Here is a 72,089-nt window from a genome sequence, read left to right as displayed (position 1 = left end):
TATGGAGTGGCAGAACGAAGATCTGAACCAAGTCTGTTACCTTCAAAGCCTAAGTCCTCATCACAACAAAACTCAATTAATATTTACATTTATCGAATTACATTGCAACCTGGGGAGTTCTTGGCACAATCCTGAATAAGAGTGAGAAAGAAAGAAATAGCATTGTTCCTACAGTCAACCCAAATTTTTGGAGCAGCTGCTAGATGCCTGGTCCTTTTTGGGGTTCAGCAGTGATAAAGACAGGAAGAGTCCTGCTTTCATGAACCACGTAGTGGGGAGGAGAGACGGGTGCAACTTGGGTGAGGGATTTCACGTTGCTGGACCTCTGTTTTCTCATCTGGAAAATGGGATGGGTGTTCCTCATTTTCTGGGATTGTCCAGCGCTCACATTCTCTAATTCCATAAAAAGCATTTGTTTTCCTGTTTCTTTAAAATTCATTCAGGCCGTGAGCTGTGATAAATGTTGTTACCTGCTCCCCAAAGCACTCTTTTCCCACCCTTTTCCTGTGATGAATGTTGTTAGCTGCTCCCCAAAGCACTCTTTTCCCACCCTTTTCCTGTGATCAGGTCTTTCCCGAAACATGACTCACAGTCAGTCAAGTCACAGAACCTAAGGGGCACCCAGCAGAAAAATTCCAACCCTTGCTTCCCAGGAGCTCTGCGGTCTACCTGCCAGGTAAACTTAACTCACCTGGCACAAGGTGGCCATCCCTGGTTTCACATCAACATGATCTCAGGCACAAACCGCCTTGTTTTTCCATTATGTCTTTAAGTTACTTGTTGAAACAACTGCACAAATATGACACAGATATAAAATCAGGCATCTTCTGCCCCCAGTGCCTACTAATGAATGATTTTCTGCCACTTTAATGATAAAGATAGAACATTTCAACATTCTGCTACCCTTATTATTTGTCATTTTTGTTGATATTTCTTTTGACTACATCTTTCAATATTTTAACAATGGAACATTTATTTAGGGTGTTCCAGACCCAGCCTTTAGTGGTAAAGGTTTCGTTGTTATATTTCTATTATGTTTCCTTTCAAAATCATTATCCTATTTAAATGCATTAAGTCAATTTTATAGGCATTTATCTTATGATATTGATGAAATTGATACATAGAGGGCAGTAGTACAAGTTGATTGGACTTGAGAACCTCTATTAGCACAGTTAAGTATAAATATTATCTATATGTAAACCAAAGTACAGGCCGAGTGAGATTCTCTGACTTTTTTCCACTGTCTGCCCCTCAAGCCTGTGAGAAATGGACTATTTCTTGCCCTATCAGTAAACAAAGGATGTCACAGTCTTCAGCACTTGCAGCCCTCCAATGTGAGCCGGCGGGCCCTGAGGCACTCAGGATATGCAAATACAGAATGCAGGCCCCAGAGAGCTGTGGTGCATATCAAAGGAAGGATTTCAGTGAGCCCAGGCAAAGAAAAGCGCCGCATTCCTCACCTTGGGAGAGCTGGTTTTCCTTAGTTAACAATCACCTTTGGATGTTCCCCATTACCTGCGCCATTCCCCCGCCCTGTCCCCTCCCCCCAGTACTTTAGGTCAAGGAGGAAGGAGCGCTGAGGGACTCGGCTGAATAAGGGGCCTGCGCGCCTCGGGAGGAGTTTTCAGCCGCTTTCCCCGCAGTCAGGAAGAGGGGCGCTGACGCTGCAGCCGGACCCTGCGCCTCCCTTGCCCCGTTTCCCCTCAGGACGCTCAGGCCGACCCCCTCCTCACGCCCACCAGGCCTCGCGAGCCAGGCCGAGGGCAGGGGCGAGAGGAGGGACCGAAGTTCCCGGGGACCAGAAGCTGGAGGCCGCTCTTTCTGCACAGCAGCGGCGGGTGGCAGCGAACCCCTGCCCCTCAGAAGCTGGTCTTGTGCTGCCGGCCGGGCACCGGACCAGGCGGAGGGTCGGCGCCCACTTACCTGGCCCGCCGTCCCCGCGACTGTCATGGCTTCGGCCGCCGGGGCACCTCCAGAGCCGGCAGCCTCAGTGAGGTCGCCCTCCCCTCGGGCTCCGGGGCAGTTCCGTGAAGGCGGAGGGAAGAGACCCCGCCTGAGCCGGGAGTTCCAGCTCTGAGGAAACGCGAGCTCTGTTCAGCGTGCAGTGGCTGGGACCGCTCTGCCCCGAGGCCTTCCGGGAGGGAGCGGGGCGGCGGGGGAGGGAGACGCCAGGAGCGCAGGGCCCCATCGGGGGTCCTGGAGGGGCGGCCCGGCCTGGGGGCCACGCCCATTGTGGCCGCAGCCCAGGCCTTTTTCCTGGAATCCTACACAAAAAAATTAGAAAGATACACAGTCTATAGTAAATACTCACAAATGATTGTTGCTGCTGTGCTCACTATTCTATTAAAGGTGTAAAATCCATAAAACACTTTAAGTTCAAAATTAAATGTGAATTTTTACCTTTCTAATTATGTCTCTGATATGCACAGTTGTGGTTAATGAATCAGAGACTGTGGCATCACTAGTTAAAAATGAGCTTGTTAAAAAAATAGAACTCAGGCCCACCGGACCTACTGAATCACAATCTGCAATTTTACAATCTCCCCAGTGTACTCGTGTACCCATGAATAGTTGAAAGGTACATTTCTACCTCGACAGGTCTTTTCTCTATGAGAAATACACACATTTTATCCAGTTTGATATAAATAAAACACTCAAAAATGCATATGCCTGTGTTGAAACCATCATTTTATCATTTCTTTTCCAGACAAGTATAGTCTCTATACTGGTTTTGTGGATCACATGCCATACTCTTTTCTTGTAGTTAGAAATAAGGTAGAGAAAGTTACTTTGTAAAAATATATATATATATATGTATTAGTGGATAATTGAAGAGACTCTTCTAAATTAAAACCTTCTCTTAACTTGCTGTTTTCTTCTTGGGTCATATTATGAACTCTTCCCGTGGCCACATGGCATGTGTACGTTTAATTTCAGGGACTGCTGACATTCCAGGATGTGGCCATAGATTTCTGTCAAGAGGAGTGAGAATGCCTGGGCCAAGATCAATGGGAATTGTACAGGGATGTGATGTTAGAGAAGTATAGGAACCTGCTCTCCTTGGGTGAGGATACCTTCGTTCCAGAATTCCTTATCCAACCACAGGGTTTGCAGTCCTTCATTTGTACAATGTCTCCAGGAATCTTCTGCTTCCTACAATAGGGTTTCAGATTGCAACGCTTCAGGAAAGATTGGGAGTTTGTGGGTATAATTTTTCTTATTCTTTTAAAATTGCAGCCTCCTTTTAATATACTTTGTAACTGCTTGGGATGTGTCTATATGAACTGTGTACTATATGCTTCTGTTATAGTCCTTACAATATTTTATTGCCTTATTTTCTCTAACAATTTTCCATGGATTCTTTGGGCTTAAGGTATATTAAAAGGGAGACTGTGAATCTGGGACTTCCCTGGTGATGCAGTGATTAAGAATTCGCCTGCCAATGCAGGGGACCCGGTTCGATCCCCGGTCCGTGAAGATCTCACGTGCCACGGAACAACTAAGCCATTGGGCCACATCTACTGAGTCTGCACGCCACAACTACTGAAGCCGGTGTGTCTTGAGCCAGTGCGCCATTTATTTTTTGGAGAATAAAACCACTTCTGAGTGATTAAAATTTAGGCCAGCTAGTCAAAATGCTTTATCACCTGTTCTTCTAAAACACTGGTCAATGGAACAAGTTTTCCTAGGGATAACAGTGTAATTGTATTCTGGAGTTCATATGGGCAATATGGTTTATGACCTTGATGCTGGATCACGACATTTCAACGATATAACTGCTATTAATTGTCTGTTTGTTCAATGATTAAAGTCTCACGTGATCTGAGTTCAGAGTGGAGTCATCCTGGTTGGTTTCTGTCTATTGCAGATTTCTTCCAGTATGAAAGGACAAGAGCAATACGGCTTCCTTTACAAAATGTCTTCAAACTAAATGATGATATAATCTACATTCAATTAATTTATACATACCCTACTGTAGAACAGGGTTCGTTACGGTGGCAGAGCCCGGTAATTATGTAAAACTGAACCTTTTTCTGCACTGGTTCAAGTCCTCTTCCTAAGAATATGTTTATAATCAACATTCTTTCACAAATTACCCAATTTAATTCACCATAGCATTCCTCATATTAACTAAATGGAAAATCCTAGGCTATATACAAATCCAGAAAGGGTCAAAAATCATCAGCCCCCATGGATGATTACAACCCATTGGTGAGGCATTCAAATTACTTATTAAAGAACCACTATGTCCATCAACATCATCAATTTATATATTATTGCCCCAATGCTAGCCTTAACCCTGGCTCTCACAACATGAATTCCTCTTCCCATATCTTATCCACTAATTAATATAAATGTAGGCATATTATTTCTATTAGCCATATCACACCTAGCCATTTACTCCATCCTCAGATCTGGATGAACTTCACATTCAAAATACTCACTCACTGGAGCTCTAGGAGCAATAGCACAGACAATCATCTCATATGAAGTAATGTAGCAGTTATTCTATTCTCAGTCTTACTGATAAATGGATCATTTACACTTTCAACAGTAATTATTACACAAGAACACCTATGACTAATTTTCTCCTGACCCCTACCCAGAATTTGATTATCTCCGCAGTAGCCGAAATCCAACGAAGCCCCACTTGATTAAACGGAAGTAGCATCAAAACCTGTATATGTCTTCAATGTAGAAAATGTAGCAGGCCCATTCACCCCGTCCCTCCTAGAGAATATGTCAATTTCCCTATAATAAACATTGCCACAGCAATCTATTTTTAGGAGCATTCGACAATCCCTAGGTGCCAGAATTATATACAGCCCAAGTCATCATTAAACACATCTAACAATCTCCTTTCTATGAATTTGAGCCTCCTACCTACAATTTTGATATGATCAACGCATACATCTCTTATAAAAAGTTTTTTTACGACTAACATTAACCCTATGTATATGAGAGTTTTCACTAATTGTCATCATACCAGGCAACCCACCACAAATTTAAGAAATGTGTCTGACAAAAGAGTTACTTTGATAGAGTAAATCACAGAGGTTTCAATGCTCTTATTCCTGGAATTGAATTCTTCCTAATAATTTTACATTCTCCATGCTACCTACCACATTACACCACATGCTATATAGTAAAGTTCTCTAAGTAAGCTTCAGGCCCATACCCCCAAAATATTTTTATATATCCTTCCTGTGCTAATAAACTCTCATTGTTTTTACCATCATTCTACTGACCATTTTCTCAGGAAATATAATTGTATAACAAGCTCACACTGGTTAATGGTATCCCCATTCTAATAAAAAACATGAACCCATAAGCTACAGAAGCATCCAACAAATATTTCCTAAAACAGTCCACCACATCAATACTACTTATAATGGCTATTATCATTAATCTAATATACTCTGGTCAAAGAGCACAATGAATAACAAGAACCTTTAATCCAGCAGCATCCACCCTCATGACAATCGCCCTTGTCACAAAAGTAGGACTTTCCCCATTTCACTTCTGAGTGCCTGAAGTCACACGAGGCATCCCATGAACAGCAGACCTGATGCTATCAACATGACAAAATTGCACCCCTATCAGTTTTATACCACAGGTCACCATCCATCAACCTAAATATACTATTAATCATAGTGATATTATAAATCATAGCTGGAGGCTGAGGCAGACTTCGCCATACTCACCTGGAAAATATTACACCCTCCTCATCAATTGCCCATATAGGATGAATAACAGCTATTATAATGTATATTCAGATTATAACAATCCTAAACATACTAATTTATATCATAACAACACTATCTTCTTCTTATTTATGCCCAGATCATGTACTACCAGAGTATCATTATCACACACATGAGATAAAACACCTCCCATCACAATCATTTTCCTCACCATTATAGTATCATTAGGACATCGCCCATCACTATCAGGCTTTCTACCCAAATGAATAATTATCCAAGAGATAACAAAAACGACAACATCATTCTACCAACACTAATAGCCATCATAGCAGTCCTCAGCATATATTTCTACTTGCAGCTAACATACTCCACATCACTAACTATATTCCCTTCATTAAACAACACAAACACAAAACAATTTGAACATACAAAGAAATAACCTTCCTATCATTACCAATCATAATACCCACACGGTTACTACACACAACACCCATTCTATCGGTGCTGGACTAGGAATTTAGGTTAGTTCAGACCAAGAGCTTTCAAAACCCTAAACAAGTGAAATTTACTTAATTCCTAAAAATAAGGATTGCAAGACTTTATTCTACATCAATTGAATGTAAAGCAAACACTGTATTGAAGCCAAATCTTTACGAGATTGATGAGTTTTAACCCCAGGAAACTTTAGTTAACAGGCAAATCCTCTAGTCAACTGACTTCAGTCTACTTCTCCTTCATTTGAGAAAGAAAAAAAGAAAAAAAAAAAAGGCAGGATAATCACTGGCAGAATTGAAGCTGCTTCTCTGAAGTTACAATTCAATTTGTTGATTCACCACAGGGTTTGCCAGAAAGAGGGCTCAATCTCTGTCTTTACATTTACAGTCTAATGCTAACTCAGTCATTTTACCTCTGTTCATACACTGCTGATTATTTTCAACAAATCACAAAGATATCGGCATTTTATATTTACTATTTGGTGCTTGAGCTGGAGTAGCAGGCAGCACCTTAATTATATTAATCCAGGCTGAGCTATGCTGACCTGGACCGCTACTTGGAGATGCCCAAATCTGTAAGGTTGTCATAACAGTCCCTGAACTTGTAATAATTTTCTTTATAGCTGTACCCGTCATGATTGCAGGCTTTGAAAACTGACTTGGGCCACTAAGAACTCGGACACCTGAAGTAGCATTTCCCCCAATAAATCATATAAACTTTTGACTACTTCCCCCATCATTCTTACTCCTACTCATATCACCAATAGTAGAAGCTGGTTCTGGTACCAGTGGGACGGTGTATTCAGCTCTAGCCTGCAATCTGGCCCATGCAGGAGCCTCTGTCGACCTAACTGTTTTCTCCTTACATTTAGCAGGTGTCTCATCAATTCTTGGTATTATTACTTTTATTACTATAGTCTTTAATACAAAACCAGCAGTCATATCCCAATACCAAACACCATTATTTGTTTAATCTTCCCCAACTATAGCCATATTACTATAATTACCAATCTCAGTCCAAGCAGCCAGAATTGACATGCTGTTAAGAGATAGAAATCTAAACACTACTTTCTTTGACCCTGCAGGAGGAGACCGAATCCTATACCAACACCTCTTTTGATACTTTGCTCACCCTGAAGTCTGTATTCATGGCCTAACAGGGTTTGTTATAAACTCACATAGCATTACATACTATTTAGGACAAAAATTGCCTTTCAGCTATCTGGGAATAGTATGAGTCATGTCCACTGGTTTTTTAGGAGTTCTCTTGTGGGCCCATCATATGTTTACCATAGGGATAGCTGTGGACTCAGGAGCATACTTTGCATCAGCTACCGTAATTACTTCTATCCCTACAGGAGTAAAAGTATCTAGCTGATTAGCAACTCTTTATTTAATTTTTCTTTTTCTTTTCTGTTTTTTTTTTTTGGCTGAGTTGGGTCTTGGTTGCTGCGCATGGGCTTTCTCTGGTTGCGGTGAGCGGCAGCTACTCTTCGTTGCGGTGTGCGGCCCTTTCATTGCAGTGGCTTCTCTTGTTGCAGAGCACGGCCTCTAGGCGCGTGGGCTTCAGTAGTTGTGGCTTGCGGGCTCTAGAGGGCAGGCTCAGTAGTTGTGGCACACGGGCTTTTTGCTCCGCGGCATGTGGGATCTTCCCAGACAAGGGCTCGAACCCGTGTTCCCTGCATTGGCAGACGAATTCTTAACCACTGCGTCACCAGGGAAGTCCCTGGTTAGCAACTGTTCACGGAGGTAATACTATATGACCTCCCACTATATTATGAGTTTTAGGCTTTAGTTTTTCTTTTTACAGTAGGTGGTTTGACAGGAATCATCTTAGTCAACTCATCCCCAGACATTGCCCTCCAGGATACATACTATGTAGTAGCACACTTCCATGACCTAATGTCCATGGGAGCAGTCTTCACTATTATAGGAGGCTTTCTACACTGATTCCCACTATTCTCAGGTTATACAGTTAACTCAGCATGAGCAAAAATTCACTTCACAAGTATATTTGTAGTAGTAAATATGACTTCCTGCAGCACTTTCGTGGCCTCTCAGGGATGTCACTATGTTAGTCTGAGTACCCTGAGGCACACACAACATGAAATATTTTGTCTTTAGGCTCATTCATCTCAGTAGCAGCAGTAATGCTAATAATCTTCATACTTTGAAAAGCATTTGTGTCTAAACAAGAAGTCTTAGCAGTGGAAATTGCTACTCCTAACCTAGAATGGTTACACGGATGTCCTCCACCATATCCTACGTTTCAAGATCCTACCTATGTAAATGTAAAATAAGGAAGGACTCAAGTCCTTTTCAACCAGTTTCAAGCCAACACCATAACAATTATGTCTTCCTCAATAAATGAGATAAAAGTAAAAAGTGATGTAGCTTTGTCAAAGTTAAATGATAGGCTAAAATCCTGTATATGACTAAGGCATATCAATTTCATCTAGGCTCTCAAGATACAACATCACCGATTATGGAAGAACTTTTACATTTTCTTCATCACACATTAATAGTGATTTTTAAAATAAGTTCTCTAGTCCTCTATATCATTTCACTAATATTGACATCTAAACTCATATGCATACAATAGATGCACAGGTAGAGAAAATGTGAACAATTTACTAGCTATTATTGTAATCTTAATTGCCCTATCATCATTGTGAATCCTTTACATGATACATGAAATCAATAACTCTTCCCAAACCATAAAAAACTATGGGTCAGTAACGATACTGAAGCTACAAATACACAGATTACGAAGATTTAAATGTTGACTCCTCTGTAATCCCCACATCAGAGCTAAAACCAGGAGAATAATGACTAATAGAAGTCAACAACCGAGTAGTTAGGGATAGTCATTGAATATTAGTTTCATCTGAAATTGTTGTACACTCCGGAGTTGTTCCTTCTCAGGCCTAAAAGGAGCTGCTATCCCAGGACGCCTAACTTAAAGAATCCTAATATCAACAGGACCCGGCCTATGTTGTGGACAAGAGAGCTCGTTTTCCTGAGTTCAAAGACAGGACAGAGGGATATGTCTGAGATATGGGGTGAATCTGCAGCCCATGGGGATGCACTCTCCAAGCTCCAGTATAGGAATGGGGCCTCTAGGGTCCCAGGCCACCCACCACGCCCTCTGGAGCAGGATCTGGGCAACATTCCCTGTCAGTGATGAGGCAGCCCTAGCACTTGTCACGGCCCGATGTCGTGTCCTATGTGGGCCCCATGCTCTTGGGACCACACCCCACACTCTGCAGGTCCATGCTACAGGGTCCTTCATGCCTCAGGAGTAGAGACCACACAGCAAGCAGTTCCCTCCCCAACCAGCAGGAGGAGGGGAGGAGAGCAGGGACACCAGGGGACTCTCACTCAGACAACAACACCCCAGCGGTGCCAGCGGGGACAGTGATGATGCAGATGAGGCACAGACCAAGAGATGGGACCAGAGGACCCAAAAGGCAGCTGGTCAGGTCCTGGCTCACCTGCACCCCGGACACCTTTGTCCCGCATACACCCCCTTCCTCATACACCCTCTCCTTAAATGCAGATTCTTCAGATGCGAACAGGCAGAGCTTCAGACTGAAAGTCAGCTCTTCCAAAATGACCCGTCAGCAAACACTGCAGGATTCCACTCCAGTGGGTGCCCTGCAGTCGACAACTCAGGGACTGAAGTGGATATCGGTGCCAGGGGCAGTGGGAGGGAATGGGGAATGAGACTTTCATGGTTGTGGAATTTTGGTTTTGCAGGACGAAAAGTTCTAGTGATGGTGGTGATGGCTCCACGAGAAAGTGAATCTATCTGATGCCTCAGAAACGTGCACTTAAAATGGTGATGATGGTAAAGGGTATGTGACGTGTGTTTTATTTCACTTAAAATAAATTCTTAAAATAATGTCTTGTTAATTGAGATTCCATTTCGACTCCCCTTCATCACAAATGTCGGAGGCCCAGACACAGTCCCCTACCTTAGGGGCCATCACGGTGCCCTCACAGAGCACGTGGGAGACCATTCATAGGGGGGGCTAGTCTGTGCTCACCTGACCTCTGTCCAGGGGGACCCAGGCAGTGGTGACCCCCGTAGATTAGACATATGATATGCTATAGTATTAATACGATACCACCAAGTGTTGTCACTCACCGGAACACAGAGCAGCAACCCACTCAAACATGCCTGACCTCATATGATTGTGACAAGATGAAGAGAAGAAAAGGAACCACAGGTTAATCAGGACAACACCCTTAACGCAGAGGTTGGAAATCTCAAAGGGGACAGGACACACTGCAGGCAAAGAGCGCATATGCGGTCTCCCCATCCATGTGATCCTGACCCATGCAGGTATGGTGAGACCCACACAGTCCCCGCACCCTATACCTGGGGCCACACATCCACACTCACCAGGGTGACCCACCTCCCCAGACCCCTCCACCTGGGTCACATGTCCACAGTCCCAGGGTGACCTCACCTCCCCAGACCCTGCACCTGGGGTCACACGTCCCCTTGGTCAGGACACCATGGCTCTGCAGGGGGCTCCCCCACTGTGGAAACAAGCTGGGTCCCTGGGACCTCCTGGGATGGGAAAAAGTGTCAGGTGTGTCTCCTTTCCCCACACTTGTCCCAGAGGAGTCCTCCTCTCCTCACTTTGGTTCTGTGTGATTTTAACTGTTTGTACAGCTTTCATACTAGAGTTGAACACACGACCCTGGTGCTGGCATGCTCAGTCCTTTCTCGTCTCACTTACCTGCTGAGAAAACATACAGGACAGCAGGGCTGAAAGCCGAGGGGCAGCTCTGGACTCTGCTGAGTAGGGACGGTAGACTGGAGGGAGAGCTCAGCAGCAGCCTCAGCTGTCACCCATCGGCCTTTTGCCCGATCTGCGTGCCCTGCAATCAATTCAGCAGCTAAACCTGCTTCCCTATGCACCATGCACGTGCTGGTAAATTGGAATTATTGCCAGGTAGTCCTCCTGAGGATTCTCCATGAGCCCCAGGGAAGGTGAACCTTGCAGGGATTAAGACTAAGGCCCCGACCATAGCACTGACCCTTGGGAGGACCAGGTCACCACACTCAGAAGAGAGGCTGTTACGTAGACAAGCCCACCTCAGCTCCAGACCCCAGACATCTAAGCCCTGACATTCAGATGCAGGCACGGAGCTTCCCAGTACTGAGGCCAGGCCGGGTCTCTACCCAGGTCCCCATAGTCCTAGCGTACACAGAACATGGTCAGGTCTAAATCTTCTTATTATAGACAACACATGGTCAGCTCTAAACATAATCAGTAGACAGGACATGCAGAGGTCTAAATCTACCATGTAGACACAACTTGATCATGTTTAAACTAGCTTAGGGCTGATCTCATAGGGGGTACAGATCACACACATGGGTCTCTCATCTTTGGACACCCACGTCAGGAAACTGAACAAAATCTTTGTCATTAAACATTTCAACAGGTAAAACAGAAATGTTCCCAATTTCTCTGGCCACCTGATGGTCAGGATCCACGGGCGAGCCACGAACTTCTTAGAGTGCAGCCCAGTCTGCTGCCAGGACAGACAAGAAGTGGCCTGATTCCAGCCTCCCAGGCTTCCAGAAGGAGGCGGCCACACTGCAAGCCAGGTCAGGAGAGTCCTGCATGGTCCGGGCCGGGAGATCCGGTCTGTCCATTCGGCTGGCCGATTCCGGGCGGGGCGCTCAGGGCCGCTGAGAGCCCTGCACTCAGGTCCTGCTTCCCTGCAGCGTGTGCGTGTGCGTGTGCGTGTGCCTGTGTGTGTGTGTGTGTGTAGAGGGGGCGGTGGCTGATGGCTCCCATGGTTCCCAACCCGGGCACCGCGCTGTCTTCGAGGGGAGGCACGGGGAGAGGTAGGGGCACAGAGGCCATTGGAGAGGAGAACCCACCGCGGAACTCCTTGCACACTGGCTCGCCCCACCCGGAGACCCGCCTTCCCATCGTGGGCCGCATGTCGCCCCCCAGTCCCCCACCCCCGAGGGCAGGGTGCCTGCTCTTTCAACAGCACAGGGTCTCACATGAAGGAGACCCAGTGTGGACTGTCAGCCCCCGACTCCTGATGCTGTGTTTAGGGGGAGAATGAACCCCCTTGACTGGGCGATGGGACCCTGTGAGGAAAGAGGTGGCGGCCCGATCCAAGTCGGGGCCTGGCTGAGATATGAGGAAACAGGAGCCAAGGGCAGGGCCTGGAGGCCAGGCCAACAGGAGGGGCACCCCCAGCCTTGACCGGGCTCTCCAACGGTGACATTGTTGCTTTAGGGGACCTGGGACAGGTGACTGAATGTAATGGGAGTCTAAACTGGACCCTGAATGCGGCTTAAAGAAGGTGTGAAGGATGTTACTGAGACAGTGACAGTCATTGGAAGACAAACTCTGTGTCAGGATATCCTGCTCCATCCATTTAAATCCCTGAGATCTGTGACCTTTACGTGGCTACGCAGGATTGTTAGAGCAGCTGCGTGCGGATATATCTGGGGCACAATTCAGTCTGCAGCCAACTTGCAAGTGGTTCCAGCAAACACACAGGTGTGCGCACAGGCAGGCACAGCACACACACAAACATATGCACGTGCACAGCACAAATATATTCACTCACTAGCATGTGAACACACATGCACCCATATGCCCATGCACACACTAATGTGTGCAAGTTCACATACCTATCCACATGCACAGCATATTTATGCAAACAGGCACATGCACACGCATAGCACACACACAGGGAATAAAGTGAATCCGTAAAGCATTAATTCCTGAACACAAGTGAAGCTGACATGTATTTTTCCCTTTTCTTAGCCTTGATGTTTTCCACAACAAAAAGTTTAAGAAAAAAGTTAATGGCAAATGACTTTTGATTCATAGGACTTTCTGATTTTATTCCACAAATATTATGACAGCAGAAATGAATGTAGATATTACATGTGTCCACTAATGGAAGAATGGAGAAGAAAAACACGGTACATCAATACAAGGGAATGCTATTCAGCCTAAAAAGGAAGTCAATTCTGACACAGGATGCAGCAGGGATGAACCTTGAGGGCATTATGTTCAGTGATGTAAGCTAGACACAAAAAAACAAACAGTGCTTGATCCACTCATACAAGGCCCCTAGAGCAGTCGGAAATATAGAGACATAAAGTAGGATGTTGAGGGCCAGAGGCTGAGGGAGGGACAATGGGGAGTGAGTGTTTAATGGGGACTGTTTCAATTTTGCAAGATGAAAAAGTTCTGGAGGATGATGGTGGTCAGGTTTGCACAACAGTGTGAATTACTTCCTGACCCTGAAATGTGCACTTAAAAATGGTTAAGATAGTACATTTTATGTTATTTGTACCAGACCAGAATTTTTAAAACTTTTCCAAAAACAACAGGAAATAGTCCATGAATACCACAAGATGCACAACTTCACTAACAACAGAGGGATTAAAGCCATAAGAAAAATACTGTGCATACACCTACCAGAATGGCAGACATGAAAGACATAGTATCAACTATCAGCAGGATGTGGAGCAATGGAAAGCCTGGTACGCAACGGGGGGATGCAACCACTTCTGAAGCAATCGGGCCTCAGATAGCGAAGTCCGTGCACAGAGACCCACAGTGCTCCTCCCAGTTGAACACAAACCCACCAGCCCTGCACCAGGACACACGGACATGGACTGGCAGCCACAGGAGCCAAACCTGAAGGAACCTGAAGGCCATCACAGACGGATGCAGAAATGAACCATGCACGCTCCTATGAAGGAATATTCCACAGCAATGGAGTACATTTTGTTTAAAGGTAGTAAAACTATAAAAATTATTTTTTAAAGAAAACTATATTTACAAGATGAAAGAATCTATAATTCTGGCACCTAGGGATTGTCGAATGCTCCTAAAAATAGATTGCTGTGGAAACGTTTATTATAGGGAAATTGACATATTCTCTAGGAAGGACGCGGTGAATGGGCCTGCTACATTTTCTACATTGAAGACATGTACAGGTTTTGATTCTACTTCTGTTAAATCAAGTGGGGCTTCACTGGATTTCTGCTACTGCGGAGATAATCAAATTCTGGGTAGGGGTCAGGAGGAAATTAGTCATAGGTGTTCTTGTGTAATAATTACTGTTGAAAGTGTAAATGATCCATTTACCAGTAAGACTGAGAATAGAATAACTGCTACATTACTTCATATGAGATGATCCTCTGTGCTATTGTTCCTGGAGCTCCAGTGAGTGAGTATTTTGAATGTGAAGTTCATCCAGATCTGAGGATGGAATAAATGGCTAGGTGTGATATGGCTAATAGAAATAATATGCCTACATTTATACTAATTAGTGGATAAGATATGGGAAGAGGAATTCATGTTGTGAGAGGCAGGGTTATGGCTAGCATTGGGGCAATAATATATAAATTGATGATGTTGATGGACATAGTGGTTCTTTAATAAGTAATTTGAATGCCTCAGCAATGGGTTGTAATCATCCATGGGGGATGATGATTTTTGGCCCTTTCTGGATTTGTATATAGCCTAGGATTTTCCATTTGGTTAATATGAGGAATGCTATGGTGAATTAAATTGGGTAATTTGTGAAAGAATGTTGATTATAAACATATTCTTAGGAAGAGGACTTGAACCAGTGCAGAAAAAGTTTCAGTTTTACATAATTACCGGGCTCTGCCAGCGTAACGAACCCTGTTCTACAGTAGGGTATGTATAAATTAATTGAATGTAGATTATATCATCATGTAGTTTGAAGACATTTTGTAAAGGAAGCCGTATTGCTCTTGTCCTTTCATACTGGAAGAAATCTGCAATAGACAGAAACCAACCAGGATGACTCCAGTCTGAACTCAGATCACGTGAGACTTTAATCGTTGAACAAACAGACAATTAATAGCAGTTATACCGTTGAAATGTCGTGATCCAGCATCAAGGTCATAAACCATATTGCCCATATGAACTCCAGAATACAATTACACTGTTATCCCTAGGAAAACTTGTTCCATTGACCAGTGTTTTAGAAGAACAGGTGATAAAGCATTTTGACTAGCTGGCCTAAATTTTAATCACTCAGAAGTGGTTTTATTCTCCCAAAAATAAATGGCGCATGGGCTCAAGACACACCTGCTTCAGTAGTTGTGGCGTGCAGACTCAGTAGTTGTGGCCCAATGGCTTAGTTGTTCCGTGGCACGTGAGATCTTCCCGGACCGGGGATCGAACCGGGTCCCCTGCATTGGCAGGCGAATTCTTAATCACTGCATCACCAGGGAAGTCCCAGATTCGCAGTCTCCCTTTTAATATACCTTAAGCCCAAAGAATCCATGGAAAATTGTTAGAGAAAATAAGGCAATAAAATATTGTAAGGACTATAACAGAAGCATATAGTACACAGTTCATATAGACACATCCCAAGCAGTTACAAAGTATATTAAAAGGGAGGCTGCAATTTTAAAAGAATAAGAAAAATTATACCCACAAACTCCCAATCTTTCCTGAAACGTTGCAATCTGAAACCCTATTGTAGGAAGCAGAAGATTCCAGGAGACATTCTACAAATGAAGGACTGCAAACCCTGTGGTTGGATAAGGAATTCTGGAAGGAAGGTATCCTCACCCAAAGAGAGCAGGTTCCTATACTTCTCTAACATCACATCCCTGTACAATTCCCATTGATCTTGGCCCAGGCATTCTCACTCCTCTTGACAGAAATCTATGGCCACATCCTGGAATGTCAGCAGTCCCTGAAATTAAACGTACACATGCCATGTGGCCACGGGAAGAGTTCATAATATGACCCAAGAAGAAAACAGCAAGTTAAGAGAAGGTTTTAATTTAGAAGACTGTCTTCAATTATCCACTAATACATATATATATATATATTTTTACAAAGTAACTTTCTCTACCTTATTTCTAACTACAAGAAAAGAGTAAGGCATGTGAGCCACAAAACCAGTATAGAGACTATACTTGTCTGGAAAAGAAATGATAAAATGATGGTTTCAACACAGGCATATGCATTTTTGAGTGTTTTATTTATATCAAACTGGATAAAATGTGTGTATTTCTCATAGAGAAAAGACCTGTCGAGGTAGAAATGTACCTTTCAACTCTTCATGGGTACACGAGTACACTGGGGAGATTGTAAAAGTGCAGATTGTGATTCAGTAGGTCCGGTGGGCCTGAGTTCTATTTTTTTAACAAGCTCATTTTTAACTAGTGATGCCACAGTCTCTGATTCATTAACCACAACTGTGAATATCAGAGACATAATTAGAAAGGTAAAAATTCACATTTAATTTTGAACTTAAAGGGTTTTATGGATTTTACACCTTTAATAGAATAGTGAGCACAGCAGCAACAATCATTTGTGAGTATTTAGTATAGACTGTGTATCTTTCTAATTTTTTTGTGTAGGATTCCAGGAAAAAGGCCTGGGCTGCGGCCACAATGGGCGTGGCCCCCAGGCCGGTCCGCCCCTCCAGGACCCCCGACGGGGCCCTGCGCTCCTGGCGTCTCCCTCCCCCGCCGCCCCGCTCCCTCCCGGAAGGCCTCGGGGCAGAGCGGTCCCAGCCACTGCGCGCTGAACAGAGCCCGCGTTTCCTCAGAGCTGGAACTCCCGGCTCAGGCGGGGTCTCTTCCCTCCGCCTTCACGGAACTGCCCCGGAGCCCGAGGGGAGGGCGACCTCACTGAGGCTGCCGGCTCTGGAGGTGCCCCGGCGGCCGAAGCCATGACAGTCGCGGGGACGGCGGGCCGGGTAAGTGGGCGCCGACCCTCCGCCTGGTCCGGTGCCCGGGCGGTAGCACAAGACCAGCTTCTGAGGGGCAGGGGTTCGCTGCCACCCGCCGCTGCTGTGCAGAAAGAGCGGCCTCCAGCGTCTGGTCCCCGGGAACTTCGGTCCCTCCTCTCGCCCCTGCCCTCGGCCTGGCTCGCGAGGCCTGGTGGGCGTGAGGAGGGGGTCGGCCTGAGCGTCCTGAGGGGAAACGGGGCAAGGGAGGCGCAGGGTCCGGCTGCAGCGTCAGCGCCCCTCTTCCTGACTGCGGGGAAAGCGGCTGAAAACTCCTCCCGAGGCGCGCAGGCCCCTTATTCAGCCGAGTCCCTCAGCGCTCCTTCCTCCTTGACCTAAAGTACTGGGGGGAGGGGACAGGGCGGGGGAATGGCGCAGGTAATGGGGAACATCCAAAGGTGATTGTTAACTAAGGAAAACCAGCTCTCCCAAGGTGAGGAATGCGGCGCTTTTCTTTGCCTGGGCTCACTGAAATCCTTCCTTTGATATGCACCACAGCTCTCTGGGGCCTGCATTCTGTATTTGCATATCCTGAGTGCCTCAGGGCCCGCCGGCTCACATTGGAGGGCTGCAAGTGCTGAAGACTGTGACATCCTTTGTTTACTGATAGGGCAAGAAATAGTCCATTTCTCACAGGCTTGAGGGGCAGACAGTGGAAAAAAGTCAGAGAATCTCACTCGGCCTGTACTTTGGTTTACATATAGATAATATTTATACTTAACTGTGCTAATAGAGGTTCTCAAGTCCAATCAACTTGTACTACTGCCCTCTATGTATCAATTTCATCAATATCATAAGATAAATGCCTATAAAATTGACTTAATGCATTTAAATAGGATAATGATTTTGAAAGGAAACATAATAGAAATATAACAACGAAACCTTTACCACTAAAGGCTGGGTCTGGAACACCCTAAATAAATGTTCCATTGTTAAAATATTGAAAGATGTAGTCAAAAGAAATATCAACAAAAATGACAAATAATAAGGGTAGCAGAATGTTGAAATGTTCTATCTTTATCATTAAAGTGGCAGAAAATCATTCATTAGTAGGCACTGGGGGCAGAAGATGCCTGATTTTATATCTGTGTCATATTTGTGCAGTTGTTTCAACAAGTAACTTAAAGACATAATGGAAAAACAAGGCGGTTTGTGCCTGAGATCATGTTGATGTGAAACCAGGGATGGCCACCTTGTGCCAGGTGAGTTAAGTTTACCTGGCAGGTAGACCGCAGAGCTCCTGGGAAGCAAGGGTTGGAATTTTTCTGCTGGGTGCCCCTTAGGTTCTGTGACTTGACTGACTGTGAGTCATGTTTCGGGAAAGACCTGATCACAGGAAAAGGGTGGGAAAAGAGTGCTTTGGGGAGCAGCTAACAACATTCATCACAGGAAAAGGGTGGGAAAAGAGTGCTTTGGGGAGCAGGTAACAACATTTATCACAGCTCACGGCCTGAATGAATTTTAAAGAAACAGGAAAACAAATGCTTTTTATGGAATTAGAGAATGTGAGCGCTGGACAATCCCAGAAAATGAGGAACACCCATCCCATTTTCCAGATGAGAAAACAGAGGTCCAGCAACGTGAAATCCCTCACCCAAGTTGCACCCGTCTCTCCTCCCCACTACGTGGTTCATGAAAGCAGGACTCTTCCTGTCTTTATCACTGCTGAACCCCAAAAAGGACCAGGCATCTAGCAGCTGCTCCAAAAATTTGGGTTGACTGTAGGAACAATGCTATTTCTTTCTTTCTCACTCTTATTCAGGATTGTGCCAAGAACTCCCCAGGTTGCAATGTAATTCGATAAATGTAAATATTAATTGAGTTTTGTTGTGATGAGGACTTAGGCTTTGAAGGTAACAGACTTGGTTCAGATCTTCGTTCTGCCACTCCATAGCTGTTTGGCTTTGGGAAAATTACTAAACCTCTCTGAGATTATTTCCTCCTTTGTAAAGTGGGGATAAATCTATCTGAGCCAGCAGAGCAGCTGCATGAGAGATGTGCACTAAATATTGGTCTTTCTCACTCTCCTACGCCATCTCTCTGTTCTTCCCAGAGAAGCTGTACTGAAGGATATAGTACCTTTTTAAAATAGTTAACTAATTAATTAATTAATTTGTTTTTGGCTGCTTTGGGTCTTCGTTACTATGCCCAGGCTTTCTCTAGTTGCGGCAAGCGGGGGCTACTCTTTGTTGCGGTGCGCGGGGTTCTCATTGCGGTGGCTTCTCTTGCTGGGCTTGTTGTGGAGCACCAGTTCTAGGCACACGGGCTTCAGTAGTTGTGGTCTGCAGGCTCAGTAGTTGTGGCCCATGGGCTTAGCTGCTGCGCGGCATGTGGGGTCTTCCCTGATCAGAGATCGAACCCATGTCCCCTGCCTTGGCAGGCAGATTCTTAACCACTGCACCACCAGGGAAGTCCGATATAGTACTTTTTAAAGAGGGGTTTGAATTTATTTCAGATTGTGTACATTTTTCTTGTAGAAAAGATTATTCCACTATAGAAACATAAACACGCAAAACCACTCCAAATGCAGTATTCTATGGTTTAGATATTATCAGTCACATTTTATAAGTAATTGGGCAAATGCCAAAGCACTAGGTACTGGGACGTAAGAAGACTCAAATCTGGGTTGACCCCACCCCAATTTCAAGAGCAGGGTGTGCGTTTCAAATCCATGTTTCATCTGGTCTTTGTTTCTCATCCATCCTCTGTGTCTGCCTTTCTCAAGAAGGCTCAGATCCTCGGCTTTCACACCCTCCCGGCTGGCTGTGCCCCAGCTCCCGGCCTGGAACGTCTGCGTGCCTGGGTGTGCCTGCTACCCCTGTGCATCACCAGCTTTGCCAGGGAGCTGCTGTATCGTGCACTGCTTGCTGTACCCAGAGTACCTGGACCCTTCTGGTACATGAAGTGCACCCTCCTCACCATGTGTGCAGCCCATCCCCTTACCTTATATCCTGCCTCTAAGCCAGGCTTGGGGGTGACTACAGTGTGCATTCAGCTGTGTGAGGTGCTGGGATCAAAGTGAAGTTCCCAACTTTTGAAGTGGCAGGCTTGAGGGGCACACAGTGATTTTAAGTCGGGTCACCTGACTTAAAGGGGGGACTGATTGATTTAAAGCCAAGGCAGCTGACTTAAAGCCTGCTTCCCTCAGCTGTAGGACGAGACCAATTTTGGCGGTGCACGGGTTCGCTCCAAGCCAGCACTGCTGTTCAGGAAGAGATTCCAGTAGCACCTTAGTGCAGGGGGACTTGGTCCGTTGTCTTGCCCCTGCCCTCAGAGGGGGGCCACCTGCTCTTCTGGAGAATCAGGGAGGGGGAAGTGCAGAGTCCCGGCTGGAGTTGCGGCACCGCTTGTCTGATGGCAGGGAAAGGGGGACAGGGCTGTGTGGTGTCCTGGGGCTGGACTCAGCAGGTCGACTCAACCTCTCAGCCTCCTAACCTCCCCCCCCCACACACTCCACAAGAGTTTCCAATAATGTGTAATTGCGCCTTAGGTTCTCGGTCTTCAACCTCATCCCCAGGCTCCCAGGTCCCTTGATTCAGCCAATTCCTCTGTGCTCTTTCTTCTATTAGATACAGTCCCAGAGGGAGGGGCTGGGGGATGGGACTGGAGGGATGCCGGCAGCACTGGCCTCAGCTGACTAAAGAGATCTGGGCCTGCGTTATCACACATGTGCGAGGACCCTTAAGGCGGAATCGAGGGGGCCAGTTAGAGGCAGTCCTTGCTGCCTCAAGTGAGTATGGATCACCGTCGGGTGGGGAGCACGCTGACCCCTGAGAAGTACTGTAAGGAGGATGTGTTGCTCCCTCGGCTTCAAGGACGTGGGTGGGCTTCAGGGCTCCAGTTCCCCTCCAGGCCTCCAGGTCCGACTGCACCACAGCGGCCTTGCAGACCCGCCTTCCTGTCCCAGAACTTGCCAGTCTCCAGGAAGAATCCAGACAGCAGAGATGGTGCCTGAGGGCTCCAGCTTGAAAAGTTCTGTCCCTGGGGACCCAACAGTGGAGGGAGGAAGGGTGAAGGGAGTGGGGGGGTGGGGTCAGGAAGGGTGGCTGCCCTGGGAGACGTTGAGAGAGAAATATCGCCCCCCACACCCCCTGCCCCTGCAACTGACCCATTGATGCCATAGGATCTCAGGGCCTTTTAGTCAGAGATGCCTCTGCTTCTTTACTCCTGTGTTCAAAACTATGCAAAACCAACTCTTCATCCTCTTGCTGCCTTGCCAGGACTTTTAAAGCACTGTTCTTTTGAAGCACTCGTTCCCTAAACTGCAGTTTGGAGCTGTCCCAGCTATTTAAAAGTGTTCTCCTTAAACTGAGACTAAAGCCTACTCTTTTGGAAAAACGGCCTTCACTTCACCGGAGATCGTCTTTTCTGCCCATTCCTTCCTTCTACTGCCCTCTTAAGAACCCCTGTGCTCAAAGAGCTTGGTGATTTATTTTTTGCTTGATGTCAAAAAGAAACCTTCCCCATGCACTCCAAAAAGCTTTCCTGGAACATAGGTGTTTCACAACCATGAGAGTGTTTTGCAGTTAGTATACACTGGGTGGAGTGCCTAGCAATCCCTCCAAGAGCCAGAGGTGAGCAGACCTTTACTTATTTGATTGGATGCCCTTCAAGTTTAGGAAGGTCCCATTCTTATGACCCAGCAGGTAAGACAGAGCCCTGGATGGCTGTGGCTGTGATTAGATAACTTCTGATGATTTTATTTCCCTTACTGAGCTGCTGCTTCTAGGTTAAATTCGTTTTATTACCTGTCCATTTTTAAAGAAAGGCTGACAAAGTCACTGTAATAGGTCAGGAGTCTGAACTCAGGGTTGGTCAAGGGAACTCACAGGGAGGAAGGTGGATAAAAATAGGTGGGTAAAATAGGAGGGTTGGCAAGTACAGCCAAGACACCCGTGTTCATCATGCATACTAATAAAGGCCAGAATCTCCTCATTTATCTCTGGTGGGAAGTTCTGATGGTTTCACAGGATCAATCTCAAATCATATTCAAACTAGGGGATTTCCCTGAGCATAAAAGGAAGTATCCGTCCCTAGCAGGAGTCGCTGCCGAGGAATAAAGACGTAGATGTAGAGAACGGACCTGAGGACACAGGGAGGGGGAAGGGTATGCTGGGATGAAGTGAGAGAGTGGCATGGACATATATACACTACCAAAGGTGAAATAGATAGCTATTGGGAAGCAGCTGCATATAGCACAGGGAGATCAGCTCAGTGCTTTGTGACCACCTAGAGGGGTGGGATAGGGAAGGTGGGAGGGAGACACAAGAGGGAGAGGATATGGGGATATATGTATACGAATAGTTGATTCACTTTGTTATACAGCAGAAGCTAACACAACAAGGTAAAGCAATTATACTCCAATAAAGATGTTAACAACAACAACAACAACAAAAAACCCCAAATCTAAGTCAATCAAGCCAACGGAGACAATGTATGTGTTTACAGTTCAAGAAATCCACAAGGGAATCCTTTATTCTGTAGGCAATGAATGGTCCATTCGAAAAGGAAAAAACTTTCTAAAATGTTGTCTTTCCATTTATTGTTCAGAACATCATTTTTATACCTCTGCATTTCTTACTATTCAAAGCCAAGTCACGTGAGTTACAGGGAAGCAGCTGATGGATTTAAAGTTGGGTCACTTGATTTAAAAACCAGTGGCAGTTGATTGATTTAAATCCCGGTCATATGACATGAGGAGGGGGTGCTAAAAACTGCTTTTTCATCTCTGGCTCAGAATATCATATTTACCTTGGTTTTTCTTATGATTTAGAAAACTTGAGCTGTCTCTCCTTGGAATCATCAGGAGAAAAATACAGTATTTCAGGTTCATTCTTGAAACCAACTTCTCACGGTTAAGGTGTATTGGCTAAAAGATCTTCCTTCTTCAAGAGATTCCAAACCTCTGTAAGACACTTCATTGTAATGGGAGAAAAAAGAAGAATGAATTCAGGCCAGCAGCTGCAGGAGGCCAAGGCAGCCCCCAGGACTAGGGAAGGAGGAGGAGGAAGGGCTGAGAGTTGCCATTAGAGCAGACAACCTCCAGAGGGCGCTGAAGCACCGGCAGAGCCCACCTGCCACTCCCAGTTTGGCACTCCAGGGTCAGATTTGGGTTTGGAGATGGGGTTGCTGTAACCCCAAGGAGGTGAGCAGAGAGGAGGAGTTGATTACCGGTCTCCTCTGACTCTCTGACCCAAATTGCCTGGCCTAACAGGGGGGACAGGGTTTTGCTGTCAGCAAACTGATGGGGCACTTCCATGCTGGTCGGGTTGCCCAGTGGCCCGACAGCCTGACAGGCTGACTGTGGTGTGACTGCCCTTTGTTTCTCCAGAATCTGTGCATCAGGAGGTGCATGGGTGCGGGAGCCCATCCACCGCCCCTCCCCCCAAGGGGGATGGCACCTTCCCTGGCTGTACCCTATGATCACCAGGTACTTGAAATGAATGCAAGTTTTTTGACTGCAAGGAAAAGCTCACATAACCGTTTCTTCCTCATAATGTGTGGGATTTACTATAATGGAAGGACATTAGAAAGAACAGGTAGAAAACTCACCTGTTGGTCTCCATGTAGGAGTTTATTTTGCATGAATCCCTCCTACGTGAGTAGATAGCAGAGGTTTATTTTTGTTCCCGTGTGTGTAGTTGTGGCAGAGGATGTAGGTATGGTGATTTGAAGCCCTCAAAGAAATATTCTCAGAACTCTCAAGATTTCTCTTGATCGGAACCGAAAGAGACCTGGAAAAGGAGGAAAAGAAAAGGAGGAGGGAGAACGAATGACTGTTTCTCAGTAAATTCACCTTCCTGGTTGATTGTTCTGTCTTCTCATTTCTTTTAACTTCTATGTATGTCTAATGGAATAATGTAGAAAGGCTGATTTTTATGCTTTAAAAGATTTTACATCACAAAGAAACTAGAAGTGGCTAACAGAACTTATTCAAATCAACTTTGCATAGAGACTTTGATATTAAATTTGGATACTAAAATGGGTTTATCCCAATTTTCTCTTTCTTTTTGAGTGAATATTTGTAACATATTTTTGTAGATAATAATTTATCCTAGATATACAAAATTGTGAGAATGGGTACCATTTTTTACCACTTAAATGATTTCTTTTAAATGAATAGATTGTACACTTTAAATGCCAATGTTGTGTCTTACGTGTTGTTTTTTAATTCCTTGATTTCCAAAACTTGTGTTTATTTAATTGATTTCTATCTAATAATCTGTGTCTCCCCTTTATTGTTTCTTACTTTATATTTTATTGATCTATAGTTAATTTACGTTATTATATTAGTTTCAGAGGTACAGCATAGTGATTCATAAATGTTTAGGTTCTTCTCCATTTATAGTTATTATAAAAGAGTGGCTATATTCCCCATGCTATACAGTACATCACTGTAGATTATTGATTTTATACATAGTGGATTGTACCTCAAAATCTCCTACCACTATTTTGCTCCTCCACCCTATCTCTCCCTGCTGGTAACCACTAGTCTGTTCTTTAATCTGTGAGTCTGTTTTTTTGTTGTTATGGTATTCAATTTTTTAGATGCCACGTGTAAGTGATAACATACCATGCTTGTTTTCTCATACCATACCATGCTTTTTTTCTCATAACATGCCATGCTTGTTTTCTCTGCGGTTTATTTTACTAAGCATAATACCCTCCAAATCCATCCATGTTCTTGCAAATGGCAAAATTTCATTTTTTGCTGAAGTCATCATAAAAAATCTTTTTTATCCACGAAGCTATTGATGAACACTTAGTTTGACTCTATATCTTGGCTATGGCAAATAACACTGTTATGAACATTAGTGTGCAGTTATTTTTTTTTTGAAATAGTGTTTTTGTTTTCTTCTGATATACCCAACAGTGAAATTGCTGGATATTATGGTAGTTCTATTTTTCGTTTTTTGTGGAACCTCCATTCTGCTTTCCACAGTAGCTGCACTACTTCACATTCACATCAAGAGTGTACAAGAGTTTCCCTTTCTCCACATCCTCACCAACCTTTGTTATTTGTGATCTTTTGGATGACAGCCATTCTGACAAGACTGAGGTGATATATCTCATAGTTTTGATTTGCATTTTACTGTCGATTAGCTATGTTTAGCATCTTTGTGAGTTCTGGCTGTCTATATGCAGTTTTTCCTTGGAAAAAAATGTCTATTTAGGTCTTCTCATTTTTTTAAAAAAGATTTTGGGTGTTTTTTTGATATTGAGTTGTATGTGCTGTTTCTGCAGTTTAGGTATGAACCCTTGCTTGGTCATCTTTTTTGATGTTAACCTCTTATCATGTGCAAATATGGTCTCTCCCTCAGCAGGTTGTCTTTTCATTTTGTCTTTGGTTTCCTTTGCTGTGCAAAATCTTTTAAGTTTAGTGAAGTCCCATTTGTTTATTTTTGCTTTTGTTTCATTTGCCTTAGTAGACTGAACCTAAAACTGTTGCTATCATTTATGTTGAAGAATGTTCTATATTTTCCTCTAGGGGTTTTATGGTTTCTGGTCCTACATTTAGGTCTTTATTCAGTTTTGCATTTATTTTATATATGGTGTGCTAAAATAATCTAATTTTATTCTTTTCCATGTAGCTGACCAGTTTTCCCAGTACCACTTATTGAAGAGACAGTTTTTTCTCCATATTGCCTGCTTTGTCATAAATCAATTAAATATAAGTGTGTGGGCTTATTTCTGGGATCTCTATTCTATTCCAGTGATCTTTGTGTCTCTTTTTGCTCTGGTACCTTTCTCTTTGATTACTGTCGCTTTGCAGTATAGTCTGAAGTCAAGGTGCGTGATGCCTCCACCTGTGTTCTTTCTCAAGATTGTTTGGCTATTTGGGGTCTTTGTGTTTCTATACAAATTTTAAAATTACTTTTTCAAGTTCTGTGAAAATGCTTTGGTATTCTGATAGGGATTGCATTAAATCTGTAGATTGTCTTGATAGTATGGTTATTTTAACAGTATTAATTCTTCCAGTCGATGCACATGCTATATTTTTCCATCTTTTTGTGTTGTCTTCAACTTCTTTCACCAATGGCTGATAGATTTCTGAGCACATGTCTTTTACCTGGTTAGGTGTGATTATTCCTAGGTGTCTTATTCTTTTTGATGTCATTGCATATGGTATAGTTTTCTTAATTTTTCTTTCTGACAGCTTTGAGTTTTGTTTTTTCTTCTTTTTCTAATTCCTTCAGGTGTAATGTTAGGTTGTTTATTTGATATTTTTCTTGATTCCTAAGAATAAGCTTGTATCACTATAACTTCCCCCTGTGAACTGCGTTGGCTGTGTCCCATAGATTTTGGATCATTGTGTGTTCATTTTCATTTGTCTTGGGTATTTTTAGAATCCCTCTTTAATTTCTTCAGTGTTCCTTTCTTCCCCTTTTATTCCCTTCATCTGTGATGTGAGGACTATCTTTAATATTATGTTTGGATTTCTTTCAGTTTTGTGTGTGTGTGTGTGTGTGTGCGTGTGTGTGTGTGTGTGTGTGTGTGTGTGTGATTATTTAAGTTGCTGAGCTCTTAATTTCACATGGACACTAACAACCCTGCATTGTTACTCTGCTCCCCCACAGTTACTGAATTTGACCTTATATTTTACATCTACTTGTTTTGTGTGTCCCTTAACTTCTTATTGTGAATATAGATGATTTTATTACTGTTTTTTTTCATCCTTCCTATTAGCTGTGTCCATGGTTGATTTACTACCTTTGTTGAATATTTGCCTTAACCAATGAGGTTTTTCCTTTAGTAAGTTTCCTTTCCTAATTTTTATGTTTCAATCGTGACCTTTTCTTTTTCACTTAGAAGAGCCCCTTTAAGATTTCTCATAAAGCTGGTTTGGCGATGCTGAGCTCTTTTAGTTTTGCTTCTCTGTAAAACTTTAGATCTCACCATCAAAGCTGAGGGAGAGCCTTGCTGGGTAGAGTATTTTTGCTTATAGGCTTTTCCCTTTCATGACTTTAAATATACCATGCCACTCCCTTCTGGCATGCAGAGGTTATCCTGAAAAGTCAGCAGATAACTTTATGCAATTTCCCATGTTTGTAACTTGTTGCTTTTCCTTTGCTCCTTTTAATAGTGTCTTTTTATCTTTATTTTTTTTTCCATTTTAATTACAATGAGTCTTGGTGTGGTCCTCTTTGGGTTGATCCTGTTTTGGCCTTACTGTGTTTACTGGACTTGGATGTCTGTTTTCTTTCCCAGGTTAGGGAAGTTTTCAACTCTTATGTCTTCAGGTATGTTCTACACTGCTTTGTCTTTCCTTTTTGCTTCTGGGACCAGTATAATGCAAATATTAGTACACTTGATGTTGTTTCACAAGTCTGTTCAACTTTCCTCATTTCCTTTTAATCTATTGTTTTACCGTTCATCTTCAGTGATTGCCAGTACTCTGTCCTTCAGTTTTCTGATTCATTCCTCTGTATCATTTAGTCTACAGTAGTTTCCTTTAATGTATTTTTCATTTCAGTTATTGTATTCCTCATCTCTGTTTTGTTGTTCTTTAAAGTCTAACTCTTTTTAAAAAAAATCTAACTTCTTGCTCTGGTCGTCCATTCTTCTCCTGAGTTCTTTGATCATCTTTACAGTCATTACCTTGAACCCTTTGTTGAGGAGATTGGCTGTCTCCACTTCACTTAGATCTTCTTCTGAATTCTTATCTTGGTCCTTCATTTGGATCGTGTTTCCGTGTCACCTCATTTTTCTTAACTTCCTGTTTTTATTGCTATGTGTGTAGTAGGTTCGTTACATTTCCTGACCTTGGGGAAGTGGCCTTTTGTAGGAGCTGTCCTATGGGTCCCAGCAGCCCCCTCTCCCCTGGTCACTAGAGCTATATATTCTAGGTGTATGTACCCCCTATGTGGGCTGCTTGGGCTCTTCTGCTGTGGTGGGCTGACTACTGTGGGTAGTCTGGTAGGCTTGGCTGCCCCCAGACTGCTTGTTTGCCAGGCTCTGCCTTGTATGGAGGCTGTCTGTGCTGCTTGGTGAGACTAAATCATAAGGCAGCTGGCTGCACAACTCTGGGGGACACCAAATCTGGTGATGGTTCACTTATGGGTAGAATTGCAGTCCAGGTGATATCAGGGCTAGTGCCCAGTCACTGGTTCTGGGGCTATGCTGGCTACTGGGAGGAAGAGACAGGTTCTGCGTTCTGGCTGCAGGGCCCAGGAGCCACAGAGTTGGTGTTGGATCACTGTTCCTGACACAGCTCTCTGCAGGGCCGGGGGTATCCCTAATCTTGTGTTGGCATTCTGATGGGCAGGGTCAGGACCCAGCTGAGTCCATGGCTGCTTCTGGCCTGCAATTAAGTGGCCTGGTTACACAGGCTGCTGGGCTGTGGTATCCCTGGAGCTGGTGTGTGCCTGTCGGTGTATGAGGCTGATCCCACTGCTAAAGCAGGTTTGCTGTTGGGTAGGTCCAAGCTCCATCCAGTCCCTGTGCAGTTACCACCTGCCGATGGTGAGGCTGACTCCAAGGCCAGAGCAGGCTCACTTGTCAGAGGGGCCAGGGACTCTGGGGCTGGTGCCTGTCCACTGAGGTGTGGAGGCTGGTCCTGGGGCTTTTGGTGGCTGGACCCATGTCCAGGGGCAGCTGTGCACTGAGAGGATCTGAAGGCAGCCTGTTTGCTGGTGGATGGGGCTATGCCCCTGCTCAGTTAGTTGCTTGGCCTGCAGCATCCTAGTACTTGTGTCTGTAGTCTGGTGGAAATGGGTGGGGCTCGGTCCTGAGGCTGATAAGCTACAGGTTGGTGTTGGATTCTGAAATTATGCTTGCTGGTACCAGCGTCCACGAGGTAGAAGGAGCTCCCCCGAATGGCTGCTGCCAGTGTCTCTGTCACTGAAGCTGTGCTGTAGTTGCCTCTTGCCTCTCTGGGAGACTCTCCAAGATCAGGAGGTAGGTGTGACCCGGGATCCTTTCAAATGACTGCTTCTGCTCTGATTCTCAGATCATGTGGGATTTTGTGAGCATCTTTTAAGAGTGGAATCTCTATTTCCCACAACCCTCTGGCTCTCTGGAAAATAAGCACTACTGGTCTTCAAAGCCCAACTTTCTAGGAACTCTTCTTTCCACAACAGGATCCCTGGGCTTGGGAGCCTGATGTTGGCTTCATACCCCTTGCTACCTGGGAGCACCTCTGAAATTGTAATTATTCTCCCATTTGTGGGCCACCCACTTGGTGGTAGGGGTCTTGACTCTATTGAGATTTTGCCCTTCTTTTCTGTCTTGTCGAGGTGCCTTCCTTATATCTTTAGCTGTAAAACATCTTTTATGGTAGGTCCCGGCCTTTTTCATCAATTGCTGTTCTGTAAACAGTTGTGACTTTGGTGTGCCCATGAGAGGCATCAAGCTCTGGGTCTTTGAATGCTACCATGTTGGACAATCTCTCTACTTCATTCTTAAATCATATTATTTAAGTTTTCTTAGTATCTTATTTGATTAGCGACAGTTTGAAATTTATTATCACTCATGTTTACTTCGCTTGTTTAAAAAAATTGAATAGTGCATTCATTCAGTTTGAAATGAAGGTAGTGACCTGTGAATTTCCATACCTCAAAAATCAAGGATAGGACAAAAGCCTTTTCTACTTGTGTTACCCTCAAACTCTGCACCCCACCCCAGCCTGGGGATTAACCTGTTGCACCCATGCTCACCTTCTGTTTTCGGACCGTTAACCATCATTGCATCTGTATGTGTGTTGACAAAGTGAACTCTAGTCTTTGCAGTTTTTGTGTTTTGTTTTTTGGTTTAGGGAACAGTCCTACTATGAATGTACATTTACTGCTCTACTGAAGTTCATATATAAACCTGTCAAGCACATTACCAGGATTGGAATTGCTTGTATATACACTTTGATAAATGTTAGAGACAATGGTAGAACAGAAGTAAATTGTATTTCAAATGCCACAATATTCTCACACCATGAAAACCCTTCCCTTTTTAATATATTTGTGTGTAGTTTATCTTTATGCCCATACTATATTTCCCAGAGATGGGTAAGTGTTATGTTTCTTGCTGGCACATTTACCGTATTGTTCAAAGTCAGGCGTTTAGTGGTTTTAGCATGATCCTATTTCCATGAACTCGCAAATACAAGATCTTCTCTCACACTGTCTTTTACTCCCTGCTGTTTTATATTGCCCTCCTAATTCTCAGTCCTGGTCTTTCTTTATGTTCTTCATCAACCTGGATAGGTTATGCTATTTTCTCCCTTATTCAAGACCAATAGAATAGAATAGAATACAACACCCAGAAATAAACCCTGATATATGGCCAAATGATTTTTGACAATTTGCCAAGACTTTTCAAAGTAGAAAGGATAGTATTTTCAACACATGGTGCTGAGAAGTCTTGTGGTCAACATGCAAAAGAAGGAAGATGGACCCTTACCTAACATCATATGCAAAAATTAATGAAAACGTATCAAGAAACTAAATATAAGACCTAATAATATAAAAAGTCTTAGAAGAAGATACAGGACAAGAGCTTCATGATATTGGATTTGGCAGTGTTTTCCTCCATATGAAACGAAGGAACAACAAAGGTACAGCTAACAAAAAAATAAACAATTTGCAGTACATAAGTTAAAAAAAAATGTGTATCAAAGAAATGTAAACAGAATAAAATGGCAACCCACAAGATGGGAGAAAATATTTCAGAGCCATCTATCTGACAAGAGATTTCTATTCAGAATATACAGAGAACTCCTACAACTGAACAAAAAGCAAACACCCTGATTCAAAAATGGATAAAAGACTTCAATAGATGGTTCTTCCAAAAGATGTACAAATGACTAAGCACTTGAATAGATGCTCCATATCACTAAATGCATGTTTATATATTTGTGTGCCTGCATACACACACAAGCACACACACACATACACAAGCAGAAAACAACTATTGGTGAGGATGTGAGGGAGTTGGAACCATTGTGCTATGTCAGAGGGAATGCAGAATGATACAGCTGCTTTGCAAAAGAGTATGGCAATTTTTCAGATATTGAAAAATAGAATTACTACATGATCCAGGAATTTTACTATGAGGTATACCCAAAGGTATTGAAATCAGGGTCTTAAATAAATTTTTGTACTCCAGTGTTTAGAGCAGTAATAATCACAGTAGCTAAAATATGAAAGCAACCTAAGTGTTCATCCACTAGTTCCTGGATAAGCAAAGTGTGGTATACCCATATAATACAATATTATTCAGTGTTAAGAAGGAAAAGATCTAGGAATACGCTACAACATGGATGAATCTTGAGGAAATTTAGCTACCCAAAATGCCATTTTTGTGACTTTTAGTGAGTCATAGCAATACAACTACTTATTTCAATTTTATGGGGGTACTTAGGGTAGTCAAAACCATAGAAATTGGGAGGGTAATGACGCTTTTCAGGTGGTTATGGAACAAAAAGGAAAGTTATATTTAAAGGATATAGAGTTACAGTTTTAAAACGTAGAAAAGAATTAGAAAGATAAATGGTGATGTTGATCGCCCAATAATATGAATGCATTTAATATCACTGAACGGTGCACTTTATAATAACTTACATGTTGTATTTTATGTCATTTGATTTTACCAACATACAAAATTGGGAAAGAATGTAATATCAGGAAAAGGAGTGTACCTGGGATAGAGCAGAGAGCAATCAGATGGGTGAGACACTGCATATGTTGAAGAAGAAGAGCTGAGAGTCTTCATTGGCCAGAAGAGACTTTATAAAAGAGAAAAAAAAAATTACTCTGAGGGTGTATTAGATAGATATCTGTGGGTGTGCTGCTATCTCCCATGGGTTATCTTAAAGAGTCTTTAATAAAGTCCATAAGGCTTGCTGAGGCTTTTTTAAAAATTGGATTCCCTAGGAGATAATTAGTGGGTGGTACTTAAGTCTATGTCTAGGTTGACAGATTTTGCAGGGAAGAACGAACCTGAGAACAGTGGAGGTCTTAAGAGTGTAAGTACATGGAAATTAGAAAAAAAAAAATAATAAAGGGAATTAGGAAAACTTTGGACTTTGAAGGTCATGTATTATTACTGAGTCAGACCTGAGGTTTCTAAGGAGTTATATACACAGTTGCTATTTGGATTACTTGTTGATAAAGATAAGTGGAAAAACTAGAGTCGTTCCCAAGTGTAGGTAAGATATAATGAGAGGATGGAGGTGGAAAGTAGGGAGACCCAGAGAAAAGTGGGAAGGTCATATTGGGCCAAGATGGTGGTAATATCCAACAGAACAGACGGTAGGACAGACTATGGATTCATCTTTTTTATTTCGCCTCCCCCCCTCATCCTTAATAATTCTTTGGGAATATTTCACTGCTCTGTGATGCAGGTACAGAATTCGAGTGAGGAGGCTACACCTTCAGTGTCCAGCTGTCTGAGTCCTCAGTGTGCTTCAAATGATGGAGAACTATTGCTTCTTTATGAGAAGGGTTAGTACCTCGTAGCTAAGCTTAAGCTGGAGCTTATGCAATATTGATTCCATTTTATATATACTGTTGGCATGGAGGTTCCTCCTCCTCTTTTCTTGACCATTATGAAATGAATCTATATTTCTCAGTATTTGGGTATATCAGATAAATACGTTAAGTAAAGGAATCTTATATATTGCTCCCTGCATAGTTTGCCCTTTCTTGTTTCTCTTTTACCTTGACTAAATTAGCACAGGGAGAGACCTTGAAATGTTCTAATCAGGAGAGATTAGAACATCATATTTCTAGAGAGGTTGGTTGGACAGAGCAGGGGTCCCAGTGAGAATCCAAGCCTCTGCTGCTACTTGGAAGTGTACCTGTGTAGAATAGAGGGCTCCAGGAAATATCCTAGAATATTCCAATGTCCCTGTGGGAGATCATTAAGAGAGGCAGGATCTGGTACCAGATCAGTGTACTATGACATGTTTGTCAGTCATCTGATGTGAGATTCTCAGAGCCAATCCCATATGGTAGGGCTGAGTGCAGAGTGATGAAGAACCTGTGAAAGCCTTTGATTGCATGTTAAAGATGAAGCTCTGATTTCGGGGAGAATTTTCTTACCTGACTGAATGTCACCCTTCTGTGGGGATGAGATTCTGTGCTTTTCCTCTGTTGATGACCACTGACTGCAAATCATTAGAGGATCATGTCTAGAAAGCATTCTTTATTTAATTTCTTAAAGAAGAAAGCATAGAAAACATTTTTATCCACTTTCAAATTGAGGATCAAGGGGAATGACATCAGTGAAAATGTCAGAGTAGGGAGCTCTGGCTTGTGTCCATCCCCAGAAACACTGACATACGTGGTAAAACCTGTCAAAATGACCTTATCAACACATGTAAGTTTTCTTTTCTTTTCACGCTGTAGATTTATCTTTCATGGAAACTTTACTTACTACAGGATGTGGAGAATAAACAGGGAAGTAGAAACTGTATTTCCTGATGAGAGAATCACTAAGTCACATTAGCTGTTCTGAACTCTGCCTTACTCACCATGACTCTAATTAAAACAAACAAACAAACAAAACACTTTTTTTTTGGTAAGTCAGTTCTGACATTTCCTCGTTAAAGACAAGGTAACAGATACAGACTTAGATCTACCAGAATTGAGCAAACTTTTGATTGTACCTGTGTTGAACATATGAGCATGACCTGCTACAAATCTTCATTATACTTATTGCCACAACGGACAAATTCCCTTTTTCCACTCCTGATATGTTGCATGTAAGGAATGCATAGGTCACTAACCCCAGCTCGTCACAGGTAAACTCTGCCACATGGATTACTGCATGTTTTCCTGCTGGAAGACCACACATTCTCGAGGATCATGCCTGCAGAGTATCTGGGCTCTTCTTTTCTTCTGGATAAAGGTTAGATCATCACCTAATTTTATGAGAAATATATAAATTGTATTTGCATATTCTTCCGGTTTTTATTTATCCATTCTCTTTCAAGTCCTAAGTGCAAATATTAAAGTGATTTCCAAGAGGGTGGTAAATAAGACAGCTCCAAAATTAGCAATAAATCATAATACAATTGTGAATGCCTTAATGTGTGATTAATATGTAGATACTTATGTAAATGCAGGTTTAGTAATGCTTTGTGGAGAGCTTCAGAATCTAGGTATTAAAAATAAAAAGAAGAAGGAGTTCTTGAAACTCTCAGGGAATTATAGAGAAGTCTTTGTGTCTATAAATATCATTCTGAAATAATGCATATTCTCAGAAATAAACTAGGCATAACATTGTAGGAAAAAACTTCATGAAATGAAAGAGCATGTGAGATGGCCATACAAGAAAAAGAATATTCTCAGAGAATAATGAACAGTGTGGAGTTCAGCAGAAGGGTCATACACATTCAGAGATGAAAACTTTAGAGAGCCTAATTGTGAGTTCCTCATATTTCATCTTTGGAGACACGGTAGTCATTTGCAATATGATGTCATAAAATGACGTTAATAAAAAAAAAATAAGATGACGTTAACATACTTAAATACTTTCGTGTAGAAATGACCACTTAGAACCAGAGTAAATGAAAGAGAACACAAAATTATGTTTATGTTGATTTTTAAAGACCTCAGGTGAGTGCTGATTATTTAAAAATGCATGATGTCTTTCACTGCAAAGTAAAGGAGCTGTTACAGTGGAGGATTACTGGACTGAATGTCAATATTATGACATAGTATGAGTGTGTTTCGTGTTTGGTAATTGCAATCATTGTTGCTTTTTTTGTGGTCATCCATTGACAGTGCTTGGTGTCAGTTGATTTATCTCTTGTAAAAATAAAATACAGTCTGTGTGTGTGTGTGAAAAAAAACATACATGATGTCTTGACTAATGTTGTATGGAATTTGAGATCTGGAAAAAAGCATTTCTTTTTTGTAATGCTAGGATGATAATTGGACATTTTTGCAAGAAAGAGATTTCAGGATGCAAATCTTGTGTCTCTAAGGTGGGAAGTCAGTTCATGGTGGAACATTCTATTAAAATTGTGTGAGTGGAGAAATATTTCTTTGGAAGGAAGAAGTCACGAATCCCTTTTTAAGAGTTAATGGTTTATAGCATACCGAATGAGCAAAATGGCTATTTCTGAACTTTAGAAAAAAATAATATAGTTTTTCTGCATTTATAACATGAGGCTGATGTAAAATATCAAAAATTCTTTATTTTGAAAAGCAATGTAATCAATTTGACATAATTCATATATATTGAACCTGTGGTACACACACACACAGTAAAACTTACATTCAGAAAATTGTTTGCACTTAAGAAATATTTTCAAGTGTAGTTGATTTACAATGTTGTGGGTTTTTTAAATACATGTTTATTGGAGTATACTTACTTTATAACACTGTATTAGTTTCTGCTTTACAACAAAGTGAATCAGCTATATGTATACATATATTCCCCATATCCCCCCCCCCCTTGAGCCTCCCTCCCACAATCCCTATCCCACCCCTCTGGGGGACATAAAGCACCGAGCTGATCTCCCTGTGCTATGCGGCAGCTTACCACTAGCTATTTTACATTTGGTAGTGTATATATGTCAGTGCTACTCTCTCACTATGTCCCTGTCTCCCCTTGCCCCCTGTGTCCTTAAGTCCGTTCTCTACATCTGTGTCTTTATTCCTGCCCTGTCACTAGGTTCGTCAGTACCATTTTTCTAGATTCCATATATATGTGTTAGCGTACGGTATTTGTTTTTCTCTTTCTGACTTACTTCACTCTGTATGACAGACTCTAGGTCCAACCACCTCACTGCAAATAACTCAATTTTGTTCCTTTTTATGGCTGAGTAATACTCCATTGTATAGATGTGCCACATCTTCTTTATATATTCATCTGTCGATGGACATTTAGGTTGCTTCTATGTCCTGGCTATTGTAAATAGTGCTACAGTGAACATTGGGGTACATGTATCTTTTTGAATTATGGTTTTCTCCGGGTATATGCCCAGTAGTGGGATTGCTGGGTCATATGGTAGTTCTATTTTTCAGCTTTTAAGGGATCTCCATACTGTTCTCCATAGTGGCTGTATCAGTTTACATTCCCACCAACAGTTCAGGAGCGTTCCCTTTTCTCCACACCCTCTGCAGCCTTTATACATTGTTGTATTAATTTCTGCTGTTCAGCAAAGTGATTCAGTTTTATATATATCTATCTATATATCTATCTATATCTATATATCTATATCTATATATCTATATATATTCTTTTCCATTATGGTTTATCACAGGATATTGAATATAGTTTCCTGTGCTATACAGTAGGTCTTGGTGGGTTGTCTATCCTATGTAGAAAAGTTTGCTTCTGCTATTCCAAAACTCCCAATCTTACCTTCACTCTCTCCTTGGCAACCACAACTCTCTTTTCTATATCTGTGTGTTTGTTTCTGTTTTGCTGACATGCTCATTTGTGTCCTGTTTTCGATTCCACATATAAGTGATATTATATGGTATTTGTCTTTCTCTCTCTGACTTACTTCACTTAGTATCATTATCTCTAGGTCCATCCATGTTGCTGCAAATGGCATTATTTCATTCTTTTTTATGTCTGAGTAATATCTTTTGTATACGTATACCACACCTTCTTTATACACTCATTTTTCAATGAACATTTAGGTTGTTTCCATGTCTTGGCTGTTATAAATAGTGCTGCTATGAACATAGGGTTTCATGTATCTTTTAGAATTATAGTTTTGTCTAGATATATGTCCACAAGTGGGATTGCTAGATCATATGGCAACCCTATAGTTTTTTTGAGGAACCTCCATACTGTTTTCCATAGTGGCTGCACCAACTTACATGGCCACCGACAGTGTAGAAGGGTTCCCTTTTCTCCATACCCACTCCAGCATTTGTTAATTGTAGATTTTTTTTAATGATGGCCATTCTGATCAGTGTGAAGTGATACCTCATTGTAATTTGGATTTGCATTTATCTAATAATTAGTGATGATGAGCATCTTTTCATGTGCCTATTGGCTCTCTGTATGTCTTCTTTGGAGAAATGTTTATTTAGGTCTTCTACCCATTTTTCCATTGAGTTATTTGTTATGTTGTTATTGAGTTGTATGAGCTGTTTGTATAGTTTGGAAATTAAGCCCTTGTCAGTCTCATCATTTGCTAATATTTTCTCCCAGTCCATAGGTTGTATTTTCATTTTGATTATGGTTTCCTTTGCTGTGCAAAAGCTTATAAGTTTGATTAGTTCCTGTTTCTTTTTTGCTTTTACAGTAAGTCCCCTACATATGAACAAGTTCTGTTCCAAGAGTGCGTTTGTAAGTTCAATTTGTTTGTAAGTCCAACAAAGTTCGCCTAGGTACCCAACTTACACAGTCGGCTATATGCTATTGTACCGTAATAGGTTTATAATACTTTTCACGCAAACAATACATAAAAAACAAGCACAAAAACAAAGAAAGCATTTTTAATCTTACAGTACAGTAACTTGAAAAGTACAGTAATACAGTACAACAGCTGGGATACTCGGGCTGGCATCGAGGGAACAGGCGAGCAGAGTTACTGATTGGAGGAGGGAGGGGAGGTGGGAGATGGTAGGGGTGAAGGATTATCCGCAGTAGGAGACAGAGAGCAAGCTGCAATTTCACTCATACCTGACGTTGATGGCAAAGGTTCTGGTTCCTTGCTGGATTTAATTCTATCTACCCTCTTGAAAGAATGATCCATTGATGTCTGGGTAGTAGCTCTTTTTTTTCTCATCATAGATGACAAGGTAACACTGGATTGCAATCTGAATGGCTGCTGCCACCTTTGGGTCCCATTCTAGATTCGGGTCCTGTGCCTCAAAAACTAACAGTGCTTCCTCAAATAACGAAGGTTCCCTTGCCATTTTCTGTATCGTGAATCTCTTCAGTTCTTCAGTTACTTTTTCTTCCTCCTGTCCCTCTTCATCCGTTCTCTGGGCCTCCAATTCCATCAGTAAGCTCCTCATGTTGCACAGCAAGGAGGTCAGCGAAATCGTCCTCTTGCAGATCTAGCTCCAGCTTCTCGCTGAGGGTCACTACGTTGCTGAAGACCTCTTCGGACTTCTGATCTACCTTCTCAAATCCACAAAAATCATGAACAAACTGTGGGCAAAGGTTCTTCCAAACCCCATTCATCGTGACCGCCATCCCCTCACACCATGCAAAGTCAATGTTTTTTATGGTCTTGTAGATGTTATGGTCCTCCCAAAGTTGTCCCTAGGTTGTTCCTGATTTGTCACTTACCTTTACTGCCTGACAAAAAGTGTGACATAAATAATATTTCTTGAAAGTCGCTATAACGCCCTGGTCCATAGGTTGGATGAGCAACGTAGTATTTGGTGACAGATGCAGTACTTTGACGTTGGGATGAAAGTCATCCATGAATGGGGGGTGGCCCAGAGCATAGTCGAGCAGCAAAAGAATGTTTTGCTGGAACGTCCTTCTCCAAGCAATATTTCTCTACATCTGGGATAAAGTGGTGGCAAAACCAGTCCTGGAACGTGGCCTGTGTAATCCGGGATTTGGGGTTACGCTTCCACACAACAGGAAGAGAGCCCTTGGCTATGTTTTTAAGGGTTCTTGGGTTGTGTGAATGATAAACTAAGAGAGGTTTCAGCTTCAATTCACCGGAAGCATTGCCACCAAACAACAGTTAGCCTATCCTTTGCTGCTTTACAGCCCGGCATCAACTTTTCCTCCTTACTGACGTAACTTCGGTCTGGCATCCTCTTCCAGTTCAGTTGTGTCTCATCCACATTAAAAACCTGGTTGGGTAAATACACACCATCATCAATAATTTCTCAAAGTGTTTCTGGAAGTTCCTGGACAGCTACCCTATCTGCACTTGCTGTCTCTCCACTTACTTTTACATTGTGAAGGCTGGCTCTAGCCTTGAACCGATGAAAGCAGCCATGGCTGGCATTAAAAGATGTGCCCTCTGATTCTTTGCCGTGTTTCTTCTTCAAGTCTTCATAAAGGCTTTTAGCTTTCTCTTGAATCAGCGTTAAGTTGAGCAGGACTCAGCGCTGATGTTGATCCTGCATCCGCACACTGAGAAGTTTCTCCATCTCCTCCATCACTTTTCCAAGCTTCTTGGATATTGTGTCAACATCGTCGGCACAGCAGACTTCACATGTTCCATGATCTTGTCCTTGTTCTTTAGATTCGTGCCAATGATTGAATGATTCATATTATAAGAATGAGCGATGTCTAACATCTTTTTGCCTCGCTCCACTCTCTCAATTACTTTCACTTTTGTTTCCGTCATTATCGCTTGGCGCTTCTTAACAGTACCAGCTACATCACGTCTGCTTTTACGCTTGCTTCCAGACATCTTGGGCTTGAAATAAAGGTACTGTACTACTGTACTCTATACAGTACTGTAAAGTACACAAAAGCACAACCACATATAGAGGAAGCACGCACGTGACAATGTATGTCAGACACGTGAACTAACTTACATGATTGGACACGCGAATGGACGTTTGCATCTTTGAAAGTTTGCAACTTGAAGGTTCGTATGTAGGTGACTTACTGTATTTGTACTGCCTAGGGAGAACTACCTAGGAAAATTTTGGTATGACTTATGTCAGAGAATGTTTTGCTTATGTTCTCTTCTAGGAGTTATAAGGTGTCCTATCTTATATTTAAGCATATAAGCCGTTTTGAGTTTATTTTTGTGAATGGTGTGAGGGTATGTTCTGACTTCACTGATTTGCATACGGCTCTCCAACTTTCAAAACACCACTTGCTGAAGAGACTGTCTTTTCCCCATTGTATATTCTTGCCTCCTTTGTCAAAGGTTAATTGACCATAGGTGTGTGGGTTTATTTCTTAGCTCTCTATTCTAATCCATTGATCCATGTATCTCTTTCTGTGCCAATACAATGCGGCTTTGATTACTGTAACTTTGTAGTATTTTCTGAAGTTTAGGAGGGTTATGCCTCCTGCTTTGTTCTTTTTCCTGGGGATTGTGTTCACATTTCTGACTTTTTTATGGTTCCAGATACATTTTAGGATTATTTGTTCTAGTTCTGGGGAAAATGTCATGGGTAATTTGATAGGGATCACATTAAATCTGTAGATTGCTTTGGGTAGTATAGCCATTTTAACAGTATTAATTCCTCCCATCCAAGAGCGTGGGATGTCTTTCCATTTCTTTGAATCATCTTCAGCTTCCTTTACTAATGTTTTGTAGTTCTCAGTATATAAGTATTTCACCTCCTTGGTGAGGTTTAATCCTAAGCATTTTATTTTTTTGATGCCATTTAAAAAAGGATTGCTTGTTTACATTTCCTTTCTGATATTTCATTGTTAGTGTAAAGAAATGCAACCAGGGACTTCCCTGGTGGCTCGGTGGTTGAGAATCCGCCTGCCAATACAGGGGACACGGGTTTGAGCCCTGATGCAGGAAGATCTCACATGCCGTGGAGCAACTAAACCTGTGTGCCACAACTACTTAGCCTGCACTCTAGAGCCAGTGAGCCACAAATACTGAGCCCATGTGCCACAACTACTTAAGCCTGCATGCCTAGAGCCCGTGCTCCACAACAAGAGAAGCCACTGCAATGAGAAGCCTGCGCACCACAAGAAAGTCTAGTCCCCACTGGCCACAACTAGAGAAAGCCCGTGCACAGCAATGAAGACCCAATGCAGCCAAAATAAATTTTTTAAAAAAAGAAAGAAAAACCAGGAAATGCAACCAATTTATATATGTTAATCTTGTATCCTGCTACTTTGCTGAATTTGTTTATCAGTTCTAGTAGTGTTTGTGTGGAATTTTTAGGGTTTCCTTTATATATATTATCATGTCATCTGCATATAATGGCAACTTTACCTCTTCCCTTCCAATATGGTTAGATTTTATTTCTTTTTCTTGTCTGATTGTTGTGGCTAGGACTTCCAATACTATGTTGAAGAGAAGACGTGAGAGTGGGCATCCTTGTCTTGTTCCAGATTTTAGCGGGAAGGCTTTCAGCTTATGAACGTTGAGTATTATATTGGCTGTGGGTTTGTCATAAATAGCTTTTATTATGTTGAGATATGTTTCCTCTGTACCCACGTTGGTAAGTGTTTTTACCATGAATGGATGTTGAAGCTTTTCAAATGCTTTTTCGCCATCTATTTTGATGATCGTTTGTTTCTTGTTTTTCCTTTGTCGATGGGGTGTATCATGTTGATTGATTTGCATATGTTGAAACAGCTTTGTGAAACTGGGTGAATCAAATTTGGTCATGGTGTATGATCCTCTTATGTGTTGTCGGATTCGGTTTTCTAATATTCAGTTGAGAATTTTTGCATCTATATTTATCAACGATATTGGCCTGCAGTTTTCTTTTTCGGTAGTGTCTTTCTCTGTGTTTTTTTTTTAAAGTCTTTATTGAATTTGTTCCAGTACTGCTTCTGTTTTATGTTTTGGTTTCTTGTTTGTGAGGCATGTGGGATCTTAGCTCCAAAACCAGGGATCGAACCCGCACCCCCTGCACTGGAAGGCGAAATCTTAACTGCTGGACCACGAGAAAAGTCCCCATCTGTATTATTTGGTTTTTTTTTTTTAGTAAATTTCTTTCTTTATTTATTTTTGGATGCATTGGACATTCGTTGCTGTGCTCGGGCTCTCTCTAGTTGCGGTGAGCGGGGGCTACTCTTCGTTGTGGTGTGCAGGCTGTTCATTGTGGTGGCTTCTTTTGTTGCAGATCATGGGCTCTAGGTGCGTGGGCTTCAGCAGTTGTGGCTATCAGGCTCAGTAGTTTTGGCTCGTGGGCTGTAGAGCGCAGGCTCAGTAGTTGTGGCACACAGGCTTAGTTGCTCCATGGCATGTGGGATCTTTCCAGACCAGGTCTCGAACCTATGTCCCCTGCAGTGGCAGACAGATTCTTAACCACTGTGCCACCAGGGAAGTCCCCCCTCCCCATCTGTTTTTGATATCAGCATGATAGTGGCTCCATAGAATGTCTTTGGAAGTATTCCTTACTCTTCAATCTTTTCGAAGAGTTTGAGAAGAATCAGTGTAAGTTCTGCTTTTTATATTTGGTAGAATTTGCCTGTGAAACCATCTGACCCTGGACTTCTGTTGCTAGGGAGTTTTTTAAAATTACAGATTCTATTTTTTTTTTAAATTCTATTTATTTATTTATTTATTTTGGCTGTGTTGGGTCTTCGTTTCTGTGCGAGGGCTTTCTCTAGTTGCAGCGAGCGGGGGCCACTCTTCATCACGGTGCGTGGGCCTCTCACTGTCGTGACCTCTCTTGTTGTGGAGCACGGGCTCCAGACGCTCAGGCTCCGTAGTTGTGGCTCACGGGCCCAGTAGCTCCGCGGCATGTGTGATCTTCCTAGACCAGGGCTCGAACCCGTGTCCCCTGCATTGGCAGGCAGATTCTCAACCACCGCGCCACCAGGGAAGCCCTCTATTTTGCTTTTAGTGATCAGTATGTTCAAGTTATCTATTTCTTCTTGATTCAGTTTTGTTCGGCTGTAAAAAAACAAAATATATTTTTAAGTTATGTTAGCAGCTAAATACTTACCATGTGTTAGACCACAAAAGAGAGAAGAAAAAATATTAAAATATTTTTTCAAATACAACAAGTATTGAAATGTTTTAAAGAAATTGGTATAATAATACTAATTACAATCATGACAAATTGTTCTGAACTTAAAGACTACTTATATCTAAGATGCATATTATATGCTTATTGTTTTATTGTTTTTAAATACATGGAATGTTTTCTCCTTTCTAATGTAATTCTTTTATTTTACCTGTATATTGTGAAAAAAAATTAGTTCCACATAATATAAAAAATTACACTTTAATAGGAGATATTAATCCATTTACATTTACTATAGTACTGAAAATACTTAGGTTTAGCGTTCCATGTCACGGAGTGCTCTTTTTTATTTATTCATTTTTAAAAAAGATTTAATTTGGAGGGGGGGCCATAAATTATTCATTTATTTATTTATTTAATTTTAACATCTTTATTGGACTATAATTGCTTTACAATGGTGTGTTAGTCTCTGCTTTAGAACAAAGTGAATCAGCTATACATATCCATATATCCCCATATCTCCTCCCTGTTGCGTCTCCCTCCCGCCCTCCCTATCCCACCCCTCTAAGTGGTCATAAAGCACTGAGCTGATCTCCCTCTTCTATGCAGCTGTTTCCTACTAGCTAGCTATTTTACATTTGGTAGTATATATAAGTCCATGCCACTCTCTCACTTCGTCCCAGCTTACCCTTCCCCCTCCCCATGTCCTCAAGTCCATTCTCTATGTCTGCGTCTTTATTCCTGTCCTGTCCCTAGGTTCTTCCCAACCGTTTCTTTTCCTTTTCTTTTTAGATTCCACATATATGTGTTAGCATACAGTATTTGTTTTTCTCTTTCTGACTTACTTCACTCTGTATGACAGACTCTAGGTCCATCCATCTCACTACAAATAACTCAATTTCATTTCTTTTTATGGCTGAGTAATATTCCATTTTATATTGAAGATGTGCAACATCTTTTTTACCCATTCATCAGTTGATGGACACTTAGGTTGCTTCCACGTCCTGGCTATTGCAAATAGAGCTGCAATGAACATTGTGGAACATGACTCTTTTTGAATTATGGTTTTCTCCAGGTATATGCCCAGTAGTGGGATTGCTGTGTCATATGGTAGTTCTATTTTTAGCTTTTTAAGGAACCTTGATACCGTTCTCGATAGTGGCTGTATCAATTTACACTCCCACCAACGGTGCAAGAGGGTTCCCTTTTTTCCACACCTCTGCAGCATTTATTGTTTGTAGATTTTTTTGATGATGGCCATTCTTACCTGTGTGTGGTGATACCTCATTGTAATTTCGACTTGCATTTCTCTAATGATCAGTGATGTTGAGCATTCTTTCATGTGTTTGTTGGCAATCTGTATATCTTCTTTGGAGAAATGTCTATTTAGGTCTTCTGCCCATTTATGGATTGGGTTGTTTGTGTTTTTTTTTTGATATTGAGCTGCATGGGCTGCTTGTAAAGTTTGGAGATTAATCCTTTGTCAGCTGCTTCGTTGGCAAATATTTTCTCCCATTCTGAGGGTGGCCTTTTCGTCTTGTTTACGTTTTCCTTTGCTGTGCAAAAGCTTTTAAGTCTCCTTAGGTCTCATTTGTTTATGTTTCTTTTTAATTTCCGTTTTCTAGGAGGTGGGTCAAAAAGGATCTTGCTGTGATTGATGTCATAGAGTGTTCTGCCTATGTTTTCCTCTAAGAGTTTGATAGTGTCTGGCCTTACATTTAGGTCTTTAATCCATTTTGAGTTTATTTTTGTGTATGGTGTTAGGGAGTCTTCTAATATCATTCTTTTACTAGTAGCTGTCCAGTTTTCCCAGCACCACTTATTGAAGAGGCTGTGATTTCTCCATTGTATATTCTTGCCTCCTTTATCAAAATTAAGGTGACCATATGTGTATGGGTTTATGTCTGGGCTTTCTCTTCTGTTCCATTGCTCTATATTTCTGTTTTTGTGCCAGTACCATACTGTCTTGACTACTGTAGCTTTGTAGTATTGTCTGAAGTCAGGGAGCCTGATTCCTCCAGCTCTGTTTTTCTTCTCAAGATTGCTTTAGCTGTTCGGGGTCTTTTGTGTTTCCATACAAATTGTGAAATTTTTTTGTTCTAGTTCTCTGAAAAATTGCATTGGTAGTTTGATAGGGATTGCATTGAATCTGTAGATTGCTTTGGGTAGTAGAGTCATTTTCACAATGTTGATTCTTCCAATCCAAGAACATGGTATATCTCTGTATCTGTTTGTGTCGTCTTTGATTTCTTTCATCAGTGTCTTATAGTTTGTTGAGTAAACGTCTTTTGTCTCCTTAGGTAGGTTTATTCCTAGGTATTTTATTCTTTGTGTTGCAGTGGTAAATGGGAGTGTTTCCCTAATTTCTCTTTCAGAATTTTCATCTTTAGTGTATAGGAATGAAAGAGATATCTGTACATTAATTTTGTATCCTGCAACCTTACCAGTTCATTGATTAACTCTAGTAGGTTTCTGGTAGCATCTTTAGGATTCTCTGTGTATAGTATCATGTCATCTGCAAACAGTGAGAGCTTAACTTCCTCTTTTCCGATTTGGATTCCTTTTATTTCTTTTTCTTCTCTGATTGCTGCAGCTAAAAATTCCAAAAGTGTGTGGAATAATAGTGGTGAGAGTGGGCAACCTTGTCTTGTTCCTGATCTTGGTGGAAATGGTTTCACTTTTTCACCATTGAGAATGATGCTGGCTGTGGGTTTGTCATATATGGCCTTTATTATGTTGAGGAAAGTTCCCTCTATGCCTACTTTCTGGAGGGTTTTTATGATAAATCGGTGTTTAATATTGTCGAAAGCATTTTCTGCATCTATTGAGATGACCATATTGTTTTTATCCTTCAGTTTTTTAATATGGTGTATCACATTGATTTGCATGTATTGAAGAATCCTTGCATCCCTGGGATAAACCCCACTTGATCATGGTGTATGATCCTTTTAAGGCGCTGTTGGATTCTGTTTGCTAGTATTGTGCAGTGGATTTTTGCAGCTATGTTCATCAGTGATATTGACCTGTAGTTTTCTTTCTTTGTGACATCTTTGTCTGGTTTTGGTGTCAGGGAGATGGTGGTCTCATAGAATAAGTTTGGGAGAGTTCCTCCCTCTGCTATATTTTGGAAGAGTTTGAGAAGGATAGGTGTTAACTCTTCTCTAAATGTTTGATAGAATTTGCCTGTGAAGCCATCTGGTCCTGGGCTTTTGTTTGTTGGAAGATTTTTAATCACAGTCTCAAGTTCAGTGCTTGGGATTGGTTTGTTTGTAGTTTCTATTTCTTCCTGGTTCAGTCTTGGAAGGTTGTGCTTTTCTAAGAATTTGTCCATTTCTTCCAGGTTGTCCATTTTATTGGCATATAGTTGCTTGCAGTAATCTCTCATGATCCTTTGTATGTCTGCAGTGTCAGTTGTTACTTCTCCTTTTTCATTTGTAATTCTATTGATTTGAGTCGTCTCCCTTTTTTTCTTGATGAGTCTGGTAATGGTTTATCAATTTTGTTTATCCTCTCAAGGAACCAGCTTTTACTTTTTTTGATCTTTGCTGTTGTTTCCTTCATTTCTTTTTCATTTATGTCTGGTCTGATCTTTATGATGTCTTTCCTCTGCTGACTTTGTTTTTTTTTTTTCTTTCTTTCTCTAATTGCTTTAGGTGTAAGGTTAACTTGTTTATTTGAGATATTTCTTGTTTCTTGAGGTAGGATTGTATTGCTATAAACTTCTCTCTTAGAACTGCTCTTGCTGCATCCCATAGGTTTTGGGTCTTCATGTTTTCATTGTCATTTGTTTCTAGGTATTTTTTAATTTCCTCTTTGATTTCTTCAGTGATGTCTTGGTTATTAAGTAGTGTATTGTTGAGCGTCCATGTGTTTTTATGTTTTACAGATTTTTTTCCTGTAATTGATATCTAGTCTGATAGCATTGTGGTCGGAAAAGATACTTGATACGATTTCAGTTTTCTTATATTTACCAAGGCTTGATTTGTGACCCAAGATATGATCTATATCCTGGAGAATGTTCCAGGAGCACTTGAGAAAAAGTGTATTCTGTTGTTTTTGGATGGAATGTCCTATAAATATCAATTAAGTCCATCTTGTTTAATGTATCATTTAAAGCTTGTGTTTCCTTATTTATTTTCATTGTGGATGATCTGTTCATTGGTGAAAGAGGGGTGCTAAAGTCCCCTACTATGATTGTGTTTCTGTCGATTTCCCCTTTTATGGCTGTTAGCATTTGCCTTATGTTTTGAGGTGCTCCTATGTTGGGTGCATAAAATTATACAATTGTTATATCTTCTTCTTGGATTGATCCCTTGATCATTATGTAGTGTCCTTCTTTGTCTCCTGTAATAGTCTTTATTTTAAAGTCTTTTTTGTCTGATATGAGAATTGCTACTCTAGCTTTCTTTTGATTTCCATTTGCATGGAATATCTTATTCCATCCCCTCACTTTCCATCTGTATGTGTCCCTATGTCTGAAGTGGGTCTCTTGTAGACCACATACATACCGGTCGTGTTTTCGGATCCATTCAGCCAGTCTATGTCTTTTGGTTGGAGCATTTAATCCATTTACAGTTAAGGTAATTATTGATATGTATGTTCTTATTACCATTTTCTTAATTGTTTTGGGTTTCTTATTGTAGGTCTTTTCCTTCTCTTGTGTTTCCTGCCTAGAGAAGTTCCTTTAGCATTTGTTGTAAAGCGGGTTTGGTGGTGCTGAATTCTCTTAGTTTTGCTTGTCTGTAAAGGTTTTAATTTCTCTGTCGAATCTGAACGAGATCCTTGGTGGGTCGAGTAATCTTGGTTGTAGCTTTTCCCCTTTCATTACTTTAAATATGTCCTGCCAGTCCCTTCTGGCTTGCAGAGTTTCTGCTGAAAGTTCAGCTGTTAACCTTACGAGGATTCCCTTGTATGTTATTTGTTGTTTTTCCCTTGCTGCTTTTAATATTTTTTCTTTGTATTTAATTTTTGATAGTTTGATTAATATATGTTTTGGCATGTTTCTCCTTGGGTTTATCTTGTATGGGACTCCCTGCGCTTCCTGGACTTGATTAACGATTTCCTTTCCCATATTAGGGAAGTTTTCAACTATAATCTCTTTAAATATTTTCTCAGTGTCTTTCTTTTTCTCTTCTACTTCTGGGAACCCTATATTCGAATGTTGGTGCGTTTAATGTTTTCCCAGAGATGTCTCAGATTGTCCTCAATTCTTTTCATTCTTTTTTCTTTATTTTGCTTTGCAGTAGTTATTTCCACTATTTTATCTTCCAGGTCATTTATCCATTCTTCTGCCTCAGTTATTCTGCTATTGTTTCCTTCTAGAGAATTTTTAATTCCATTTATTGTGTTGTTCATCATTGTTTGTTTGCTCTTTAGTTCTTCTAGGTCCTTGTTAAACGTTTCTTGTCTATTCTCCATTCCAGTACCAAGATTTGGGGTCATCTTTACTATCATTACTCTGAATTCATTTTCAGGTAGACTGCCTATTTCCTCCACATTTGTTTGGTCTGGTGGGTTTTTACCTTGCTCCTTCATCTGCTGTGTGTTTCTTTGTCTTCTCATTTGGCTTTGGGGACTGTGTTTGGGGTCTCCTTTTCAGAGGCTGCAGATTCGTAGTTCCCGTTGTATTTGGTGTCTGCCCCCAGTGGCTAAGGTTGGTTCAGTGGGTTGTGTATGCTTTCTGATGGAGGGGACTGGTGCCTGTGTTCTGGTGGGTGTGTCTGGATCTTGTCTTTCTGGTGGACAGATCCGCATCTGGTGGTGTGTTTTGGGGTGTCTGTGACCTTATTGTGATTTTCGGCAGCCTCTCTGCTAATGGGTGGGCCTGCATTCCTGTCTTGCGAGTTGTTTGGCATGGGATGTCCAGCACTGGATCTTGCTGGTCTCTGACTGGAGCTGGGTCTTAGCGTTGAGACGGATATCTCTGGGAGAGCTTTCGCCATTTGATATTACAAGGTGCCAGAGGTCTCTGGTAGACCAATGTCCTGAACTCGGCTCTCCCACCTCAGAGGCACAGGCTTGACACCCGGCTGGAGCACCAAGACCCTGTCAGCCACACAGCTGGGGGTGAGAGCAAGAGGTAGCTTTGGTACATCTCAAAGACCACCAATGGGGTTCACTGACCATTTTCTCTCCAGAAGTGAAGAAAACAAAATTCAGACTTTGGCTAGTCAGCCACTTTGGTAGCCAGCCTCCAAGATGGACCTAATTATCCCCTAATTATCTCCCAGTCTCCATGTACCAGTGTGGCTCCTCGCACTTGAAAAGGGTTGACTGTTTAACTAATAAGAAATTGCAGAAATGACAAAGTGCAGCTTCCAAAGTTATAAAAGACATTGCAGCTTCTGCTTTGGTTTCTGCTAGATCACTCATCCTGGGGTAAGCCAGCTGCCATGTCATGAGGACACTCAAGCAGCCCTAAGGAGAGATCCATGTGGCAAGGAACTGAGGCCTCTTACCTACAGCCACGTGAGTGAGTCATCTCAGAAGTCAAAAGATTTAATTGTTTAAATTTTTGGTTGTGTTGGGTCTTCGTTGCTGCACAGGGTTTCTCCAGTTGTTACTAGAGAAGCAGGGGTCACTCATCGTTGTGGTGCACGGGCTTCTCCTTGCGGTGGTTTCTCTTGTTGTGGAGTATGGGCTCTAGGTGCATGGGCTTCAGTAGTTGTGTCATGCAGGCTCAATAGTTGTTGCTTGCAGGCTCTAGAGCACAGGCTCAGTACTTGTGGCACACGGGCTTAGTTGCTCTGCGGCATGTGGGATCTTCCCAGACCAGGGATGGAACCCCTGTTCCCTGCATTGGCAGGCAAATTCTTACCCACTGTGCCACCAGGGAAGTCCAGTGTGCTCTTTTTTAAACCTAGTCTGTTTTCATTATTTTGTATCTTAACGATTCTGTATTAAAGAAAAAAAAATAATACTCCTTTCTACCCCTCCTCTTTGAGGATTATATATGAAGAAGTATGTCTTATCTATTAACCTCAAATTTTCACCTTACTTTTAAGAAGTAATCACAATGTCAAGTATTTAATACTTTTCACTTCCACCTTGAAAAGCATGGATATTAAAGTGCTAATACAATTACCTTCCCTGGTCTATCTTTTTTAGTTTTTGTTATGTATAAAAAACAACGAAAAACATGCATGGTTTGTAAGGAAATGACAAATTTCAGAAAATTCAGCATCTGAATACACTCTAAACATAGCTTCTAGATAAAGACACAGAAAATTGCCAGATACTCAGAGGCCCCCTGTTCCCATTCTAGTGACTCCCCTTAAGGTTTAATATGGTTCTGGTATCTAACAAAAAGATAACTTTACCTGTATTTTGTATTTTATATAAATGTTATGGCACAGTAAAATCACTTTTGGATTGGGCTTTTTTATTTTATGCTGTTTGTGAATATGCCTATATGGTTGCCTGTTGTTGTGATCATGCATTGCCACTGTTGCATAGGATTCCATAATGTAAATATTTAACTATTAATTAATTTATTCCAATGTGTATTACAATATGAGTGATTTTCAGTTTGTGTCTATTGAGAACAACACTGGTATATAAATTCTAGAACTTGAGCTTTGGTGGTGTGTGTATAAATTATTGTTCAGTATACACGTAGTAGTAAAATTTTCGAGTCATAGCTTTCTTGTGTTTATCTTTTTAGATATTTCTAAATATTTTCAAAACATTTGTATGATTTTTCATCTTCAGCAGCAGTGAATGAGATTCAAGGATTATACACATTCTTGTCAAACTTGATAATACCTGTCATTTTCATTTGAACTTTCTGGTTGGTGAGTGATAATTCCAGGTATCACGCTTTTGCATTTAATTGACTACTAAGAAGCCAAGCATCTTTTGATATGTTTACTTAACATTCTGTACTCTCTTTTTTGAAATATCTTTTGGTATATTTCCCCCATTTTGCTATTCCATTATCTTCTTATTGAAGACTTCCTTTTTTTTTGTTAACATCTGAAGACTTCTTATTTAGGAGTTTTTAATACATGCTTGAGATGAGTTCTTCTCTCTTTCTGTCTCTCCTTCTCTTTCTTTAGATGAGTGTCAGTTTTTAATGTTAATAACATCTAATTTGTTATTTTCCTCTTTATTTATTTAGTCTTATTTCTATTTATTTATGTAGTCTTCTTACCTGTAGCAGAACACATTATTTATTCTAAACCACAAATATGTTTTCATTTCTTCAATAAATGTAATTATTAAGCTTTAAATTTAAGTTAACTTTCTAAACTAAATATGTTGTATCATAGTGAGTATTAATTTTTCTATGACAGCTGAAAGGTTACATTTATTCAGAAAATGTTGTATCAGCTTTCTTTTCATTTGCTCCTACTTCTCATTGATTCACAGTGGTAAACATCACTTCATCCATGGATCTGACTTTTCTCTGATTTCTCATGGTCATTCTCACTAATTCGTCTTGCCTCCTGAAATCTTTAGCAATCCCCTTATTCCACAGAAGCAAAAACCTTCCTTGGGCCTTTTTCCTCAGAAGATTGATTATTGCCACATTTTAAATGGGAGATTGCAATAAGTTAGGAGAAAATGCCACAAGGGTCTCTCATTTTTTTTTCACATCCTGTATCAGCCTCTGCTTGCACTCTCTGTTCAAAGATATTTGTGCAACACATTGATGGAAGATGCCACTTGTTTCTCTCCTTGGGGAAAAGACAGATTAATTACCTAACAAATAAAATAAAGAGAGTGTCTTGCTCTTTTCAAATGTTGGACAGGATTGCTTGCATCCTAATTTAAATGTTTCAGGTGACTGAAGCTTAAGATTCCTAAGCTTTAATCCATACTTGCACCATGCACAGCACCCAACAGGAGAGCTTTACATAACCCCATGAGACACTTGTGTGCAAGTGGAACAGATAAAAATATAAAACTATTGCCGTCTTTTTGTGTCATAAAAATGATTTTTTGTCTCATTTAAAATATTTTTTTCTAAAATCCAAAAACGTGTCAGGTTAAAATATTGTTATTTCAAATATGGTAACATCGAAGACCCTTCAAATTTCTTTCCAGTTTTGTTGATGATGGGATGCCGTCAGAGATATGACTTCATTAATAAACACAATAGGTAAGATTCCTTCATAGGCCTGATTGGGGAGTATGAAAATAAACCCCAGAAAAATCTGGACATTTTCTAGTTCTCAAATATTGGTTAAGATGGTAGAAAGGGCCCTTCATTGTCCTATATGTTAATGCAGATCAATTGTGAGAGGTGGGGATAAAACAAGCAGCTTAAATATCCTTTATGTTTGTTGTACTACTAGTAGAAAGAGGAAGGGTCAACATGTCACCATGGTTGATATAGCAAATAAGCTGCTTGAAACTACACAGAAATGTACCTGCTTGTATTTTCTGTGCAGTTACCCTCTCTTTTGGTGTGCCCTGATACCTCCCTCAACTTATGTACCAACTCCAGCAGCATTAAGCAGAAATCCAAAGAAACCTATTCTTTGGAATTACGAGGAAGGGAAGAGTCAAACATTTTATAACATGCTGTATACAAGGATACACGTCACCATCCTTATCTATGTCGTGCCATGCATGGAGGGTCAGTAGGTTCAGGGGATTCTGGAAGCACCAAGTTCTGTGGGGTTAATCACAGTTCCATTCATGGGCAGTAAAAGAGAAGGGCCTTATCTTGGTCACTTTCTCAATGCTAGTAGCTACAAAAAGAAGAGGATAGCAGACATCTTAGGGAGAAGAACCAACATTAAATGAAATGTCCTAATTACTCTAGGCAACCTCTCATGGTGGCCTCCCATAGCTCCTCAAATCCCTACATACTTGCACAAGGGATAGTGTAATATTACTGGAGTGTCTGACTGCAGATTAACATTATTTTTGTTGAAAAAAATAAAAATAGGTTCAAGTGATAGGGTTTGAAAAGGGTTCACAGTGTGAAGGAAACTATTGTAACAATGTGGACAGAACCCTTTGGATGGATTTATCATGGTTTTTTTTTTTTTTTTGCTGCTTCAGAATCTGTAGTAGCGATTGGTGTGTTCCATGATACATCCCCGCTTCTTATAAGTTTTAGATGGAATACCCCATTAGGAAGAAGTGCACGTAAGGAAGATTAGTGAGTCAAACTCCTCTGCCCTCTGTCAGCAGTGGGTGCAAAGGGATTTAGACCAAGTGCTTTCATCCTTTGATTTGCAAAGTTTTCACTATATGAATGATGTTTTGTTTGTTTGCAGGTCAGGAGCCTTGGTCTCAATATCCCTGTTTAAAAAGTGTTATCACGTGTCTGCCAGAAAGAATTGCTGATGATACTGGGAAAAATTGAGAGTTATCCTTAACAATTAAGGGTTTTGTAGCAACATGGATGGACCTAGAGATTGTTATACTGAGTGAAGCAAGTCAGACACAGAAAGACAGATATCATATGATATTGCTTATATGAGGAATCTATAAAAGAAAAAAAAAGGTACAAATGAATTTATTTACACAACAGAAATAGAATCATGGATATAGAAAACAAACTTATGGTTACCAGGGAATAAGTGGGGAAGGGATAAATTGGGAGATTGAGACTGACTTATACGCACTACTATATATAAAATAGATAAAGACCTGCTTTATAGCACAGGGAACTCTACTCAGTGGTCTGTACTGGCGTATACGGAAAAAGAATCTTATAAAAAAAAACAAGGGTTTTGGGATTATATAATAAATATAAATGTGCAAACCTTTAACATGAAAGGAAAAATCAGTTAACTCTGTGGTCCCTGTTATGGTGTAAATATTTTGTACCTCTAATTTTAAAATTTTGAAACCCAGCTCCCATCTTGATGGTATTAGGAGGTGGGGCTTTTGGGAGGTGATTAAGTTATGAGGCCAGAGACCTCAAACATGGGATTAGTGACCTAATAAATGTAGCACACAGAAGATCTTATGCCCATTCCATGATTTCATTGCCGAGCGAGAAGACCCACATTATGAACCAGAAATTGGTCCCTCGCCAGACACTAAGTCAGCTGGCAACTTGTTCTTTTTTTAAAAAAAATAATTAGATAATTAATTAATTATTTTTTTGGCTGTGTTGGGTCTTTGGTGCGGTGTGCGGGCTTCTCATTGAGTGGCTTCTCTTGTTGCGGAGCACCGGCTCTAGGCGTGTGGGTTTCAGTGTTTGTGGCTCACGGGCTCAGTAGTTGTGGCCTGTGGACTCTAGAGCACAGGCTCAGTATTTGTGGTGCACGGGCTTAGTTGTTCCATGGTAAGTGGGATCTTCCTGGACCAGGGCTCGAACCCTTGTCCCCTTTATTGGTAGGCAGATTCTTAACCACTGCACCTCCAGGGAAGCCCCTGGTTACTTGTTCTTGAACTTTTCAGCCTCAGCAATTATGAGAAAACAAAAATATTCTGTTGTTTATAAAATACCAAGTCTCTCGAATTTTGTTTTAGCAGTCAAAGAGCTGGCTGAGGAGAAATATCTGTGAGCTTGAAGACATATCAGGAGAAACCTTTAAATCTCAAAAGAAAAGAGAAAATGGGCAGGAAAGGAATCAACAGAACAGAGTAATCAATAATTGTGGAACAATGAAAAATGCTGTGACCTATACATAATGGGTATAGCAGGAGGAGAATAAAGATAATAAAGAACAGAAAATATTTTTTAAAAATGACTGAGAATCTCCCCAAATGAATGTCTGACACTAAATCCACAACATCCAAACTTAGAAGAACATATGAATAGTAAAGAAAACTGACCAATATCTCTCAGGAACATCAATGCAAAAATCCTCAACAAAATATTACCAAATCGAATCCAACAATATTTTGAGAGAATTTTATATCATGAATGAGAGGAAATAATCCCAGGTATGAAAGGCTGGTTCCACATTCTAGAATCAAATAATTATATCCATCATATCAACACCTTAAAGACAATCATTAGCATATCAATAGATTCAGAAGAACTTTGAAAAAATCTAACACCCATTCTTCATAAAAACTCTCAGTTAAAGAAATAGACTGAAGCTTTCTCAAGTTGATAACAAAGATTTACAGGAAACTTTTATCTTACATCATGATTAATGGTCAAAACCATGAAGCTTTTCCACTAAGTTCAGGTAAAAGCAAGGATGTCCCCTTTCATGACTCCTTTTCCATATTTTACTCCAAGTCCTTGCTAATGCAATAAGGCACGAAAATAAATAAAACAAATACAGATTGGGTAGAAAAAAATGAAAGCAACCTAAATAAAATGTGGACCAATATACTTTATGGACACCTCACCAAAGAAAATAGACACTATGCATATAAGTATACAAAAGAATAATCCAGATTACATGCTGCCATGAAAAAGCAAATTAAAAATACAATTCCATACCACTATGTAACACTTAGAATGGCTAAAATGTGAACAATGACAAGAACAAATTCTGTAGGAGATGTGGAACAATAGGAAATGTCATTTGTCATTGGTGGAAATGAAAAATAATACAGCTACTTTGGTAGTCTGATTGACACTTGCTAGAATATTGAGCATTCCCTTACTGTACAATCCGTCAAGTGTTCTCATGGATATTTACTGAAAGTAGTTTAAAACATACTTCCAGAGGAAAACCTGCATATGGATATTTATGGCACCTAATTCAATATTGCCAAAATGTGAATGAAACTAAGGTGTCCTCCAATAGGTGAATGAAATGATATAGTATTAATATATTCTGGGAATGGGATAATATTGAGCACTAAAAAAGTAAGCTATCAAGCCATATAAAGAGATGGGAATTCTTTTTTTTTTTCTTTTGAAATATAGGTGATTTTCTTTATTTTGAAATTTAAATGTTATTGGAGTATAGTTGATTTACAATGTTGTGTTCATTTCAGCTGCACAGCAAGAGATTCAGTTACACATATGCATATATTCATTCTTTATCAGATTCTTTTCTGATAACGGTATTCCCAGAATACTGAGTAGAGCTCCCTGTGCTATACAGTAGGTCCTTGTTGCTTATCTGTTATATATAGTAGTATTCGTATGTTTACCCCAAGCTCCTGATTTATCCCTACCCCCCACCTCTCCCCTTTGGTAACCATAAGTTTGTTTTCCAAGTCTGTGAGTCTGCCTCTGTTTTGTAAGTTAGTTCATTTGTATCAATTTTTAGCTTCCACCTAGAAGTGATATCATCCAATATTTGTCTTACTCTGTCTGACTTACTTCACTTAGTACAATCATCTCTAGGTCCATCCATGTTACTGCAACTGGCATTATTTTCTTCTATTTTATGGCTGAGTCATATTCCATTATATATATGTATCACATATTCTTTACCTATATTCATATGTTGATGGACATTTTGGTTGCTTCCATGTCTTCGCTATTGTAAAGAGTGTTGCAGTGAACATTGGGGAAGATGTGTCTTTTCGATTTATGCTTTCCTCCAGATATGCACACAGGAGTGAACTTGCTGGATCATCTGGTAGCTCTATTTTATTTTATTTTACTTCATTTCATTTCAATTTCAATTTTTTTGGAATAGAGTTGATTTACAATGTTGTGTTACTTTCTGCTGCACAGCACAATGAAGCAGTTATACATATATCCAATCCTTTTTGGATTCCTTTCCCATACAGGTCATTACAGAGTATTGAGTAGAGTTCCCTGTGCTATACAGTAAGCCCTTATTTGTTATCTCTTTTATATATAGTGGTGTGTATATGTCAATCCCAACTTCCAATTTATCCCTCCCACCTCCCCTTACTCTGGTAACCTCCATTCTGTGCTCCATAGTGGCTGTTACCAATTGGCATTGCCACCGATAGCATAGAATTGGTGGTGCAGTGGTTAAGAATCTGCCTGCCAGTTCAGGGGACACAGGTTGGAGCCCTGGCCCGGGAAGATCTCACATGCCACAGAACAAGTAAGCCCGTGCACCACAACTACTCAGTCTGCGCTCTAGAGCCCACGAGCCACAACTACTGAAGCCTGTGTGCCTACAGCTTGTGCTCCACAACAAGAGAAGCCACCACAACGAGAAGGCTTCGTACCACAATGATGAGTAGCCCCCGCTTGCTGCAACTATAGAAAAGCCGCGCACAGCAACGAAGACCCAACGCAGATTAAAAAAAAAAATAAGTAGTAGGTTTCTCTTTTTTCCACACCCTCTGAAGCATTTCTTGTTTGTAGACATTGTGATGGTGGCTATTCTGAGTGGTTCCATGTGATACTTCTTTGTACATCTGATTTGCATTTGTCTAACATAAAGCAATGGTGAGTATCTTCTTATGTGCTTTTTTTTTGAACAGTGTCAGTAAGATTTACCCCTTGAAAAAGGGTTATTGAAAGGTTGCCTTGTTTTGAAGTCTACTTCGATTACCTACCCCAAGACATTTTTTGAGGGCTGTTGTCATTTACAGCTCCCCAGGCATTGTGAATATGAAGTGCGTATAAGGTCCAGTTTTAGAATTGTTGTTGTGGGAAACAGAAGGCGGCAGGGTTTCTACTGTCCCTCTCTGGTTACTGACACAACCTTAGGTGTAGGGCAAGTCCTGTTCTTGGGTATTAAATTAGAGTGGAATGTGCCTGTCCAAACATGTAAGGGCTTCTGTCCCATTCCTTCTTCCCCCTTACCCTTCATCCCCCGAACAAGTATAAACCCCTGCAAAATCACCTGTTGAGGGTGCTGTCTTGTAGAGTGGGATGACCCTTACGAAGGAGTCGGGAGGTCGGAACCCAAACACCAGGATATGTTGAGAGCAGGTGATTTTCCAAATGTCATCCAGCCCAGAGAGTCCACCATCCTTTGGGTGTCAGAGGGCTGGTTTAGTAGTGTGAGGGCACACTTAGATCTGGAGATAGTGATCCCATGCAGAGGGGACCAGGTTGCACATGTTCAAGGGGGGCGAATTAGCTGGCATATCCTCCCGAGGTCCTCAGGCGTACAACAGTCCAGCCTTGGGACCAAATTGTGTCTGTGTCCAGGGATGTGACACTAGTACGTTCACTGCGACTAAACAAATTTAGTGATCATTTTTCTTTTCTTTAACTTAATTTTAAATTTATAATGGAGTATATAGTTGATTTATCATGTTGTGTTCATTTTTGACATACACCAACATGATTCATTTATACAGAGATAACTATATATTCTTTTTAGAATTATTTTCCCATTGAGGTTACCAAAGGGTGTTGAGTAGAGTTCCAAGTGCTCTACAGCAGGTCCATGTTGATTACAAGTTTTCTCTCTGTAAATATGTATATACTAACTCCAACCTCATGATTTATGCCTCCAACACACCTTTCCAGTTTGGTAACCATAAGTTTGTGTTCTAAGTCTGGGACTCTGTTTCTGTGTTGTAAGATAGTACCTTTCTATCAATTTTTAGATTCCACCGATAAGTAATATCATATGATATTTTTCATTGCCTGATTTATGACACTTAATATGAATGTATGTAGGTCCTTCTGAGTGGCCCTAAATGGCCTTATTTCATTCACTTCATGGCTGAGTAATATTCCATTGTACATATCTACCATAATTTCTTTATCCATTCTTCCCTCCAAGGACTTTTAGGTAGCTTCCGAGTAGAGGCTCTTGTAAACAGGGCTGCATAAATTTTAGAGTGCCTGGGTCCTGTCAATTTACGTTTTTTCCAAGATACAGGCCCAGGAGTGGAAGCGCCATATGCTCTGAAGCTCTGGTTTTTAGATTTTTAAGGAATCACCACCCACTTCTCCAGAGTGGCTGTTAGCAATTTACATTCCCACCATCAGCTTGTCAGGGTTCCCTTTTCTCCACGACCTGTCCTGCATTTCAGGTTTTACAGTTTGTGAGGTTGGCCATTCTGACTGGTGCGAAGTGATATCTCTTTGTAGTATTAATTTACATTGCCCGCCTGTTTTGTTGGCCAAAAATGGAGTAAGGGTTTTTCCTGAATATATTAAGGAATAACGCATACGGCCTTTTTGGCAAACTGCATCATTGGCGATGTTCAGCAGCTTTGCATGTGCTTTGATGACGAGTGCAAACTACTCCTTGAAATCCCTTTCCTGCAATTCTGCCTTGCTTACAAGGCCTTTACGAATACTTGGCTCAAGAAATGACTCCATTAGAGGTGTCAATTACAACCCTGCATGTTTGTGAATTGCAGTGCCCCTGAGCACCGGTTTTCAACTTGTTTAGGGAAGCAGACACAAAGGGGCAGGATTTCTACAGACCCATTCCAGTTACTGGGGCACCTGAAGGATAGGGAAATTCTTCTTCCAGGTAGGAAACTAGAGTGGCATATGCCTGTCCAAACATCTAAGGCTTGTGTCTCATTCCATCCCGCCATTCCCCTTCTTCACCGGAAAATTCCAAGCTGTGCAAAACCGGCTGTTGAGTGTGCTGCCTTCCCAAAGTGGGGAGACTCTAAGGAAAGGAGCTGGGGAACCCGAATACCAGGAGACGTGGAGATGAGGTGACTTTTCCAAACTCTTCCCGATCAAACGGTGTACCATCCTCTGGATGTGCCATGCATGTTTTAGCTGTAGGAAGGGTCCCCTGCACCTGGAGATATGGAACCCATGGAATGGGGGCCAGGCAGTATTACTGTAAAAGTGCTGCATTTGCTGTCCCATCCTCACGAAGCCTCTCAGACCAACGAGTGTAGAGCCTTAGGTCCCATCCAGCTCTGTGTCTAGATATGGTCAGTCGAGGTTGCATCACAGCCCTTGAACAAATTTTGTAAGAATTTCTCTCTCTCTCACTGTCTTTATTTTGTTCTTGTTATTTAATTTTATAATGGGGTATAGCTGATTTTCAATACTGTGTTTCTTCCTGCTCTACATCTATCCACTTGATTCACTTAAAGAGAGACATCAATAAATTCTCTTACAGATTCTTACCAGTCTTATATATCCTTTTCTGGTGACAACAGTGTGCTGAGTCCAGCTCTTTGAGCTATAGAGTAGGTCCTGTCGAATACCTATTTTGTTTATGGAACCGTATCTGTGCTAATTTCAACCTCCTGGTTTATGCATCACCCCGCCCCACCTTTCTCCTTTAGCAGCCATAAGTGTGTTTTCTAAATGTGTGACTCCGTTTCTGTTTTGTAATTGCGTTCATGTGAAGGCATTTTTAGATACTATCTATAAGTGATACCTTATGATAAGTCTCTTTTTATGTCTGACTTATGTCACTTAGAATGATCGTACCTCAGTCTGCACGAGTTGCTGCCACTGGCCTTATTTCATTGATTTAATTGCTGAGTAATATTCCATTGTACATAAGTACCACATCTTCTTTCTCCATTTTTTCCTTCCAAGGACATGTAAGTTGTACCCAAATCGAGGTATTTCTAAACTGAGCAGCCCTAAACTTTGGGGTGCCTGTGTCTTGTCGATTTTTTGGTTTTCCCAAGATATACGCCCATGAGGGGAAGTGCTGTATGTTCTGTAGCTCTGTTTTTTAGAAGTTTTAAGATACAGCATACACTTCTCAAGAGTGGCCGGTGGCAATTTACATCCCGCCGATCAGCATAACAAGGCTCCGTTTTCTCCATGGCCTGTCCTGCATTTCTGGGTTTTACACTTTTTCAGCATGGGCCTTTTGACCAATGCGAAGTGAGACATTTTTGTAATGCTGATTTGCATTGCCCGCTTGTTTAGTTGGCCAAAAGAGCATCTGCGTTTTTTCCAAAATTTATTCAGGAAAGAACGCAGACGCCCTTTTTGGCAAACTGCATCATTGTCGAAGTTCTGCGGAATTTCATGTGCTTTAAAGGCGAGTCCAATCTACCTGTGAAAAACTGTTTCCTGCAATTCTGTCTTGCTTTGAAATCCTCTTCGTTGCCTTACCTCAATACATTTTTAGACGAGAATTATCATTTATAACTCTGCAGATTTGTGAATTGCCGTGCTCCTGAGCTCCATTTTCCAAATCGCTTTTTTGGGAGCTGGCCGCAAACCCGCAGGATTGCATCAGGCCCTATTCTGGTTCCGGGGCGCAGGCTGAGCCTGTGGTTAATTCTTCTTCCTGATGGGAAATAAGGGTTACCTCTGCCTGTCCCAACAGTTACAGCTAGCCTCTCATGGGTTCCCCCTCTTCCCATTCATCCTCAGGAAAAATTACAACCTGTACGGAACAGGAGGTTAAAGGTGCTGATTCTCCAAGTGGGGAGATTGTAAGTAAAGCGGCTGGAATGGCGAACCCGAGCACCAGGAGATGAGGAATGAGGTGCGTTTCAGAAACCTTTCTCGATCACACTGTATACCATCCACCGGGTTTCCCAAGCATTTTTTCTCTGTAGGAAGATTCCACTGAACCTGGAGATTTGGGATCCATAGAATGGGAACCACGCAGTATTACTTTAAAGGATCTGCGTTTGCTCACCCAACCTCACCAAACCTCTCAGCCCCAAGAGTGTCCACCCTTATGTCTCTATCAGCTGTGGGTCTAGATATGGTCAAGCCAGGTGGCATCCCAGCCCCTGAACGAATTTTGTAAGAATTTCTCTCTCTTTCACTGTCTTTGTTTCACGGGTTTTTAAAAGTAATTGATTTTTATAATGGGGTTTAGCTGCTTTTCACTGCTGTGTTTCTGCCGCTTTACACCCACTTGACTCACTTACAGAGAGATATCAATACATAGGTTTTAAGATTCTTACTAGTCAGATATATTCTTGGGCGGTGAATAGGGGGTGTTGAGTCCAGTTCACTGAGCAAGGCGTACTTCTTGTCTATTACATATTGGGTATACGGAACGGTATCTGAGGTAATTTTTAACCCTTGTTTTATGCATCACGCCACCTCACCTTTCCAGTTAAGCAGCCATAGTGTGTTTTCTCAACGTGTGACTCTGTTCTGTTTTGTAATTCAGTTCAAGTGTAGCGGTTTTTCCATTCCCTGTATAAGTGATATCTTATGATAAGTGTCTTTTTCTGTGTGACTTATTTCACTTAGAATCGTCGTACCTAAATCCACTCATCATGCTGCTACTAGCCTTATGACGTTGATTTCATGGCTGAGTGATATTCCATTGTACATAAGGACCACAGCTTCTTTATCCATTTTTCTCTTTCCTGGGATATTTAAGGTGTAACGAAGTGGAGGTTCTTGTCAACAGAGCAGCCCTAAACTTTGGAGTGCATGTGTCTTGCTGATTTTTAGTTTTCCCAATATATACGCCCATGAGTAGAAGTGCCCTATGCTCTCTAAGCTGTGTTTTGTAGATGTTTCAGGACACACCGTGCACTTCGCCAGAGTGGCTCTTCGCAATTTACATCCTGCCCATCAGCGTAGAAAGGCTCCCATTTCTCCATGGCCTTTCCTGCATTTCTGGTATTGACCCTTTATTCAGCATGGCCCTTTAGAGCGATGGGAAGCGAGACTTCTTTGTAGCGCTGATTTGCCTTTCCAGGTTTCTTCGTTGACCAAAAAGGGCGTATGCGTTTTTTCCTGAATATATTCAGGAAAAAACGCATACGCCCTTTTTGGCCAAGGGCATCATTGTCGAGGTTTTGCCGCTTTCCATGAGCTTTAAAGGCGATTCGAATCTTCCTCCTGAAATCTGTTTCATGCAATTCTGCTTTGCTTTCAAATCCTCTTCGTTGCCTTCCCTCAATATATTTGTGGACGAGAGTTATCATTTATAACTCTGAAGGTTTGTGAATTGCAGTGCCCCTGATCTCCATTTTTCAACTCGCTCTTTTGGGAGTTGGCCGAAAAACCGCAGGATGGCTTCAGGCCCAATCTGGTTCCGTGGGGCAGGCTGAGCCTGTGGTTAATTCTTCTTCCTGATGGAAATTAGAGTGACCTGTGCCTGTCCCAACACCTAGAATTACCCTCTCATGGGTTCCCCCTCTTCCCATTCATCCTCAGGACAAACTGCAACCTGTACGAAACAGGAGGTTAAAGGTGCTGATTCTCCAAGTGGGGAGATTGATAGTAACGCGGCTGGAATGGCAAACCCGAGCACCAGGAGATGAGGAATGAGGTGCGTTTCAGAAACCTTTCCCGATCACACTGTATACCATCCACTGGGTTTCCCATTCATTTTTTTGCTCGAAGAAGATTCCCTTGAACCTGGAGATTTGGGACCCATAGAATGGGTACCATGCACTATTACTTTAAAGGGTAGGCGTTTGCTCACCCAACCTCACCAATCCTCTCAGCCCCAAGAGTGTCCAGCCTTATATATAATCCAGCTGTGGGTCTAGATATTGTCGATCCAGGTTGCTTCACTGCCCCTGAACGAAATTTTTACGAATTTCTCTCTCTTTCACTGTCTTTTTTGGGGTTTTTTTTGTAATCTATTTTTATAATGAGGTTTAGCTGATTTTCACTGCTGTGTTTATGCCGCTTTACACCCACTTGATTCATTTACAGAGAGATATCAATACATAGGTTTTAAGATTCTTACTTGTCAGATATACTCTTGTGCGGTGAATACGGGGCGTTGTGTCCAGTTCACTGAGCAAGGTGTAGGTGTTGTCTGTTACATATTTGGTTTATGGAACGGTATGTGTGCTAATTTCAAAGCCTTGTTTTATGCCTCACCGCACCTCACCTTTCCAGTTAAGCAGCCATCCATTGTTTTCTAAATGTGTGACTCTGTTCTGTTTTGTAATCAGGTCATGGGTAGCGATTTTTACTTTCCCTCTATAAGTGATATCTTATGATAAGTTTCTTTTTCTGTGTGACTTATTTCACTTAGAAACATCGTACCTAAATCCACTCATCATGCTGCTAGTAGCCGTATGACACTGATTTCATGGCTGAGTGATATGCCATTGTACATAAGTACCACACTTCTTTATCCATTTTTCGGTATCCTGGCATATTTCACGTGTACTGAAGTGGAGGTTCTTGTAAACAGAGCAGTCCTAAACTTTGGGGTGCCTGTGTCTTGTTGATTTTTCGTTTTCCCATTTTATACGCCCACGAGTGGAAGGGCCCTATGCTCTCTAGCTGTGTTTTTTAGATGTTTTAGGAAACACCATGCACTTCTCCAGAGTGGCCGTTGGCAATTTACATCCCGCCCATCAGCTTAACAAGGCTCCCTTTTCTACCTGGCCTGTCCTGCACTTCTGGTTTTTACACTTTTTTGGATGGCTTTTGGACGGATGGGAAGCGAGACTTATTTGTAGTGCTGATTTGCCTTTCTGGCTTGCTTGGTTGGCCAAAAAGGGCCTATGTGTTTTTTCCTGAATATATTCAGGAAAAAACGCAGAGGCCCTTTTTGGCCAAGTGCATCATTGTTGACGTTTTGCCGCTTTTCATGTGCTCTAAAGGCGATTCCTATCTACCTTCTGAAATCTGCGGGCTTGTCCCCGCACATTCTTCTCTAATATACAACCTCGGAACACTACCTCCAGGAAGACTCTGTTGCCCTAGTAGCAAGGGTTGAGAACGTAATAATGCTGCCACCCTGTGGCTGTTTCTCACAACAGCAGCTTTAAACCCAGTGCTAATGGTTGCTTAATAGTCACAAGGACTGCAGGGCTGTAAATGACACCTCCCCTCAAAAAATGCCCTGGGGTAGGGAATAGGCAAGAAAATTCAACACATGACAAATTTTTCAAGAAGTCAGTATGAAGAGAGGAGTTGTACTCACTCTTTAAAAAAAAAAGAGGAAAAGAAAAAAAGGAAAAGCCTAAAGCTCAGTATAAGGAATTATTAGCCACATGCAAATCCAACCTCCAAAAAGGTTTCAGCTCACACCAGTCAAATGACCATCAGCAAAACGTCTACAAACTATAAATGCTGAAGGGGTTTTAGAGAACTTTGTACCTTCTAGCAGCTGGTGGGATGTAAAGTGGTAACAGCACTAACGAAAACTGAATGGAGCTGCTTTAAAAGGTAAAAATTGAGCTACCAGATGATGTAGCAGGGCACCTTTTGGGCCTATAATCTAAGACCACCAGAATCAGAAAGACAGAGGCAGGCAAATGTGCACTGCAGCAATATTGAAATAGCCAAGACATGGAAGCAATAAAAAGGTCCATAAACAGATGAATTGACAAAGAAGAAGGGGTATATGTACAGAATGGAATAGTAGCCTCGGGAAAAAAATGAAGACTGCCATTTTCAGGACTACAAATGAGTCTAGAAATAATCATATTAGGTAAAGTAAGTCAAAAGGGAATGACAAATATCCTATGATATCATTTATACAAGTTATCCTAAGATTGCTACCAATGAACATACCTCCACAGAAAAAGACACTCACAGACTTATAAAACAAACTAATGGTTAACCAAAATGAAAGGTGGAAGGATGGAAAAATTAGGATTATGGAGCTAACCTAAATAGGCTAATGTATGTTAAATGTATATAAACACTTAACATATAAACTATATAAATTTCCTGCAATTCTGCCTTGCTTTTAAATCCTCTTCGTTGCCTTCCTTCAATATATTTTTGGACTTGAGTTACCATTTATAACTCTACAGGACTGTGAATTGCAGTGCCCCTGAGCTCCATTTTTCAACTCGCTTTTTTGGAAGCTGGCTGCAAAACCGCAGGATTGCTTCAGGCCCTATTCTGGTTCCGTGCGGCAGGCTGAGCCTGTGGTTAATTCTTCTTCCTGATGGGAAATTAGAGTGGCCTGTGCCTGTCCCAACACCTAGCGCTAGTCTCTCATTGTTTCCCCCTCTTCCCGATCATCCTCAGGACAAACTGCAACCTGTACGGAACAGGAGCTTAAAGGTGCTGATTCTCCAAGAGGGAGATTGCTAGTAAAGCGGCTGGAATGGCGAACCCGAGCACAAGGAGATGAGAAATGGGGTGGGTTTTGGAAACCTTTCCCGATCACACGGTGTACCATCTTCTGGGTTTCTCATGCATGTTTTCGATGTAGGAAGATGCCCTTGAACCTGGAGATTTGGGACCCATGGGATGGGTACCACGCAGTATTATTTTAAAGGGTCTGCGTTTGCTCACCGAACCTCACCAAACGTCTCAGCCCCAATAGTGTCCACCCTTATGTCTCAATCAGCTGTGGGTCTAGATATGGTCAATCCAGGTGGCATCACAGCCCCTGAACGAATTTTGTAAGAATTTCTCTCTCTTTCACTGTCTTTGTTTCACGGGTTTTTCAAAGTAATTGATTTTTATAATGGGGTTTAGCAGCTTTTCACTGCTGTGTTTCTGCCGCTTTACACCCACTTGACTCACTTACAGAGTTATCAATACATAGGTTTTAAGATTCTTACTAGTCAGATATATTCTTGGGCGGTGAATAGGGGGTGTTGAGTCCAATTCATTGAGCAAGGAGTAGGTCTTGTCTATTACATATTGGGTTTATGGAACGGTATCTGAGCTAATTTGAATCCCTTGTTTTAGCATCACCCCACCTCACCTTTCCCGTTAAGCAGCCATAGTGTGTTTTCTAAACGTGTGACTCTGTTGTGTTTTGTAATTCAGTTCAAGGGTAGCGGTTTTTACATTCCCTCTATAAGTGATATCTTATGACAAGAGTCTTTTCCTGTGTGACTTATTTCACTTAGAATCGTCGTACCTAAATCCACTCATCATGCTGCTACTAGCCTTATGATGTTGATTTCATGGCTGAGTGATATTCCATTGTACATAAGGACCACAACTTCTTTATCCATTTTTCTCTTTCCTGGGATATTTAAGGTGTAACGAAGTGGAGGTTCTTGTCAACAGAGCAGCCCTAAACTTTGGGGTGCCTGTGTCTTGCTGATTTTCAGTTTTCCCAATTTATACGCCCATGAGTGGAAGTGCCCTATGCTCCCTAAGCTGAGTTTTTTAGATGTTTTAGGACACACCGTGCACTTCTCCAGAGTGGCTGTTGGCAATTTACATCCCGCCCATCAGCGTAGCCAGGCTCCCGTTTCTCCATGGCCTGTCCTGCATTTCTGGTTTTTTGTTTTTTTTTTCTTTTTTTTTTTTTTTAAACGTTTTCTTTTTTTTTTTTTTTTTTTAAACTTTGGGTTTTATTTATTTGTTTATGGCTGTGTTGGGTCTTCGTTTCTGTGCGAGGGCTTTCTCTAGTTGTGGCAAGTGGGGGCCATTCTTCATCGTGGTGCGCAGGCCTCTCGTTATCGCAGCCTCTCTTGTTGCGGAGCACAGGCTCCAGACGCGCAGGCTCAGCAATTGTGGCTCACGGGCCTAGTTGCTCCGCGGCATGTGGGATCTTCCCAGACCAGGGCTCGAAGCCGTGTCCCCTGCATTGGCAGGCAGATTCTCAACCACTGCGCCACCAGGGAAGCCCGCATTTCTGGTTTTGACACTTTATTCAGCATGGCCCTTTTGACCGATGGGAAGCGAGACTTCTTTGTAGCGCTGATTTGCCTTTCCAGGTTGTTTTGTTGGCCAAAAAGGGCGTATGCGTTTTTTCCTGAATATATTTAGGAAAAAACGCATACGCCCTTTTTGGCCAAGGGCATCATTGTCGAGGTTTTGCCGCTTTTCCTGTGCTTTAAAGGCGATTCGAATCTCCCTCCTGAAATCTGTTTCCTGCAATTCTGCCTTGCTTTCAAATCCTCTTCGTTGCCTTCCCTCAATATATTTGTGGACAAGAGTCATCATTTATAAGTCTGCAGGTTTGTGAATTGCAGTGCCCCTGAGCTCCATTTTTCAACTCGCTTTCTTGGGAGCTGGCCGCAAAAGCGCAGGATTGCTTCAGGCTCTATTCTGGTCCCAGGCGGCAGGCTGAGCCTGTGGCTAATTCTTCTTCCTGATGGGAAAATAGAGTGACCTGTGCCTGTCCCAACACCTAGAGCTAGTCTCTCATTGGTTCCCCCTCTTCCCGTTAATCCTCAGGACAAATTGCAACCTGTACGGAACAGGAGGTTAAAGGTGCTGATTCTCCAAGGAGGGAGATTGCTAATAAAGCGTCTGGAATGGCGAACCCGAGCACAAGGAGATGAGAAATGAGGTGCGTTTTAGAAACCTTTCCCGATCACACAGTGTACCATCTTCTGGGTTTCTCATGCATGTTTTCGATGTAGGAAGATGCCCTTGAACCTGGAGATTTGGGACCCATGGGATGGGTACCACGCAGTATTACTTTAAAGGGTCTGCGTTTGCTCACCCAACCTCACCAAACCTCTCAGCCCCAAGAGTGTCCACAATTATGTCTCAATCAGCTGTGGGTCTAGATGTCGTCAATCTAGGTGGCATCACAGCCCCTGAACGAATTTTGTAAGAATTTCTCTCTCTTTCACTGTCTTTGTTTCACGGGTTTTTAAAAGTAATTGATTTTTATAATGGGGTATACCTGCTTTTCACTGCTGTGTTTTTGCCGCTTTACACCCACTTGACTCACTTACAGAGAGATATCAATGCATAGGTTTTAAGATTCTTACTAGTCAGATATATTATTGGGCGGTGAATAGGGGGTGTGGAGTCCAATTCATTGAGCAAGGAGTAGGTCTTGTCTATTACATATTGGGTTTATGGAACGGTATCAGAGATAATTTGAAACCCTTGTTTTATGCATCACGCCACCTCACCTTTCCCGTTAAGCAGCCATAGTGTGTTTTCTAAACGTGTGACTCTATTCTGTTTTGTAATTCAGTTCAAGGGTAGCGGTTTGTACCTTCCCTCTATAAGTGATATCTTATGATAAGTGTCTTTTTCTGTGTGACGTATTTCACTTAGAATCGTCGCACCTAAATCCACTCATCATGCTGCTACTAGCCTTATGATGTTGATTTCATGGCTGAGTGATATTCCATTGTACATAAGGACCACAACTTCTTTATCCATTTTACTCTTTCCTGGGATATTTAAGGTGTAACGAAGTGGAGGTTCTTGTCAACCGATCAGCCCTAAACTTTGGGGTGCCTGTGTCTTGCTGATTTTTAGTTTTCCCAATTTATACGCCCATGAGTGGATGTGCCCTATGCTCCCTAAGCTGCGTTTTTTAGATGTTTCAGGACACACCGTGCACATCTCCAGACTGGCTGTTGGCAATTTACATCCCGCCCATCAGCGTAACCAGGCTCCCGTTTCTCCATGGCCTGTCCTGCATTTCTGGTTTCGACACTTTATTCAGCATGGCCCTTTTCACCGATGGGAAGCGAGACTTGTTTGTAGCGCTGATTTGCCTTTCCAGGTTGCTTGGTTGGCCAAAAAGGGCGTATGCGTTTTTTCCTGAATATATTCAGGAAAAAACGCATACGCCCTTTTTGGCCAAGGGCATCATTGTCGAGGTTTTGCCGATTTTTCTGTGCTTTAAAGGCGATTCGAATCTCCCTCCTGAAATCTGTTTCCTGCAATTCTGCTTTGCTTTCAAATTCTCTTCGTTGCCTTCCCTCAATATATTTGTGGACGAGAGTCATCATTTATAAGTCTGCAGGTTTGTGAATTGCAGTGCCCCTGAGCTCCATTTTTCAACTCGCTTTCTTGGGAGCTGGCCGCAAAAGCGCAGGATTGCTTCAGGCCCTATTCTGGTCCCGGGCGGCAGGCTGAGCCTGTGGTTAATTCTTCTTCCTGATGGGAAAATAGAGTGACCTGTGCCTGTCCCAACACCTAGAGCTAGTCTCTCATTGGTTCCCCCTCTTCCCGTTCATCCTCAGGACAAATTGCAACCTGTACGGAACAGAAGGTTAAAGGTGCTGATTCTCCAAGGAGGGAGATTGCTAGTAAAGCGGCTTGAATGGCGAACCCGAGCTCAAGGAGATGAGAAATGAGGTGCGTTTTAGAAACCTTTCCTGATCACACGGTGTACCATCTTCTGGGTTTCTCATGGATGTTTTCGATGTAGGAAGATGCCCTTGAACCTGGAGATTTGGGACCCATGGGATGGGTACCACGCAGTATTACTTTAAAGGGTCTGCGTTTGCTCACCCAACCTCACCAAACCTCTCAGCCCCAAGAGTGTCCACCCTTATGTCTCAATCAGCTGTGGGTCTAGATATGGTCAATACAGGTGGCATCACAGACCCAGAGCGAACTATGTAAGAATTTCTCTCTCTTTCACTGTCTTTGTTTCACGGGTTTTTAAAAGTAATTGATTTTTATAATGGGGTTTAGCAGCTTTTCACTGCTGTGTTTCTGCCGCATTACACCCACTTGACTCACTTACAGATAGTTATCAATACATAGGTTTTAAGATTCTTACTAGTCAGATATATTCTTGGGCAGTGAATAGGGGGTGTTGAGTCCAATTCATAGAGCAAGGAGTAGGTCTTGTCTATTACATATTGGGTTTATGGAACGGTATCTGAGCTAATTTGAAACCCTTGTTTTATGCATCACCCCACCTCACCTTTCCCGTTAAGCAGCCATAGTGTGTTTTCCAAACTTGTGACTCTGTTCTGTTTTGTAATTCAGTTCAAGGGTAGTGGTTTTTATATTCCCTCTATAAGTGATATCTTATGATAAGTACCTTTTTCTGTGTGACTTATTTTACTTAGAATCGTCGTACCTAAATCCACTCATCTTGCTGCTACTAGCCTTATGACGTTGATTTCATGGCTGAGTGATATTCCATTGTACATAAGGACCACAACTTCTTTATCCATTTTTCTCTTTCCTGGGATATTTAAGGTGTAACGAAGTGGAGGTTCTTGTCAAAGGAGCAGCCCTAAACTTAGGGGTGCCTGTGTCTTGCTGATTTTTAATTTTCCCAATTTATACGCCAATGAGTGGAAGTGCCCTTTGCTCCGTAAGCTGAGTTTTTTAGATGTTTCAGGACACACCGTGCACTTCTCCAGAGTGGCTGTTGGCAACTTACATCCCACCCATCAGCGTAGCCAGGCTCCCGTTTCTCCATGGCCTGTCCTGTATTTCTGGTTTTGACACTTTATTCAGCATGGCCCTTTTGACCGATGGGAAGCGAGACTTCTCTGTAGCGCTGATTTGCCTTTCCAGGTTGCTTGGTTGGCCAAAAAGGGCGTATGCGTTTTTTCCTGAATATATTCAGGAAAAAACGCATACGCCCTTTTTGGCCAAGGGCATCATTGTCGAGATTTTGCCGCTTTTCCTGTGCTTTAAAGGCGATTCGAATCTCCCTCCTGAAATCTGTTTCCTGCAATTCTGCCTTGCTTTCAAATCCTCTTCGTTGCCTTCCCTCAATGTATTTGTGGACGAGAGTCATCATTTATAAGTCTGCAGGTTTGTGAATTGCAGTGCCCCTGAACTCCATTTTTCAACTCTCTTTCTTGGGAGCTGGCAGTAAATGCGCAGGATTTCTTCAGGCCCTATTCTGGTCCCGGGCGGCAGGCTGAGCCTGTGGTTAATTCTTCTTCCTGATGGGAAAATAGAGTGACCTGTGACTGTCCCAACACCTAGAGCTAGTCTCTCATTGGTTCCCCCTCTTCCCGTTCATCCTCAGGACAAATTGCAACCTGTACGGAACAGGAGGTTAAAGGTGCTGATTCTCCAAGGAGGGAGATTGCTAGTAAAGCGGCTGGAATGGCGAACCCGAGCACAAGGAGATGAGAAATGAGGTGCGTTTTGGAAACCTTTCCCGATCACACGTTGTACCATCTTCTGGGTTTCTCATGCATGTTTTCGATGTAGGAAGATGCCCTTGAACCTGGAGATTTGGGACCCATGGAATGGGAACCACGCAGTATTACTTTAAAGGGTCTGCGTTTGCTCACCCAACCTCACCAAACCTCTCAGCCCCAAGAGTGTCCACCCTTATGTCTCAATGAGCTGTGGGTCTAGATATGGTCAATCCAGGTGGCATCACAGCCACTGAACGAATTTTGTAAGAATTTCTCTCTCTTTCACTGTCTTTGTTTCACGGGTTTTTAAAAGTAATTGATTTTTATAATGGGGTTTAGCAGCTTTTCACTGCTGTGTTTCTGCCGCTTTACACCCACTTGACTCACTTCCAGAGAGTTATCAATACATAGGTTTTAAGATTCTTACTAGGCAGATATATTCTTGGGCGGTGAATAGAGGGTGTTGAGTCCAATTCATTGAGCAAGGAGTAGGTCTTGTCTATTACATATTGGGTTTATTGAACGGTATCTGAGCTAATTTGAAACCCTTGTTTTGTGCATTACCCCACCTCACCTTTCCCGTTAAGCAGCCATAGTGTGTTTTCTAAACGTGTGACTCTATTCTGTTTTGTAATTCAGTTTAAGGGTAGCGGTTTGTACATTCCCTCTATAAGTGATATCTTATGATAAGTGTCTTTTTCTGTGTGACTTATTTCACTTAGAATCGTCGTACCTAAATCCACTCATCATGCTGCTAGTAGCCTTATGACGTTGATTTCATGACTGAGTGATATTCCATTGTACATAAGGACCACAACTTCTTTATCCATTTTTCTCTTTCCTGGGATATTTAAGGTGTAACCAAGTGGAGGTTCTTGTCAACAGAGCAGCCCTAAACTTTGGGGTGCCTGTGTCTTGCTGATTTTTAATTTTCCCAATTTATAAGCCCATGAGTGGATGTGCCCTATGCTCCCTAAGCTGCGTTTTTTAGATGTTTCAGGACACACCGTGCACATCTCCAGATTGGCTGTTGGCAATTTACATCCCGCCCATCATCGTAACCAGGCTCCCGTTTCTCCATGGCCTGTCCTGCATTTCTGGTTTCGACACTTTATTCAGCATGGCCCTTTTCACCGATGGGAAGCGAGACTTGTTTGTAGCGCTGATTTGCCTTTCCAGGTTGCTTGGTTGGCCAAAAAGGGCGTATGCGT

The sequence above is a fragment of the Balaenoptera physalus genome (assembly GCF_965194825.1).
Source record: "Balaenoptera physalus genome assembly, chromosome: 6".
In the NCBI taxonomy this organism is placed as follows: Eukaryota; Metazoa; Chordata; class Mammalia; order Artiodactyla; family Balaenopteridae; genus Balaenoptera; species Balaenoptera physalus.
This window is presented reverse-complemented; position numbering follows the sequence as displayed.